The sequence below is a fragment of the Alosa sapidissima genome, chromosome 4 (genome assembly GCF_018492685.1).
Source record: "Alosa sapidissima isolate fAloSap1 chromosome 4, fAloSap1.pri, whole genome shotgun sequence".
In the NCBI taxonomy this organism is placed as follows: domain Eukaryota; kingdom Metazoa; phylum Chordata; class Actinopteri; order Clupeiformes; family Clupeidae; genus Alosa; species Alosa sapidissima.
The window spans coordinates 22,591,122-22,648,237 of NC_055960.1; the positions used below are offsets into that span (position 1 = coordinate 22,591,122).

Consider the following 57,116-nt stretch of genomic DNA (forward strand, 5'->3'; position numbering starts at 1 on the left):
GCCAAGTACCTTGACATGCCATGACTTAGATTAAGTAATGTCTGCCATGCTGGGTCTTATGTAATACGTAGACACTGGATACATGTGTGTGGTGTTTTTTATAGAAAGAAAGAAAGAATGAATGAAAGAAAGAAAGAAGAGCCATTAACTGAATGAAAGAAGAGAATAACTATAAGAATAGAATGCACAGATTCTCCACCACACCACACCGTATTTATTAACTGTAAAACAGACATCACTTTAGGGTTGATATGTTCATAAACTGTACCATGGATTGAAAACTGATTGACAGACAGTTTCATAGTACAGTATAGTAAAGTATACTTTATTTTATATGCAGGCAATGTCTGTGCATTGATTTTGGCCTCCATTTCACCACTTTAGGTAACTTTTCTTTCGCTGTAAATGTAAGAAAAATTATCCGGTGTGACACTGAACCATGTTATGTGTAATGCTGTCAAAAAGAGAATTGGGAGAAAGTGGCATGAAATATATAATGTGAGCTTTGCTTACCCTTGAGTTTCTTGGTAAAATGCTAAATTATGTGCCTTACTCAAAAACCAGAGGAAATTCTTTCATTTTAAATCCCATCCCAAAAACAGAAATAAAGGGCAACAAGACTAAATGAAAATGAATTTTCATAATCAGTGTCAGTGTTGCCAATAATACTTTAACATTTCTGATGGATAATCCCAGATCGATAACATTACATTCAAGAATGAATCAGCACACAGTGAATTAGGACATATTAATATCCCACCATGAAAATTATAACAGGATTATCACAAAGATTGCACTTATTCAGATGAAGGCAGCAACTAAGAACTGTCTCCCCCCTGTGGTGAAAGTGATGTAGGCCACCAGGTGTGAGTAGTACCATTGGCAATAAAAAAAACGCATACTGTCTATTGCAATTAAATTTAATGGTGCATTGTTAATCCAACCCGTCACACCAACAATGTATGAACAACATGTACAGATATGTGCAATGTACCGGTAGTAGCAGTAACAATATAATAGTAGTACGAATAATATAGATATATGCAGTGTACAGAATATATTATGAGAAAAACAGAATAAATATGGATATTCATATGAACCAGGCAGATATGTACATACAGCTATGTGCAGTGTGGTAACAGTACCATTGTAGTGCAGATACAGTAACATTATAAGAGTATTAAGAATAAGTGTATGTGCAGGATGGATAGTATGAAGAGCAATAGAATAAGGCTATGTATAAGTGTAATTACAGTATTTGAACACTATGGGTGGGATACTGTAGTGGGATATAATGCTAGAAGATACGCAATCAAGTCTTATTCTCTCACTTGGGACTTGAATATACTTAACAGGTTTGTGGGACACATAATATTAAATATTATTAAATAACTATTTTAACTTTTGAATCAACATTCATCTGACAGTCTGACTTTTCACACTGTTAGTCTACTCATTATATTACTTTTTCATTAATTAAATTGAGCATTAGTTTTAAGTTACATCCTTTTTAAACAGCCTTCCACATACACAGTGCATTATGAACTTAACTTATCTAACAGGTGTGACAACTCTATCTGTCCTAATAGGCTGCTACACCTTCAAAATAAAGAAAACAATACTTCAGTCCTGACAAGGCAATAGCAATATGCAGACCAATGTAGGCTTATCATCATATTAAGCGGGAAACTAACTTCATGTTGTTGTCACCAACATTAGCGGTGGTCTTCATGACTGATCCCTACATTAATGAATAATGATGCATTCAGGTGGCAGGCAATTACGGCCTCAAGCACAACAGTGGGAGGGAAATTGAGTGGACCATGAGGAAGGTACGGCACCATGACAGGCTCAGTTTCACAATAATGGGGTTCACCACAACACTTTCTGTGGTGATCTTAATCACGTTAAACAGGCGTAGAATAGACACTACCGAAAGTAAACACTTTGTGCTTGGCATATAGAATAATAACATGCCCACGCAATGGCAGGACACTTGCATCTCGTTAAAGAATGACCCCTCATGTCCTGCCGTGCATGCATTATTCATTCACAGAGGGACACAAAACAAAGCAATAGTGGGTATTTTAATGCCAGTAACAGTAGGCCAAATTCTAAGCACAATTTGTTATTATTATTATTATTATTATTATTATTATTATTATTAGGCTGTAAAAAATCATATAGGCACAGGCAACAAGTTTATACTACGGAGCCCCCAAAGGCCCATGGTAATTATTATTTTAGAGGTGGGTATTTATTTTCAGAGCCCCTTTTGAGTTCCCTCGAAAAGCCAAAAGTTAGGCCAGGCTGGTCAAAAGTAGGCTATTGCGAGGGAACACAAAACTATTGTGAGGAAAGCAAAAGTAGGATAGGCCTATTGTGAGGGAACGCAAAAGGGGCTCTGAGAGTAAATTCCATCCCACCTCTAAAAAGATAATTCCCACCATGGTCATTTGGGGGCTCTGTAACAAGCTGAGTTTGCAATAGATTTGGATTTAATAATTATGTTTGGTAGCCTAATGGCAAAGTCAAATTGCTTCAGTAAAGTTTGCATCATAATTAAATATTTTATGATTGTGGGCAAAACATTGGCAATACAGTATGTGTTATGTTTTGTGGTAAATCTTGATGAAATCTCACATCACAGAGGACTACATCAATGCAAAAAACGGGTGGGTCCCATTGACTGTATAATTAGGGTGAGGCCCTTTAAATGCTGTTACCATGCTTTTTGAAATGCATTGTGGGTAATAGGTTCTAGCCAATCGAAACAAGTCAGAATTGAACAGTGGTGGAGGCAAACCACAGTTAGCCTACTATTAAAGTTCGCTTAATTTTATAACTCGAAATAAACATCAGTTGTTTTAATGTCACCGTCGGTTGTACTTAATAAATCAGTCATTTATAGAAGGTAATTAATGCTTAAGTTATCAGGGCTAGGCCTATGTATCAGTTGCTATAGAAACCTACGCAGGTAACTTTTGCGGATAGGAAGTAAACGTTATCGTTCGTTTCAAATGTTCAGCCAGAGACGGTAGATGCTACTTTTCCATAGCAAACTTAGGTTAACGTGAACGTTATCAGGCTGTGAAGTTGCCTAGCAGCTAGCAGTTTGTGCAACATTTCGTAGACTTCGGTTTCAAAAGTTCGGATAGGTTTAGCTTGGCACAGCTTTGCAGGGTCATGTCTTCATTTGAAAGCCTAAACGCGTTACGAGAGCAGAACAAAAACTTACTGAAACGACTGCAAGAACATACAGAAAAACTTAAGAGCCTCTGTCCCCGTAAGACCCCAAACACCACAACGGTTCATGGGACTGATGAAAGGATGCAGCAGCGAAATCCTCCAGCAGAGAAGAACAATGAAGATGTTATCACTGACGTGGTCATTCCAAGTCATCCAGTTCACGCCCGGGTTGCGCTTAGTAAGCTACAGACACAAGAACCATCACCTTCAAGGACATCCATTATAGACTCGGTGTCATCCGGTAACGTTAATTGTCAAGCTGTCTTTAGCTTAATTTTGTAACATGCTGTATAAGTTTGACTTGTTGGACACGATTTATGACATGACGGTTTGTTTTTAGGAGAAGCCTGCAAAACGTCAACTCCTTTCCTAAATGACAGTCAACAACAACAGCCTGACCAAGCGGAGGAAGAGCCGGTGTATTCCAGACTTTTGAGGGACTATGGGAATATTCGTCAGACCGGGTCAAGGGAGAACATAACTCTGAAATCCATCCTTAGGCAGGACAGTTTAAGGGTGAGTGTCTGGATTTAGACCTACTGATGGATATACTGTGATTATGGGAAACTAAGGCTAGGGGGCGCGCGTCTGTAGGCTAACGAACAGAATCGTAGACGAAACAAATGCCGTAAAAAAAATCGTAGACGAAACAAATGCCATAACGTTAAGCGGATGCTTTTGTGCTTTTCCAGACTACACTATGAGATAAAAGAGACTATGGGAAGTGTGTGCAGAATCACTGATGCTTGAGGCTCTGAATGAAGTATTGGTATATTTAGAAAAGATGAATGTGGGGCACCTAAAGAATCTTTTCAGTTTCCACTAGATTGAGTTAGGTAATTTTTGCTGTCCACAAAGGGAAATTTATTTTGCTCAGGTCGGTACTGTACCACACAAATAGTAAAAAGGCTTAGTAAAACTATACACCACAGTACACGTCAGCACCACACTTACAGACAATACTTATTAGTCCAGGCAAAGTAAGGTCTGACCCAAAACTAATTGCAACAGAATTTATTTTCACATTTTAATATTTCAATTGGTGATCTAAACACCATAGTAAAAGTCCATGAAAATCCAGTTGGTGGAAATATGGTAAAATTATGGTTGTCTTTATGCATTATCCATACTGACAAAACTGTAATTAGAATGTAGTAGATTTAGAATAAGCATTCTAAAGAATATCTATATAATATTTGATAATGGTTTTATATCTGAAAATGTTCAGGACCTTTATGAAATAATTGGACCTAATTTTCACATATCCCCTGTACTATGAAAGTTTAGTAAAACTGCCCAAGGTACAGTTTTTGGCCATTGACCTATGCTCAAATAATTCCCATTTTGACAATGTTCCACCACTTGGATTTTCATGGACTTTTGGTATGTGATACGGTAAGGTTTCATGAACTGAATACAACAAAAATCATTTTTGTTGCAATTAGTTTTGGGTTGGGTGATTTTTTATTTTTTTCCCCCTCATAGATTGCATAGACTATGATAAACACCACAACGCAAAGTAGTCGAGTCTGAGGGTGCGCAAGTGTGTCTGCATACACATGAAAATGTGTACGTGTTTGTGTGTGTGTGTGTCTGTCTGTGTGTGTTTGTGAGCATGGGGCTGCACTGTAGCTGGATCTTTAGTTATGTCCCTAAGAGAATTGTCACAGCAGAGGACACAACTTTTTTCTGTGCCCATTTTTCCTGGCTAGTGGGACCTTGACTCTCCGGCCAGATGGCAAAAGCTGGAATGATGGGGGTGGGGCCATTATATGGACCTCCTTGGTTATGGTCCGAAAGTTGCCGTTGTTTTTCTCCAGTGATCTTTCTGGCTTTGTTGACCACCTGAGTCAGCTAAATGAAAGGTTTCCATACTAGGACATAATGACCTGTTGTCCATGGTCAGGGTATGTTTGCTGATGTTGAAATATCAGCCAGCATCAACTAGCATTCATGAAGTGACTTGTGACATGAAAGAAGATTGTAATGCTACACAAACAAACAACAAAGACCTACAAGAACATGGCAAAGTGTGTTGGTATCAGTATGACAAAATCAGGTGGTCCTTCATGTTCACAGAAGCCCTTGAAAATTACAATTGGTCTTAGGCTTTCAGAAAACATACTTGTAACTGACACGGGCTATATACATATTTATTTCACAAGTTGTTATAGGCTTTCTCAGATAGCAATTAACAAACAAGAAACAACAGACCTCAAATAAAAAAAATAATTAAAAAAAAGATATAGTACTAGTAGTATACTAATAGTTTCAGGTCAAATTTCAGAGAACCCTAAAGGTTTCAAGGTTTGACAGGGTCCCTGTGGATCCTTACAATGTCTAATATTTCATTTTTGATATTTAAGGCCGTAAAATGTCTGGATTTATATGAGGGCAGGCATTACATTTGATCTAGCGCAGATTGATTGTTGTTTAGCTTTTACTCAGACCTGCCAACCGGTACTCATTTTGCGCTAGCTGCGCATTTTGATATCGAAAGTATGCTGGTACGCTTGCACAGTTGGGTTGCCGATAAGCTTTGAGCCAGCAAAAAAATTTTTGACCAATTACAGCGCAGGAATCATTTCCCTTCATTTTATCCATCCACAAAAGCAAGGAGGAATGATGGAATGTGTTTCCTAATGCCACAAATCATCACCAGCACTGTTGACCTCTCATTCGCCCTCATCATTCTGCATGTCTAGTTCCTTTAGTGAGGACCGTTCATAAGCTCTTTTGCAAAGGTTGGGACTGATGTGGAGAGATTTAGAATTTAGTTATGGTTATGGTTACGCTTTTGTCCAAAGCGACATACAAATACAAAACAATATAATACTTATATAATACTCAAGCAGTTGACTATATCTATAAGGTTGTATCCCATAACGACCGACATCTATGGAATCCAGTCAAGATTGACCCCAAGACAGTAAATAAGGTCTTGGGCGCCAGCCCACCGGAGCAGGGGCCTACTCGTCCTTTTCTAAGGCTCACACAAGCAGCGTGGTTGCACAAACACCTTGAACATAGCATTCCACAGATGTTGTCTTATAAATCTCCCCTTCACTTTCTGCTTACAGCAGCATCTCCCTCTTTAACATGTTCACAGAGCACACCAAAAGAGTAAATGGTTGAATATAGCCCACACATATATGGTGAACACCTTTAAGGCCAACATTTCTTACTACAATAATAAACAACCATGTCAATTCAATCAATAGCCTAATGAAAAAAAGGGAAAATAGTAATAATAAACAATAATTTTCATTCAATCAATAATATAATGACAATAGCATGGTAAGACTACATTATGAAGAATATCAATAATAAGCAACAATGTCAAATTAATCAACAGCCTAATGAAAATAAAACAATACTATACAAACCATAACACATAAGAAGTGCTTAATGAACTAAGTGCATGTATAAGTATTATACTCTTTTGATCCCATGAGGGAAATTTGGTCTCTGCATTTATCCCAATCCCTGAATTAGTGAAACACACTCAGCACACAGTGTACACACAGTGAGGTGAAGCACACACTAATCCCGGCGCAGTGAGCTGCCTGCAACAACAGCGGCACTCGGGGAGCAGTGAGGGGTTAGGTGCCTTGCTCAAGGGCACTTCAGCCGCTTCTTACTGGTCGGGGTTCGAACCGGCAACCCTCCGGTTACAAGTCCGAAGCGCTAACCAGGCTAACCAGCGCATAAGTAGGCCATGGCTGCCCCCGTGAACAGATATGTCCCCTCTTAAAAGACCTAAAAATATCACAGGAACGGAGAGCACTCATTCCACCAACATGGAACCACTGAGGAAAAAAGTCTTGAATTTGACCTAATTTTTATGACTGGTCGACACAACAGACCCTGTTCAGAAGACCACAGTGGGCGGTTGAGGATGTACGTCTTGATAATTGAATTAAAAAAACAAGGAGCAGATCCAGTCAGTGTCCTAAGCCAAAGTGAGAGATTTCTGGCTACTATAGGGAGCCAATGGAGAGTAACTAGGAGAGGAGTTACATGTCTCCTTTTTGGCTGATTGAAGACCAGGCATGCTGCACCATTCTGAATCAACTGTAACGATCTTACTACACAAGCAGGTAGGCCAGCTAATAGTTAACATTATGTGAGTATTTGCAAGCTAGTTTGGTTGCTTATCAGCTAGCAAAGTAAGTTACGTTGTCCATGTAGACTAAAGCAGCTGGTTAAACCTAACTTTTCATAGTAGCCTATGAAAAACTAGTAGCCTAGTAGTTTATAACATCAACTAAAGCAGCCGTTCTCAAACTTCCTTTATCTGAGGCCCGGTCATGGCAGACTTTAGGGTCATAGGGCCCACCGACACGAACCCAAACCACCACACTCCCCACTCCCCCACCCCAGTCTATGGATGGGGCTAGAAATCTATCTGGGTGCACAAAATTATCATTATGATTATAATTATCACAATTATTATTGTTATGCTATATTGTTACAGTGCATGAACATGTATAAATATGTATATTTAAAATGTATAAATATATATATTTAACACACACACATACAGTATATATATTAAGTGTTAAGATACTGGTCTATTGTTACTGAATTTACTTTCACATAAAAGGTCTTATACAGCTTCTATACAGCTGTGGTCTACCTTCAAACAAGTTTCAGAACTAAAACAGCAATAGCTAAATATAGAAACCCAAGTGTGTGACATTAAAGTGGCATTATGGAGTTACCCCATTTCCAAAATGCAATGCAAAAACACCACCAGCAGCCCAGCCTAAATGAATAAAGAGTAAGACAAAGCAAATAGCCTAGTAGCATAATGAAATACACTACGGATTGAAGCAGTAGGCTGATCTTTGCAACATGTTTTAAATTAATCTGTATGAAGACACATACATTTGCAAAGAGGAGAAACAATGAAATGATGAAACAATGATTAACAATGAAATGTTACATTTAGTTTACATGCAATGAAGGGTTTTGGTCGTTTGTAGCATTATTGCATCCCTTAGTTAGCAGGATGTCCGCGCGGTAGTAAAAAGTAGTAAATTCAACTCTATGATTCCTGCATATACCCTGGTTAGGCCTATAATGCACAATTATTCCCTAGCGATTGAGAGCTCCTGTAACCGCATGTTCATTTCAAAACATTGCACAACATTGAAATGCCACAAAAAGTGATTTTTTGTGAATAGGTCTTAGTGAGTTAGGAGTCCTGTTGACTTCTTCTAAGCTGTCCCAGACTTAGGTGCTACTTTATGTCTAAAATGCTTTGTGAATTACTCTTAATTAAAAAACAATTAGGAGTCCTAAAGTTATGAGTAACACGCCCATTATTTTTAGGAATTTCTCCTAAATTCACCAGTTAGGAGCTACTTTTAGCCTTAAAAAAATCTTTGTTTATCTGTCCACCACATGACTTTACTATTGTTGCATGGCATTGCTTTCAGTACATGTAAAACCAGAGGGAATGTTTTGAGAGGAAATATTTCATACTTGTCCTTCAAATTCTAGTGCTGGTAAACTTTAATGCTAGACTTTATAGCTTTAAATGGACAAGCTCCCCAATACCTAAGTGAGCTTGTACACTTTCACTGCCCTCCCAGAAGGTCCTCAGATAAACTACTGCTCTCGGTACCTCAGAGTCGTCTAAAAAATAAAGGTGACCGTGCTTTTTCAGTAGCTAGGCCCAAGTTGTGGAACAACCTGCCTTTTCACATTAGATCTACACCAACTATTGGTGCTTTTAAAGCCAAGTTAAAAGAACATATGCTATTAATGGCTTTTAAGTGAATTGTGGAATGTAATTATATAGGCTATATATATGTACATATTATTTTAGTTTTATTTTCCTGTTGTCTTTATTCATTTTGTCTTCTATTATCTTTTTTTTTTTGAGCACTTTGGTCAAACAATTGTGCTATATAAATAAACTTGACTATGACTTGACTTTGAGAGTTTTGATCTGTTTCTGATACAAAAAGATGTCAAGGTTTGATTGATTTCTTATGTTGTCTCTGGTCAGATGGTTCCCGAAAATGTATTTGAATGAAGAAAAAAAGAATTTTGATTTCTTTTTTGTAATGGCGTTGTGCCTTGAACATGTACGAACATCCCTGCATAAAGCAGATTTGCTGTTTCTGTTTCTCAACAGAGGGAGGCCGGCCGAGTAACCTTTCAGCCCCTGGGAGAGGACCGGTCACTCACACCCGACAGACATCGAGTGCAGCCATTACTGGGTTATGACTGGATTGCGGGTAGGAAGAATAAGATGTTATACTCTAATAAAGAAAGCAAAAATGGTGTCATACATTCAAGTACTTTTTTTCCCGAGGTATCTTGAGCGGGCTTTTGTGTGAAACCAGTGTTAGCTTCTGTTTCGCCTCGTTTAGCTGAAATGCTCACAGACAAAAACGTCAAAAAAGTGCATCATCATCAGTGCGACTTTATTTTTTTTATGTTTCTCTTCCATTTTCTCTTTCTTCTAGGACTTTTGGATGCTCAGGACAGCTCCCTGACTGAACGATCTGAGCAGTTCTTCAGTGAACTACGCAACTTCCGTCAAGTTAACAAAGACGAGTGTGTCCACAGTCAATCTTCAGGGTCAGGAAGTCCTTTCTTTTGTGTGTGTTAAACAAAGATATTGTCTGCCCTCTGTTCATCTGCATATAGTGCAGTACTGAAAAGTTACTGAACAAAATGAATACGACCTTATTAAATTATATTAATTATGAATTATAAACCTTATTTCATTTTAGTGTTTCTTCATACCACCAGATTAAGAAATGATGAAGACTAATATTTACAGTTGCACATGATTGTTCTGCTTTGTTTTCTTGGATTGGGTGGGAAAATTAATTTTGTTCCCTAAGCTTCTGTTGTAGCAGTTGAAGGAGGTTAAATGTTTGTTAGACTCAAGAGTTCTCTGTATAGTTCTCTTTTTCTTCCGATGTCCACTGCATTTTCCTGATTTCATTTGGTTATCCATAACCAAACAATTTCAATTCTATCATCAATTCAAAGCAGAAGAACTCTCAAACAAAACAAACTTCATTGTGTTAAATGTATTCACTGAAGTGTTGTTCTTATGGCATAAAGGACGTAGATTTCTAGTAGACACCAAAGCTGGCGATTTGTTGCCTTTATTTACTCATATCTTGTAACTGTCATTTCTGTATCTCTTCACAGCCTGTCAAATGCAGAGACTGCAATCTCACCTCTCAAAGTAGATGAAGGCGAACTCCAAAGCAAGGCAGATAGTCATCAGTGTAAGTTGTCTTTGTACGTATGTGTGTACGTGTACGGTTATTTCCGCTACATCAGTTCTCGATACATTTTTAGTGTCTGCAGCTCTTACAGCTCTTATTCATTATGCTGCTTGGTGTGGATGTTGATGTAAACTTAGAGCTTTATAGTCATTGTATATCAGACATGTACTTGGTACTGACTTGAAAATTATTCATATCATTCATGCCATACTCCTTTGGCCAATTTTACTTAGACTCCCTCAAAAAGCCCCAGATGTACACTTGTCAGTTATGTAAATTAAGTAAAACAAATATTGTTTTGAACCTGTCACAACATTTATTTTTCAATTATTTTCTATTAATATTAAAAAAATACCATCCGTTTGTTTCCTCATGGCCCTGTGATGGCATCCATTTATTTATCTATCTAGACTGATTGGTCTTGGTTTGAAACCCAAGGACTCCGTGTTGTTAGCTTGTTGCGTTAGCAGATTAGCTACAGGACAGGAGTGCTCAGGCTTGTGCTTTTCCCCTGCAGGCACCTTCTGCTACCGGATCAACAACCGTCTGTTTGCCACCCCCCTAGATCCTCAGGTTGGCTGTCCGGTGTGCAAGATGCCCAAATCCAACCACCCTCACACTGTATCAGAGCCAGCCTTCATCAGGTAAAGCCTGACCAGGCTCTACGGTCTTCTACAGGGACTCTCAGTGTAACATGTGATTTAGTTATTTCAGGGCCTCTGTTTCTGATACAGAGTCCATAACCTTATTAGTGTGCTTGTTCTATGTGGTGGACCTGTTAATTAAAATATACTAAGAGACAAATTAAGTCTCATGTTTTGGTTGGTTTGTTATATATATATATATATATATATATATATATATATATATTATTGGTTAGTTGCATTAAATGAGAGTTGGGAACAGGCTGTACTTCCAAACAGATGCTCAGAAAAAAAACCCCAAATAGATCAGAAATATAAGAGACTCAGTAAAGCCTGATGTATCATGGACATATAAAGACAGTATTATTTGTCATTATGGATGGTTATGTGTATGACATCCTCTATTATCCTCTTCTTAGGGTCAGCATTCCTCGCTCCACCCTGTTGCCCGCTTACCGCTACAAAGCCCACAGGCGCTGTAGCTTTGATCCGTCAGACAGCCTGGGCCTGCCATCTGTAAGTCACAGGCTTGCCTGTTCAGCTGTGTATATTTTTTAAGGTTCTCCAGAGAGCAATTAGCAAGTGCAGAGAACACATGTGGAGAGTCTTACTGTGATGTTGGCTTGGCAACCACATAACCTGTTCCGTGTGTTCTGATTGGATGACCATGGAAATTTGCCTGCTGATGATTACCGATGAAGTAGCGAAAAACAGAGGACCAATGTCAATAGGAATGTACCCAACAACACCCAGAAACATTACGCAGCAACATTGCTCAAAAAGTTACCTTATGTATCATCAGTTTTGGTGTAATAGATGTCTGGGATTAAACATAGCCAGTGATAACTGACACTGACAGGGTGAAATATAGCATCACAGCAGTCAGACAGATGTTATATGGTCTTAGCCTGCCTCACTCAAAAAGGCGGGGAAATTCACACTGGCTCAATGTGTTGCCTGCAAACATAGCAAGAGCTGATTAGTTCTGAAAGTGTGTCGGTTGGGCTAGCTGATTGTTTGCTGGAATGAATGAGTAAAAAAAGTCTTTGGATGTGGCATACTTCTAAGAAATGAAACTGCCTTTAGACAAATGGACACTGATCATATGCTACTGAGACCTTGAATTTCCCCTGGGGATCAATAAAGTATCTATCTATCTAGAATGCATTATTGTTTGTTTAGAAAAGCTCCCTCCCTGTAACATTTCTCTGCAACTTGGTATTTCTAGGAGTAAGTGGCCAGATAAGATATATTTAGACAAATTTCTGTGAAAGGTAAGTGTGAGATGGTGCCGTCACCTCCAGTAAAAACTGCACTCTTACTAATGTAGTTGCCTCATTTCCTTTCCTGAGGATGAATGCATACTGAACTTCACCAATGTGCTAGCTGTTTACCTCACAGTTAAGGTTCCATGGAAATATTTGTTTGGTTAGAGCAAATGTTTGCTTTTCAGATAACGGCACATCAACATTCATCAGTATGCCATGGTGTGTGTTAACGGGATAAAGGCGTTCAGCTGTCCTTGAATTATGACCAACTTTCCTCCCCTTATCCCACAACATTAGCTGGCTGTACTTTGGAAAATTGATTAGTTAACCAGAACATACAGCGGGGAAAACTTAACACGTTTTCAGTAAGTATACTTCCAATGAGGCATGGAATTTTCACCAGACATTAGTATTAACTCAGATAATCCACCCATATAAAAAATCCAAACATTAAAGTCCATAAGTAGAGTTATGTGTAATAAAGCGGAATGACACAGGAAAAAAGTATTGAACACACCTACTGAAATGTCTTAAATACTTTGCGGAAAAGCCTTTATTTGTAATGACAGCTTCAAGGCATTCCTGTATGGCGAAACTAATCCGTCACAGTATTCAGGTGTGATTTTGGCCCATTCTTTTAAACAGATAGTCTTTTAATATTGAAGATTCCAGGTGTTGTTCCCAGATTATGAAACACGGATGTGCAAATGTGTTTTGCACCAACTGCGCTGCAACGATTGGAGCAAAAGTGTCGAGTGCATGACTCTTGAAAGTTGTGACTCTCAGGATAGGATTTGTGTACCTGTAACAAGGATTTGTGAACCCGTAACCCCTATTTTGTGTTAACAAGATATAAAAAAAAATATGTACAACTTCAACTTTACTGTTACACATTTATGACTTTAATGTGCGCATGCAAAATCTGCAATTAAATGTGCTCGCCACTTTTGCACCAAATATACCTTCATAAACCAAGAGCAACCTAGCGGCAAGTGCAACGCTTACCGTGTACAATGTGATAGCCTCTTCAGGCAGTGCAGTATGGTATAGGCAGGTATTGTTCCAGAGTATGGGGGCAGTAGCAGCAAAAGCACAGTATCTACTGTACATTTATATTTGGTTTTGGGAACAGTCAGCAGAAATAGATCAGAAGATCTAAGATTTCTTACAGGAGAGTATTTATGTAATAGGTCAGAGAGATAGCTGGGGGCTTTGCCATTCAAGCATTTGAAGGTTGTTAGCAACATTTTAAAGTGATGAGCAGGAAGCCAGTGAAGGGAAGCTAAGATGGGAGAGATGCGTTCTCTCTTACGAATACCAGTTAAGAGGCAAGCTGCTGCATTTTGAACCAGTTGCAAGCTGGAAAGTGAGGCCTGGAGACCAACATATAAGGAGTTACAGTAGTCCAGTCTGGTTGTTATGAAGGCATGGATTACTTTTTCAAAGTCCACAAAGGTCAGGAAAGGCTTGATTTTTAGATACGTTTCTTAACTGGAAGAAACTAGCTTTGACTGCGGACTTGACCTGTTTGTCAAATGTAAGATCTCCGTCCATGATCACACCAAGGCTCTTTATAGAGGGCTTTATATAGGGCCTCAGGGAGTCCATACCCTGGGTGTAATTTCCACTGGGTCCTAATAAGAGGAGTTCAGTTTTGTTGTTATTAAAATTCAAAATATAAATGATCTTATCCACTCTAAGGCAGTACCTTTAATACCAACACACTGCTCAAGGCGAGAGAGAAGGATTGTATGATTAACTGTGTCAAAGGCCGCTGTGAGGTCTAGCAGGATAAGTATAACAGCATCACCAGCATCAGTAGCTAATAAAATGTCATTGCACATTCTTAGAAGTGCAGTTGCTGTGAAGGGGTTTAAAACCGGAACACTTGTGCAGAGATGCCTTGCGTGCCTAAAAAGGATTGCACCTGTGCAAGCACAACTTTCTCCAAGACTTTGGAAAGGGATGGGAGTTTGGAAATGGGTCTAAAGTTAGAGACGACTGTAGTGTCTAGATTCAACTTTCTAATCAGAGGCTGTACTGTAGCATGCTCATATGGTTGGTACAACACCTGCCATAAGGCTGCTATTAATGATATTTAAGATATAAGGTCCAGTAGTATCCTAGTATCAAAAATGTCTTAAAAAAAACTTGGGAGGGACAAAATCCCTGGATTTGGATAGGTGGGAAACTTCATTCGACTAATTGTATCTTTTAGGAGAGTGAGAGAGACTGCTTCAAAATTACTGAAGGTAGCTGGGCAGATGATAGTCATAGGAGGGGGCTGAGATAGAAGCTCTAATAGTGGTAATCTTGTCAACAAAGAAATGTAAGAATTTCTCAAAAGTATCAAGGCCTCTAGACTGAATAGAGAATAGAGTTAATAGTGCTGAAGAGCACATGTGGATTGTTGCAGTTTTATCAACTATATCAGAAAAATATTTAGTTTTTTCTTGTTTTACACATATAAGAAGGAAGCTGACCAAAAATAGTCTTGTGCACATATGAGAATGGGACTTTTGTGTCCAATGTCCATTGTCCATGTTAAACATTCAGCCTCTAAAAACAACTCATGAAAGACTCTCCTATTTCTTTTCTCAAAATCTCTCTTCGTGTGTGTGTGTGTGTGTGTGTGTGTGTGTGTGTGTGTGTGTGTTTGTTTGTGCTTTCACAGCATTGTCTGTCAGGATGGTCGAATGCACCACCCAGCACAATCCCACATATGAGCAGCCTGGATCTGCGCAGCTCAATGGCTTCTGCAGCAGACTCCTCAGCAAATGCAGATGCTTTGTTGGTGAGATGTCATTTCCTATTGTCCCAAATTACACAGTACAGCAAACGCATCTTTCTTGTAAACGAAGGTTTCAAATTTTTCAATTTTTTACTAAATTCCAAAGAGGATTTAAACATTCTTAGACATTTCCTGACCGTCAAATACAAGATATATGACCACACAGACACACACACACACACACACACACACACACACACACACACACAATGTACAGGTACAGGTACATGTAGGTAAAAACTAGTGCTGTCAAACGATTACAATTTTTAATCGCGAATAATCGCTGAATTCCTATAATTAATCACGATTAATCACATATTTTATCATATGGTTCAAATTCTATTATTTTGCATTTCTGAACTTTCCAAGAGTCCATATTAACAATAAAGCAATTATTGTGTATCTTGATTGGGATTTCAAAATTTGAAAGCAAAGCAAGTTACTTTATTAACTGAACTTTAAGACGTAGGTCTATTTGATTATTTCAAATCAAATTTCAAAAGATGTGCAGCAGAACTGAGGCAACACAATATATTCTTCAGAAATCTAGCTGATATAAACTGAAATAAATGCTACAGAAGTGCGTGCACAAAATGTAGGCCTACACACATTACAAAGGGCATAACAAACAGAAAATATTATATTCATACTATATTAATTATCTTTGAGTTCAGTTGAAAATAAGGACGTTTTCAACATGAGTGCATTGCCATTTTACAGGCCTACTGTCTATGGTGCACTGTCACTTGCCACACACATCAGCGCCAAAGTTTTTAACACGCAAACACTGGATGAACAATGGATTTTATGGAGCAGCGTCAACCAAATACTGAATCGTGATTTACACGGCGGCAAAGTGCGATTCTGGTGTGCGGAGTTGTATTGAAAAGAATGAAATCTAATGTAAATGAATGTCGAAAGCAGAGTGCATCGCAAATAGTAGCAGCCGAAGAGGAATGTTGATAACAGAACAAGTGACGGTGAAAGAATCTTTGGCGGCACACATTTAATGCGTCAGCCTAGGCTACTACTCGGCCGGCTCGTAAGCCCAAACAAGTGTGTGCAGCATGCCTTTAAGTAGCCTACTAACGGCGCATCATCATAAAGATACATTTAATCTGCATCACGCCCCATTTTAGAAGAAAACAAGTTAACAATAAATATATTATTGATTCCAATGGGAAAGACGGCTAGTAATCACACGTTGACGTTACATCTATTTTTTAATTTACAGGACATTCAAACATTTTACTAACACGGCAGTTATGAAGAATTATGTTTATGTAACTACTCATGTCGAAACTATGTACATTACCAACCTAATTCGTTTGCAATACCTCATGTTGAGAACAAATTTAGCATGTACACTTACCATAATATCCCATGCAAAACGGTTAGCTTGCTAGCTAGCTAACTGTGGAACTTCAGTATAACATAGCCAATTATCTCACCTAGTTGTAGGAAATAGGCTACGTTCATATTACAAGTAATAGAATGAATGTGTGACTTATGTTTAGTTGATGTTATGACATGTAAAGTTAAGCTTGCTGAACATAGTTATAGTCAGCCACGGGCAGTTTGACTGTGCCTATCAATACATTTGTGACACTCCTGACACTCCTCCTAAACTAGAAAGAGCAAACCATAGGAACATGGTCACATTAATCCCATAAACACACAGATAACTCTTACACCAACCTTATTTTGTGCCTTTTATTCACGTTTGTTTCAAGATTTAGTAAGTATAAGCCCTTTTCGCTCCCCACTTCGATGCAGCATAGGTTTCCATTATATCAGTCATCTTTTCCCTAAAAGGGGGCAGCACTAACCTGACCCTTCTGCAACCGATTTTATGGTACAGCCAATCAGGACGCAGGGCGGGAGTTTCATAGATGTGACATAGCGTAGAAGCGACTGTGAGACTGTTATCAGCGCCACGGGTTGGCTTCGATGTGAGTGGTTGAAGTAGCACGTCAATAGATGACGGACAAGTGGCTTATTCAATCATATGGAAGCATTTTTTGATTAGGCCCAGCCTTCTGAAGCAACACTTCAATGGATCGGTTCCAGATGGATGAGTGGAGCTAGGCGGAGCGAAATTCATCTGGCTAGGGTCAGGTTAGGGCAGCACAGCACATACAACGTTCCATTCTATTCGTCAGTGCGTATTGTTTAGTTTGCGGTCTAGCTAAATCCAGTGTGGTGTTGTAGTTGTTCTAACCAGAGCCCGTTTACGGAGAGCCGGATCACTCCCTATTAACTCCATTGTACCTGCAATCTGTTGCAGTTCCGCTAGGGGCGATCACGAATAAGTGCAAAAACAATGGGGGTCTATGAAGCTAGACGGCTAAATTTGTCTCTTTCACCTGGTTGTCGTTGATAAATTGAATATTTGATTGTGGTTTCTGCAAGCTCGATATGGATTATAGGTCAAAAGTTGAATGAACGAGTAGTCACGTCCTTTCGATTTCTTACAGGTTAGGTCGTTGTTGCCCACAACACACTAGCTTTCTGCTAATGAATGACGTCATTGACACATTTGAAAGGCTTTTTAGAACAAATAAGTGACTCAAAAAATATAATACTCAGCGGTTTGTATTTTCTCTGCCCCCTCTTTCGACTGCAACATTCGAATTTCTGGGGAAAAAATTATATCCCGAGAAAAGTGGATTTGAGGGGTACAGCTCCATTGGCCTCCATTCATTCTGCACTTATTCGTGAGCGCCCTCATGTGGAACCAGAAAAGGAACTGCAACCAGTTTAGAAACCGGAAGTTTCCCGAGAGTGGCGGTTCTCCCCTTATTAGACATTCTCTGTTCTAACTTTACTAGTTGTTGCCAAGGGGGCAGGCGAATTCCCGGAAGTAGAAGAATCGACGTAGGCTGGAGGGACCACCTCTCTGCTAACTCCCATAGAAGCCCATTCATTCTAGGATTTTTTTGAAATACCATAACTTCACATAACATATATCCTGTGCTGATATTGTAGCTTCTGTGTAATCTACATAAACACTACAAAGGCAAAACAGTCTCCACTACCTCGTCCGTAACGTTGGTTACCTGTAAGAAGAATGGTTAGCTTGTTCGGTTGGAGGGAAGCTAGCTTTGACGTAATCTCTCTTTCGCGCCGTAGGGAGATAACCGTATTGTTTGTATAAGAAGCTCAGTCCACCTTACTGTCTATGACGGTAACTCAAACCTAGCACACACGACCGTATGTTAAGGTAAAGCATTACACAGAGGCAACCTAATAATAATAAAAAAAGTAAACTTAATTTTAAAAAAAACGGCACTAATCATTTCAGAGGTTTTCGATGGATTGACCGTAGGTCGGAAAAGTGGAAAGAAGATTAGCTTCAAGGCTATAACTTTTTTGTTTTGTTTTAGCATGACTGTTTTTGAAGATGATCATGTGTGGTAGCTTCAACATTAACACGACTTGGTGAGGATGATATTAATAATAATACATAAATAAATGTTTAACTTTGATGACTTTGAAGGCAAAGGAAGTGTGAGAAGAATTTCTGTGTATCTATCATTTGAGTTACAAGATTCAGTTTGATGGCTAATGTCACGAAGTTAAGTGTGAGTCTGCGCAGTACTGGGGGGACCAACTGAAAAATCGTTATATTTGACTCAGTGCCCTCCCATTGAAAACGACGGAGTCTGTTCGTCCATTTCTTTTACTGTCTATGGTTGTTGCAACAGCATGTGAAAAAACTCCAAAGTTTGTTTAACCAAAAAGAACGTTAATCTCGCGTTAAAAACAATTGACGCCGTTAAAATATTCTTACGTTAACGCCGTTAATAACGCGTTTAACTGACAGCACTAGTAAAAACCCTCAACACATAAGTCCCATTATTTTTTTAATTGTTGTTGTTATTGTATGAGAACAGTTAATTCCATAGAAGATACAGATCTGTGTTGTTAGATACTGACCCCATCAGCGCAGCCATCAACAGTGCTGCTAACCATACTCTTCTGTCTGTCTGCTGATGAGACGTGTTTGTGACCTCTTCTGGTGCCACTCTGCTATTTGGACCAGCTGTCGGGAGCTGTTTGGATTGACCGGGGGTGGGGGGAGTAATGGAGTGGCCTAATGGAGTTTTTCATGACTCAAATGTACTCAAATGTACTGAAGTGCATTCAGACATGCTGGGAGGTCATCTGAGATCATTAATGTAATTGTTGACAATTCCAAGGACCTGTCTTGCAAAGATGGAGCTGTTTGATCAAGTGAGTTAGAACAAAATAACAAGCTTTTAGCACAAAAGTCAAACAAAAGGCTCTAGACCCTCAAAAAACTATTCTAGTGCGCTCCATTCTAAAATCTTTGGTCTAGAGGCACTGGTAAGCAATACCTCAAAAAGATTAGGTATTTTTGCTGGGTTGGAAGTAGAGCTGGGCGATAATTCGATCTCGATACGGGATCGCAATAAAATTTTGATCGATTTCGATAATATGCTTGGGACATATTATTCAATATCACATGAAAAAGTAAGCGCAACAACAGTATCAGAGTCTGCCGGCTGCCGTATGTCGGTAGGACACGCCCACTTCCCAGCGAGCAGCGTGGCTACAGTTGCAACCAGAAGGAGACTGAGAGAGAGGGAAAGAAGTTGGAAGCAGGAGAAAAAATGAATGAAACTGAAGTCGAAGCGGGGAGAGAAAAGGGCTTATACTTACTAAATCTTTGAACAAACGTGAATAAAAGGCACAAAACAAGGTTGGTGTGAGAGTCATCTGTGTGTTCATGGGATTAAGGTGACCATTGCATTCCTATTTTTTGCTATTTCCAGTTTACTAACAGGAGTGTCACGAATGAGTAGTCACAGTCAAGCTGCCCGTGGCTGATTGTACAACTAAGTTCTGCAAGCTTAACTTTATGTCATAACGTCAACTAAACATTTGTCACACCTTAATTCTATCACTTGAAATATGAACGTATTTCCTACAACTAGGTGAGATAATTGGCTATGTTATACTGAAGTTCCACAGTTAGGTAGCTAGCAAACTAACCGTTTTACATTGGATATTATGGTAAGTGTTAGCTACGGGCTAAATTTGTCCTCAACATTGGGGTATTGGAAACGAATTAGGTTGGTAATGTACATAGGTTCAACATGAGTCAGTTACATATTTCTTCATAACCGTTGTGTTAATAAAAGGATTGAATGTCCTGTGAACGTTTGTTTTGACTCTGAAGAAGACGCATGGCCGTTGAAACGTTAGTCAGTTTGCACGAATAAAAATCGTGAAACGTATCGTCACCTGATCATATTATAAACTGGATTTGTCAGCATGTAAGCCTATCTATCTAAATAATAAACTAGAAAATTACTAGTGCATGAAAATGCAAAGCATATGATGTAAAATATACAGTGTTAAAACAGATAATGTAGAGATAGTTACAGTACAATGGTTTTGACATGGTTCCAATGATAAATAAAACTGTTTCTATGAGAGTTGCTAGGGTAATCATGTTGGTTGCTATGGAAACTGACATCGATGCTTTATTTCAATGGTTGCTATGTTGGTTGCTAGGTAGGGGGCATAGTTGATGATAACTGACAGTTGGAATGGCTGAACAGTTAGGGTACCTTCAGACTTAGCATCTTTTTCTGACAAAAGAAGTTATGCAGACCGCTTTTTCAGTTTGAAAAAAAAAATCGAACAGCGTTCTTGTTCCAAAAAGCAGCCGGAAGCATTTTTTAGGATAGGCAATGTGACTAAAGTTATGTGTGGATACAAAATATCGCGGTAGAAAAAATTGGGGTTGGCTATTGCTTTTGGTATGTTATGGTAAAGTTGTGGGATCAGATTCCAAAAATAATTCAGTGGAAATGCATGGATTCCAGTTTCTTCCAGTAGCAGCAACTGGAATCCATGCATTTCCACTGAATTATTTTTGGAATCTGATCCCTTATCATAGCTGTTCATTCTTACTCGTTGCTCGACTTATCGTGACTAAATTCAAGATGGCTGCAAACGCTAAACTTCGTGAAGATACTGTCTGTATAAATCGTCTTGTAAGTAAACTACCAGTGCTTTTTCAAAGTTCTCAATGTCTCGTTTTAAATGTCAGGGCCCTCGGAAGTCTACCAATGAAGTGTGGAGATACATTGAGCCTCGTAAATGGGTGTAAAACAGTGATTTATTTGCATGGCTAGCCCGATGCCGAAGCACCACTATTGAAAAAGATGTTGGTAGCATCGGCTAACTAGCGCCAGATTTTGGAGTGCAGGGGACAAGCCGAGATGGGCTATGAGACATACGTTCACACTCGGTATCATGTTTTGATACACTTTAGGTCAATATCACACCGGAATTCTCCTTTAAATTGTTTAATATTGAATTATTGTAGTGAGGATATTTATTTTGGAACAGTTGATGACAACTGACAATTTGGAATGGCTGAACAGTTAAATAGGTGGATAGTTTAAATTTAAATTTGAATTATTGTAGTGAAGACTTTTATTTTGAACAAGTTGTGGGCAGAGGAAACAGTTGAACAGTATCTGTAGTCTGATGAGAGCCAGATTGTATGCTTAAAGCCTGAGACAAGTTGATTTTAGTGTAATGGATGTTGATAGACAGAAAGTTGAATGGATGTTGATAGGCAGATTGTTTAATGCATGTTGATAGATAGTTTAATGGGTGGATGAATGAATGGTTTGAAGAAGATGGATGGATAGAAAGTTGTAATGTGCCTTATATCCTTGTAGAATGGTGAGCTAGAGAGAGTTGGTCTAGTTGAGCAGAAAGCAGTTGATACAGGTGCAACAGTTAAATAGTTGGATAGTTTAAATAGTTCAATTATTTAATAGTAAATTATTGTAGTGAGGACTTTTATTTTGAAACAGTTGTTGATAGACAGAAAGTTTAATGGATGTTTATAGGCAAATTGTTTATTAGATGTTTATAGATATAGAAGGATGGATGAGTGAATGGTTTGAAGAAGATGGATGGAGAGTAGGATGGAATGCGCCTTAAAGAAAAACTATTTGATAATGTATGCTATCCATGGACTACAATTGATGAAGCTTTATAAGGAATGGAGCCGTGAGATCGACCAGCTATTAAGGAAAGGCACTGTAGCAAGTGTTAGCTACGGGCTAAATTTGTCCTCAACATTGGGGTATTGGAAACAAATTAGGTTGGTAATGTACATAGGTTCGACATGAGTCAGTTACATATACATATTTCTTCATAACCGTTGTGTTAGTAAAAGGATTGAATGTCCTGTGAACGTTTGTTTTGACTCTGAAGAAGACGCATGGCCGTCGAAACGTTAGTCAGTTTGCACGAATAAAAATCACTTTAAGCTTTGAGTGCTCCGGTCCTGCTCCTTGACTCTTGTTAGACCTTGGATCTCCCTTTTTGACTCCTGCGTCCTGTTCCGTGAGCACCAACCAAGCTGAAGCGCAAGTGACCCCCTTCAACTAAGAGTACGACTCAAGCTGGCACGACACCACACACACAGCCAAGGAAGACCACTACGTTGGCCATTAGCATAACTAGCGGGAGTGGCTCTGTTAAACAACAATCCATCCAGTCATGCTTTGCAGCCATTGCCCCGTGTGAAAAACAATCAAAGCGGAGCAAAAATATAACGAGCGCTATTACTTATTGCATCGCTAAAGATATGATGCCCCTGAGCACAGTGGAAAAAGATGGCTTCAGGAAACTGATCAAAGTGTTAGACCCCAGGTACGAGCTCCCTGGTAGAAAATACTTTTCTGAGATGGTGCTGCCACAGCTTTATGATTAATGCCGTCGTAAGCTGGAAATTCATCTGAAGGATGTAAAATACTTTGCCACTACCACCGATCAATGTTCACTAGTGTACAAGATGTAGAATAACTGTGACTGGTTTATGTTTACATATTGTGCAATTTTGGCTCAGATTTCATTCTACTTATAAAACATTTCTAGAGATCTACCTTAATCTTTCAGGTAGTATTTGTGCCAGGGTCATGTTTTTTAAGTTGATTAAATAAGTTGTTTACAAAATCAAAAAAAAAATATATATAGTTAAAGTGACCAGTCACTTACTAGTTTGCACTTGTTTGAAAGCATATAAAGCTCTGTATGAGCGAAAGAGCACTGCTCTGAATTTTCTTTTGCCAGTTGTGGGCCCTGCGGCTCTCTTGACCATACAATGTGGGAGTGTACAATGTGAATCCTTTGTCTGCATGAAGACCTTAACAAAAACATTTTGTGCTCATTATTGGAAACTTTAAAACGTCATTATAAAGTTTCAGTGAATCTCATTTCTTCAAGCTTCAGGATTTCCCTCACACTGGCAGCATCTGCAAAAACTACATATCGTGATAAGAATCATGATCGATCAATATGGAAAAACATATTGTGATAAAAAAAATTCCATATCGTGCAGCCCTAGTTGGAAGGCAAATTTATAGCCACGGTCATTAACGCCGGTCATTATCGGGAAAATAAGTCCCGACAGGGCAAACCGGACACCGACACATGCACAGCTTCGCCCTGAAGGGACTTATTATCCCACTTATTACAAGGCTCTTCATAATGCTGCAGAATGCTCCATTCACTTGAATGGGCCTTCCCAACGTTCGGTGGTCTGCTATTTCTCGATAACAGACCGTTGCTAAGTGTAACAAACCACTGTCAAGGAAAATGGGTTTTGTGCTTCTAATTCACGTCTTTCATATCACTACACAAGGACTGGAACTTTATTCAAAAGTGAAAGCAGACGGTTGATCAGCTGTGTTCTAAAGAATGTTTAATTCAAGTTCAGTGTGTGTTGTTGCTAACTATTTGTTTCTCAGCAGAAGCCACGATAAAACTGTAACAAATAGGCTATAGGATATTGCCTAGGCTATGTAGGCTAAAGAGTCATATCGTGGGGAGTTTGTTGTGTCTTTTTGGCAAGTAGCCCTGTAATAAGCAGGATAATGTATAGAACGCCGGTCATTATCGGGAAATAGGTCCCTTCAGGGTGGAACAAGACCCCTCCACTGCGCGTCGGGGTCCAGTTCGCCCTGTCGCTGCGCGTTGGGGTCCGGTTCGCCCTGTCGGGACCTATTTCCCGATAATGACCGGCGTTCTATACATTATCCCATAATTATTATCCAGCTTCTTGCCAACACAAGAAAAAGAAACTTCACATTATATGTCTCTTTACATTTGTTTGATGAAGTTCCATTGCAAGAAGTGACCGGACTACTTGCGGAGTGATATGAAAGACATAAATCAGTAACACAAAACCCGTTGTCACTGACAGCGGTCATAATATATGTTTTCAGTGGTAATTACATGAATATGATTAACCGGTAGAACATTGGGAAATCCCATTCAAGTCAATGGAGTATTCTACTAGCATTGTGAAGAGCCGGATAATAAACATTAGGATGTATGTGCTCTTAGTAGGTTCAAAGCCATGACGGTCCTTGGCAACAATATCCTGTATTCTGTATCAGGTCATAATGAAGTTATATAACATTCATAATGTGTGGGGTGGTGATGGCGTAGTGATAAAGGAGCTTGGGCAGCATGCAGTATCCAGAGAAATTATGAGTTCAGTGCTCGCCTGCTACCATTGTGCCTTGAGAGACATAACCCCGAGTTGACCTGGGGAGAGTGGCCTTTGTAATAATTGACATATGTACTAAGTCGCTTTGGATAACGGCGTAAACTGCATGAATAATTAAGTATAGGTTTTAACTTTGGTAATCTATTGGTAGGAGAGCACCACTTCTAATTTCCCAGCCCTCAAGTGAGCGATGTGTCCTATCAAATGGGCCGCTAAGAAAGTGAGGCTTTTGTCTTGGGATTTTGTCTTTTATTTGTCTTCGGATTTAGAAGGATTTTAGTGTGGGTGAACCCAGACGTAGATGTTGGCACATTAGAATTTGCTCTGCTGATTTAGGCTATAAATCAAACCAGCAAAAGAAACAGCCAAAAATGACTCAGTTTTACCTCTACCAGTTTCTATCAAAAGGGCATATTGTCATCATGGGATGGGCCACCTTTCTAAATGCCCTGCTCTACCCTTTATTTTTTTTGATTTTTTTTTTAAACTGACACGTTCATACATGAATCTAAAGATTTTTTTCCTCTGAAAGGTTGGTCATGTGCTTAGTATTGTTTTGATTTGCAACCTGTCTTTGTACTTGTGACATTTTCAAGAGGGCTCTGCAATGGGAAGATGGAGCGGAGCGTAGGAGTGCAGTAGAAGAAAAAAAATATGTATACATATGAAGAGTTTTGTTCCAAAACGCTATATCCACTATTTGAATGAATTTTCATAAATATATTTTTTTACATTTTATTTTCCAAGTAATCTTAGTAGAACTGTAATTGGGTATTGTTATTTGATTTATTTTTACTCAATCAAAACAAGACAGTTGCAATTTGATTGATATTACCTGAAATACACAATTAAATAGCCTGACCTTTTAATGTTTTTAATGTTTTAAAAACGGAGATATAGTGTTTTGGAACCAAACTTTTCATTTATATGAGTGGTGTTTTAAATATTTGTATTATGTCACTGACTGGGTTGTGGCTGACTTGAATGACTTGATGTCTTTCAGGATGAATCTGTTTTAAAAGGCCGGAGTTCTGATGACCTACTCGACATGTCTCGTCTGGCCCGCTATCGCTTTCAACACTTGCCCCAGAGCCGTTGCAAACTACGCACATCTTGCTACCCTGTGTATTAATCGTCCACGTTTGAAGATCCAGACACCCAAACACCTAAGCCAATGGTGACCCTAGCCCACAAACCGAAGATGTTCAGACTCCTGAATTGTCAGGATCTCTACATTTCACCCCAAGAAATGTTTGGGGGTGATTCCTACCTATTTCAACCAACAGGATATAATGGTCTTAACTTATAATCATATTCAAATACAATCATGGTTAGGCCTAAACTTTTCTGTCACACACCAGTGTGATGTCAATTAGAGTAAACTAGAATGTGTTTGTTTAAATGTGTTTTTTCGTTGACTCTATCACCCTCTCAGATAGCCACATGGGCCACTTGTGACACCAGGGCTATTGAATTAAATGTGTTATTATGAATCCATTGGCCTATGCTATGAAACGTATTGTCACCTGATCATTTTATAAACTGGATTTGTCAGCATTTGTGTAACCCTATCTATGTTTAATGAAGTTAAAAATTAAATAATAAACTAGAAAATGGAATTCCGAGGAATTACTAGTGCATGAAAATGCAAAGCATATGATGTAAAATATAGTGTTAAAACAGATAATGTAGAGATGGTAACAATGGTTTTGCTTAGGTAGACATGGTTAAATAAAACTGTTTCTATGACAGTTGCTAGGGTAATCATGTTGGTTGCTATGGAAACCGACATAGATGCTTTATTTCAATGGTTGCTATGTTGGTTGCTAGTTAGGGGGCATAGTTGATGATAACTGACAGTTGGAATGGCTGAACAGTTAGGGTACCTTCAGACTTAGCAGCTTTTTCTGACAAAAGAAGTTATGCAGACCGCTTTTTCAGTTAAAAAAAATCTAACAGCCTGAGACAAGTTGATTTTAGTGTAATGGATGTTGATAGACATAAAGTTGAATGGATGTTGATAGGCAGATTGTTTAATGCATGTTGATCGATAGTTTAATGGGTGGATGAATGAATGGTTTGAAGAAGATGGATGGATAGAAAGTTGTAATGTGCCTTATATCCTTGTAGAATGGTGAGCTAGAGAGAGTTGGTCTAGTTGAGCAGAAAGCAGCAGGGCGGGCGAGAGAGTCTTCATTCGCTCTGTAATGAGTCATTTAACCATATACCGACTTACGAAGATGAGTAATTAACACGAAAACGTTGCCTGGTGTCCCTTTAAATAGTTCAATTATTTAATATTAAATTATTGTAGTGAGGACTTTTATTTTGAAACAGTTGTTGATAGACAGAAAGTTTAATGGCTGTTGATAGGCAAATTGTTTATTAGATGTTGATAGATAGTTTGATGGCTGGATGAGTGAATGGTTTGAAGAAGATGGATGGAGAGTTGGATGGAATGCGCTTAAAGAAAAACAATTTGATAATGTATGGACTACAATTTATGAAGCTAGAGTGGAGCCGTGAGATCGACCAGCTATTAAGGAAAGGCACTGTAGCATATGTGATGACCAATGAATGTGGTGTGTGTATGGGTGGGGGGTGGTGTGAAAGTGTGTGCGAAAGTATGTATGAAGAACGATTGGAAGGTGTGTCTGAGAACAGCAGAAGTATGAATGAAGGGGGGGGGGGGGAATGTACAAATGATTTGATGTAAAGCCATGATCTGGTCATATGCTTTGTGAGTTTGTGTTGTAAAGATACTAATAAAAAAAGGAATGCTCCTTATATCCTTGTAGAATAGAGATTGCAGTTAATACAGGTGCAATATGTTTATTGGCTCTTTGAGGGGGGCCTAGTTGAGCAGCTGGCAGTTGATACAGGTGCAAATCAGTTTAATTAGCCCTGCATGATGTCATAGTGCCAATGCAAAGTCTATGGGTAAAAATAAGCTTGTTTGTTGTTAATATCTCAAAGTATAAGTTAGTTACACAAACGAAAAATATATTGCTTAAGTGTCCTTTTCAAGAAGTTTCTACGTTCTACGATTGAAGCTGAATTATACGCAGAAATTTGGTGGGAAGAATAATAGCCTAATAATAGTAGGCTAATAAGAAGACTTCGGATAACAGAACAGTGCATTTTCATGCACTGTAATAAAAATAAGAAGAAGATGAAGAAGAAGAAGACTAAGGATAACAGAACAGTGCATTTTCATGCACTGTAATGAATTACTTTCATGTAAACTTCATCGTCATAACGTGACGGTGCAACCCATCCGCGCGGCGCCAAACTTAAACCCCCGCTTGTTTAAATGCCGGTATCAGCCCGAGATGTTTCATTCTGATACGACTCAGACCAGGCAGACAGTAGCAGCTTTCGTGTTAGCACCACATTTTTCGCTGGTTATTTGCATATCGTCGGAATGGAATGGATGTATTCAACAAACGTCTTAATTATCATCTTTCTTTGTAAACTGGTAAGGGAATGTATAGCCTAACTAGTGGAATATCCTAGTAGAAATTGTTCAACAACCTTTAAGCATAATCTCCGTCCAAGTAGGCTAAAATAATCTGTACTGAATGTTAAACTTCCTTGACCTATAATTGTGTTAACTTTTGTGTGTTCGCTTAGAATTCTGACCTTTTTCTTTTCTTTTTTTTGAATTTTATTCTTGCTGCCTTCTCCGCTGAGAGCTAAAAACCAGGTTCCCTAGAATGACACGTGGCTATATTCAGCATCATTTTCATTGTATACCAATAGCCTAAACAGTGGAAATAGTTTTCTGTTCTGCCGCGAGTTTAGCCTACTTTTTCAGTGAACAGAGATGTGGCCTAATGTAAACGTAGGCTACACACTAGTCTAGTGGAATATAATTTAAAAGTAGATTTAGACCTATAGTTTACATGAGCACAGTTATTAACGAAAACAATCGCTGCAAGGTTATTTAACGAAAGCTACTCATTAAGGGTTGTTTGAGGTTGGCTTTGTTGGTTTTTCTTTTTTTTCTTTTTTTTGAAGGGGGGAGTCAAATAGGCTACTACAATAAAATTGCCACAATTACCTTTTTTACATGTCATTCAAAGAAGCATTTCACTCATAGCCGACGTTGCAACACACAAGGGACTGTTTTAGGCAAGAAGTTAAACCGCAGAAGTAGTCTGACATAGCCTACTGTTTTCAGTCTCGATATCATTCAGAAGAAACGTCTTCCAAACAACTGCGAATAGCGTTCCAGGATATGTTGCGCAAACTCAATTTGTGATTCAGGTTGGCGCTCTTAAAGCAGTTGTAGTTATTTTAGCCTACTAAGTGATGATGACATCAATGTAAAATCCCAACGGTTAGAGTGTGTGTGTGTGTTGGACCAACGTCATGCCATAGACTAGACTGCTTCCCAGAATTGGCCAGTGGACAATGATCTGGTGAACTGCCGACGTTTTGCTCATCGATTTATCTCACGGTCCACTGAGTTTGATAAACGGTTTCAAAAACGATTCTTTATTAATTTATAATTCAGTTAATTGTGTATAATTAATGTCATATTGTTAAAATGTTATACTAAGTTAAACCGAAGATGATGGTAGCCTATGTGAGTGGACCGACCTACCTCAATTTTCTATAGTGATGCGTTGTTAAAATAAGTGATCAATGTGCGCGAGTTTGAGTGAGAGCAAGTCTAAAGGTTACTTTGTGCCAATGTCAAATGAGTCGTGGGTTTATACAGCGTTTATGACTCGTGGGTTTATACAGCATTTGGTCATTTTGTCCATTTCATGTAGCCTAGTTTGGCCATCTTTGCGCATAATCACAAATCACCTAGTTGTATTCATTTCGCTCAACCTTGATGTCACAAAAGTCTGTAAAAATCCCCGGGGTGTAGCCTATAGTTTATATTCTAGCAGAGTGGCCTAGAGCTAGGCCTACCAACTAAACAGCCAACACTGAATGTCTGTTTTTTTTTGCATGCAGCGTGGTTATTAACCCTGGGGCTCCTGGTGGTAATTTATTCCCACAATTCCGATTTACTGATCTACTAATCCACACCGTGATTCACTTTCTCTTGTCTTTAACAGCTCTCAGTGTCAGGCCACTGCCCATGTGAGCCAGGTAAGGTGGTAATGCTATTGCTGAAACTTTCAAGTAACAGGAACAGAAAAGACACCTATTTGCAAAGATGATACACAAGTTTAAGCATACTTAGTGATTTAGTAGGGCTTGGTTAGTGTGATTAAATCAAAATATGATGGCTCTGTGTAACTTAGCAATTCAGCAGTGCTCTAGTTTAGTCAGGGTTTCCCCTGTGTACCTCATTGATATGAACTGCTTCTAAGACATAAATGTTCATTTCATGGTTTAACATTTAACACTTCTCACATGGTGGTACATACACACTCCTCACATCCCCCAGTTATGTCCAAAATTTGTGTTTGCTCTTTGTCATATTCAAATATGTCCAGATGGAAATGCTGGATGCATATTTTTCTACTGATTAATGGGTGATGTTGTTTAAGACATGCAAAATCATAGGTTTTATTTACCAGGAAGTTTTGCTGGGGCAGACTAACCCATCATCTAGCCTACATGTTTGTCAGTTGACTTCCAGAGAAATATTAACGATTAACATAGGGTGAACATGTTTAAGACAGCCACGCTTTTTTCCCCCCACAGCATGCATGATTAGATTCACTGACAGGTCATTCACAGGAAGAGCTATGTGTGGGCTGTGATGGGTAGATTTTGTGATTTGTCCATCTGAGGTCAATGAGGTTCCATTTGATCTACTTCCTGAGCAACTTAACTTACTCTACAGTCATCCCCTTAGACAGAGCTGTCACGCACACTGTTTCATCTCAAAGTAATTTGTAAATTTGTTAACAGATGACTAGACAGCTCTGTCCAGTGTACACACACGTATACTGAATTGGACTCTGTCTTTGTTAAAGAAACAAACAGACATTGTGAGTCAAGAAGGGAGCGTAGGTTTTGTTTCTTTTAGTCGTCCACTCTCAGTATGTCTGCTCCTCTTGATGACTTTGTGCATGTTTTTTTCCCCCTCCCCTTTACCATCACTGTCTTTGAACACACACTGTACCAGGGGTAAATTCCAAGCACTCATAAGTAACACTAAGTTGGTTAGGAGTCCTTACGGGCAGAAAGACTTGGTCTCCCACAGGCCCTCACCCTGTCCTCATCCTCTGTGGGTTGGATGGGATTTTTTGTCAAATAGAAAGTTTGTGAGTGTGTGTGCTCAGCTGTGCCCAGTGGCTGTGTTTAGAGTATGATGCATACAAATCGTATTTGCTGAAGTTAATTTGTTTTCTCATCTTCAGGGCAGGAGCACTGTAAGTGTCTCCAGTGCAAAAAGGATTACTACAGGCGTCAAAGACATAGTCGATATTCTTGTGATGCCTGCACACAACCCTGTTCCGGTAAGCTGCCTGTTGAAGGTGACAGTAAAGCCACAGTTTTACACTGATTGTCTCCCTTTGTTAACCTGTAAGGAGCTTCCGTCCTCAACACATTGCACAGCACTTTTTTGGTTTCTATAGACTGCAGCATCTGCACATTCACTACTGAAATGATAATCCTTTTCCTTTGTGTAAAAGGGGACAGGGCCATATGTCTCCCTGCACAAATTTGCATAGTCTACACTCTGGGCCTTTTTGCGTGGGAGATGTCATTTACCTAAGCAGCATGTGAAATACCAACATACAGTATGTTCTATATGTTGTCTCAAATGTGTCTCATTTGTTATGTCTCTCTCTCTCTCTGTATGTGTGTCTGTGCGTGTGCGCGCATGCACCTATGCACCTGTTTCTGGCCATTGTAGCAAAACACCTTGTTGAGATAAAAGCCTGCAGTATCAACACCAACCGTGTGTGTCACTGTGCCAAAGGCTATTACTGCCCTGAACCTCAAAACTTCAGCTGTGTTTTCGACTGCAAGCCTTGTCCTCCTGGAACATTCTCCAATAAAACATCCTTGGACCCATCCTGTCATCCTCACACAGAGTAAGTATCGTTGTATTCTAGACATGATAGGAGACAGCTGTAGGCAGGGTTCCCACGGGTCATGGAATTTCTGGAATGTCATAAAAACCTCGGAAAGTCTATTCCAGACATGGAATGTCAGGGAATTTTAGCAGTTTAAAATTCACTTGCCAGAATACCAATAGCATATATTTCCACACAGGATTAGTGTAGTTGTGGTTAGCCCAACTTTGTTTATTCAATGCCTATTTATTCATCTCCTGTTGTAAAAAAGTAAAAGATTCTTCAACACTACATAGCTTCTCTCAAATCTTTGGTCGATGTATTGTACCATTCATTATATACAGTAGTAGGTCATGGAAATTCATTTTTTGTCAGGGGAAAGTCATGGAATTTTACATTTGAATTAGAGTGGGAACCCTGTGTAGGGATGTTTTGCAACATTATTTACATGAAGTTTATCCCATGGCACGTTTAGCTTGTCTTAACGGGGGAATTTCTTTGGATTGAAGTTGTCTAGTACCCACCATTATCGTCATCACATCATCCTCCCATTGACTTGCACTGTATTCGATACAGTACTGAAAGTGTACAAAATGGCATTGAGAGTAATGGTATTGGTTAGTGGTAATGGTATTGAGAGACGGTCTGGCTGGTTGCTAGCTAGTGCTGGCTGGGTGGCATGTTATCTGTTGTGGATATCTGGGCAATACTCTATGTGTTTTTACCATAACATGTTACATTATTAGTAGGTCATTTTAAATGGTATAAACAAAAACATGCACATAAGCTCTTTAATTGAAGAGTTTGAGAGCGATATCCCCTCAATGGATTTGGTAGAGCATGCACAGTATCTCACAAGAGGACTGCCGTGATCAAAGACAATAAGTGGGTTGAGCCAGGTTGAATTTAATTTATGAAAGGTTTGGTTAAAGCCAACCAGTAGAATTACTTCACAATCCCTTTAAATTGAGTCCATCGCCTGACCTATGACAACTGTCATGATGTCATCGCAGGATCTGGATTGTTTGCAGGTTTATCAGAAGAATGTCACACTTCCGCCCTTAATTGAATGATCAGCTTTCAGACTGTTGTCAATTCAGATTTCCTTTGCCAGAGGTCTTGCCCAACAGTGTACCCACCTTGACATAACTGTTCCCGTATCGCTAGAGAAATGTAATACGCCTTGGCGGGAGGAGAGCACACTTGAGTACCAGGCTTCATATCTCTTTTGTGTTATATAGATTGCCATGCAATTTTATCTGCCATTGAGATGTTTGGAAGACTGAGATAAGAAATAATTGAAACATTATAAGTTTTAGTGCTGTGCATGCATCATTTCATCTGACTTTAGCTCCCTCTATTGGCTAGCAATATAACTCTGTTACATTATTTCAAGTTTTAACTCAGTCATTGTGTTTGTCTTTCTTTTTATCCACCCATCCATCCATTGATAGTTGTAAAGGTCGAGGAGTGATCACGGAGGGGACAGCTACACAGGACCGGGTCTGTGTTGATGCTACCACCCCACTTTCCAGCACTACCTCAAGGAGCACATCTGGAGGTGATGCTACTACCACCAGACTTACCAGCACACATGGCAGGCCTACTACCTCAAAGAGCACATCTGGAGGTGATGCTACCACCACCAAACTTATCAGTACATATGATAGTCTTACTACCTCAAAGAGCGCATCTGGAGGTGACTCTACCACCAACAGACAGGTTCTTACTGGCCCAACGAACTCTTCTGTTGCCTCTGATACTTTGAAGACAGGCAGGACCCATGGCCTGATCAAAACAGACTCAATGACGGGTAATGAAGGTTTGTTTTTTTGATAACTCAGATATGTGCCTCATGAGAAGGACGGGAGACTTTCAGCCAGAGTGCTGAAGCTGTAGATAGTAGGATTGTGCATCACTGAATTTTGTGCAAACCATAAGAAGTTATAATTTAACAGATTGAGGTATGTTACATTTATTTCCACTGGGTGTCACTGGTAGGCAGTTCTGGTTATGAAGTTTAAGGTTTAATAAAACCAAACCCAAGAGTGTATCCCCATGCCATTTAAACTATAAATATACACATGTGCACACACACACACACACACACAGTGAAGTTAAACCTTGTGATGTGATAAGTAATCACACACACACTCTTACACTCACACGATGAAGTTAAACCTCTGGTGATAAGTAAATTTTGTTCGCAACACTTTCTTTCTCAGGTTTTTCCGACACCTTGACAGACTCACCTAGTCAGTGGCTAGTTGTGCTGATGATACTCCTGGTTGTCTCTGTTCTGGTGGGCTGCTTCCTGTGGCTCAAGGGCAAGGCTCTGAAGAAGCAGCTTAAGTGGACCAAGGGTAAGTTGGACATCCTGTTGGCCTCCTGGCCTGCAGCCTAATAACAACAATAGTAATTCCCTTTGTTGTGTAGCCAATGACTTTAACTCTTTCTCTAACATCTTCATCATGCTCCTTCTTGTAAACTGCTGCCAATCAAAGTGACATTGTAAAGGTTTCACATGACATCAATATTCTTTAACCTGAAAGTGTCTATGTACATAAATGGATATCCGGTGATCTTAACTGCACACTATACACAACACACTATATGTGTTTTGCATGTCAACCACAGAACTAAACCAGAAGAGTTACTGGTCCTGAATCAGTTATCTTACCAATGCCTTCTATGACTTTAAGAGACTTTCATATCTCCAAGCCAAACAGACACTGTGCATTTGTTTCAGTTGTGTACAACATGGTATCTTACACTACAAGTGCGGTCACTTTTGACTCAACCCGATCGGCCTGGAGCTGGAGCGTTGATTGTTACCTTCTAACCCATCTTCCAACCGGCCGCTGTGAGCCTGCCCTAACTGCATGCAAATCGGATGGGAATTAGGCCCTGTTCGGGTCCAACCAGATTGTTGCTAAAATTGCCAAAATCGCAAATCGTTTCTGCATGGCTTTATAGGATATAGGTTCCGAGGCTGTAATTGTAAGGTGTTAAAGCATCATCTTAATCTGTGACCCATCTTCAATAGTGTTGTAGTGTAGTATCTCAAATTATCATCTAAGTGTGTTCAGTTTCAATTGAACTCAAAATACCGTTATAATTTCTGCATTTGCTTCACGGCAAGTCACTTTCCAAGAAAATCATATGTAACCTCAATCACAAGTAGCCTATTCCTGAACGATTCATTCTAAAAGCTATTATGCTTTCAAGTCAAAGGAAGTTGCCAGAATGTAACACTTAGCTCACAAGTGTGCGTCATTTCTGGTGAGGGTTTTTTTAAATGTCAGGATGCAGTACCATAGCAGTTGCTGAATGCATTGTCATCTTGACCTGACTGACAAATCTGTTGCACTTTTATACTAGTGCTCTTCCAGCAAACAAAGCAAATAGAAGATAGGGTGTTCATTAGACTGTGACACTGTGAGAATGCTGTGAAAATGTCTTGTTGCACTACATGACAGTGGTTTTGTTATTTAAAGTAGATGTAGTAGTGTGGTAAAATTGCCCTTTTTCATCCGGTATTTGACAGCCTGGTGCACGTTTTAGGGTAACACAGGCAATCTTTTCATTTTTACACACTGAGCGTCAGACAGATATTAACTATAGGCCTTAGACATGTCAACATTAATCAAAAGTCAGGACATATATTCAAAAACTATTAAATTGTTGGTTAGGCTATGCCATGTGCTCCTTTACTATGAAATGTAACTTGAACATCATGCGCTGTAAGGTGTCACACATTTCACTTTGTGGCTGGAACAGTGTGTAAACCAAAGAGCACTTCCTGCCAAAGTTATTTAATCTGATGTCGTCACTCTGGTGTTTACAGAATTCTCTGAGTCTGAATATCTCATCTTCAAGGCAGAAAAATAATTCCTCATAAGTTCATGAAAAATGTAAAAAGTCAATGTTGTTTAATTGGCCAACACAATGGTATTTACACAATGTTATAATACCTGAAACATGCAAACAGACTGTATTCACTGAGTAGTGGTGTTGATTTTACAGAGAATTTAGGTTCATACATACTATAGTGTATTTTGTGGATGTTTTCTTAACATTAACTTTGAAACCAAGAGAAGGAGAAAGAGAGTTTTACATCCTCTGACTAAACCGCCAGACAGTGACAGTTTATTATCTTTGTATTATCAGTCTCCTGTGATAACAAACCATACTTTTACATTCTTCCCTGTTAGGTCTGCCATTTGGAAAATATGTGAGTACTCTTTTCATCTACATACACATATATTTTGAAGGTTATCAGAGACAGTCATACTAAAAATGTTCTTGGAATATAGAAAGGGGTTCTAAATGTAGTGGTGATTATTTGTGTTTTAATTCTTATTCTAAAGCTCATTCTGTCTTCATTTCACTACAGCCAGTGACAAAGAAGGTGGGTTACAACGTCTGTGCACCCTCCCTCCAGCAGGAGCAGCAGCAGCAGCTTGGGCCAGACATGGAAAGTGACCCGTGTGTGGAGCGGCTGATTCCCCTGAGCAGGGGGAGCGGGGGCCCACCGAAGCAGACGGGGTCAGCGGCCCAGCCTCACCCAGGCAGCACGCAGCACGTCACCATGAACAATAGTGGAAGGGGAGAGAGCATCAGCAACACTGTGGGTGAGTACTGTCAGAGGCCCAAAGAGTGTTTCACCAGCATTTCATCCCTGGAAATTACCGCAGTAATGTGTCCGTAACATTGTTTTGTCTACTATAAATGGCTCTGACTGCTTGCCAGTATGTCACTGTGGGTAAAGCTTGTGCGGAATAAGCATATGTTAGGTTGTCTTGCTATTTGGTAACATCTGTTGAGTTAAGAAACATGAATATGGAATGTTTGTACAGTAGTCTATAATGTACCCGTTATCGGTAAAGCACCCATCCTGTTTCTCCACTGAATCTGCAGCATTCCAGTTAAAGGGACACCAGGCAAGCCTGCTGCTTTTTCTCTACGAAGCTCCCCCTAGCGCCTGTACGTGTTGATAACGCGTGCGAGCCCTCGCTCTGTCTGAAGCTCTTTTCCTTTTCTTTGCATTTTCCGTCAAGAGTTTTCGCTGCTTCTTCGCCGGCTCTGCCATTATACACACGTTTGCAACAATCGCTAGCATTTCGTTAGCCTGCCTCTGTGCTGGGTATGCATGATGTAAACTGATCCTGCTTCTTGCGATGTCTGAGACTTTGTGAGACTGAAGGTCGGCGGGTCGGATACACCGAACTTGCAAGCGGGATATTCTTCCTACAGGCAGTAGGGGCGAGCGAGCGAGAGAGCCTTTATTCGCCCTGTAATGAGTCATTTAACCATATACCGACTTACGAAGATGATTAATTAACCCGAAAACGTTGCCTGGTGTCCCTTTAAGGGCTTTGTGTGTGTGTGTGTGTGTGTGTCTTCGTTCCTATTGTTTACTCCTCCAGCTAAATGGAAAGTCCTTTAAGGCACATGGGGACTTTTCTATCTGGACCAACATGTGTTCAGCTATTAAGTAATACAATATGCATTTGAAATGCCTGATTGAGGTTAAGTCAACCAGAACATTGCATAGTAGCCTCTGTTTATTTGAGAGATTGCATAGTAGAGTTTATTTGAGAGATTGCACAAATTATTCTCCTCCTCCTTTGTGTTAACCTCCCAAGCAAACAGCCAACGCCTGACACTAAGTCTGATGCAGATAGTGAAGACATGCAATTGTCAGATTGACTTCCTCTGATATGCACTGACAGAGGAAGTTCCTCAATTTCACAAGTATTTGTCTCATCAGTGATTCAGTATCCCGTTCATCTTGGTCAGTGAACTGGAAGCCACACTCTTGTAAAGGTCAGAGGTTCTTAGACACGGTTGGTCATTTGATGACTGAGGGAATGCATCTCACCTCAATCATTTTCAGGGACAATATACAGGGCAGGAAAGCCATTGTTGTTCTTATTGTTATTGTATCTTGTTACCTGTTTTCTGCTGATGGACTTGTTTGATGATTTAAGCCCTTCAGCAAAGATTTGCCAAATGAAACCAAATCCAGGATTTGGTTTCATTTAGCAAATCTTTTGGCAGGCCTTTAGCCTTACTATCTGGGAAACCCACTTGTATCCTGTATAATGCTCCTTTCCTCTTGTAATCAGTAGGGAGCGGTTTACCATAGTTTCTCAAAATGTTTTTGTTAGAGTTACTCCAGAAACAGCTATTTCCTCTTGACTTTGACCACACATAAGGAGTTACAGGAGTTGTGCAAAACTTGGACAGGAAACGTGAAGAGGACATAACAGAGAATGGAGAACTTTCCATATAAACATATGTGTGCATGTGACTAGCAAAGTCACTGGCCCCTTGCTTTTTGACTCAGGTAGTCTCGTGTGCCATTTGTAGAAACTAAGATGCAACTTGTTAGAGCTTGTGGATTTTCCCTGTGTCGCAGTCCACAGTTTGTGAAATTACGGCTTGCCTTTTCTCACGAGAACAAGCCAGTCGCAGATCATTTACAGGGGATGCACACTTTGGTATTGTGAAATGACTCATTGTATCATCCTTAAAGGTGTGATATGATATTTACACCTTTATATTCCTCTGCACTTAAGGACTGTTTAGAATCAAGTACGATAACAAAGTATTGATCTAGCTAATGTGAACGACAATGTCCACACAAACTATAATTGTAACGAAATGAAGAATGTTATCGTTGAGGATCACTTTCAGAGCGATTTTGAGAACGATAAAAAGCTGACAGCCAATCAGAATCCAATCAAATTTTAGACATCACATTCAATAAAACAGAAGGAGAGACTTTCCTTATCGTTGGTCAGTGTGGACACTCATGTTATTATAGTTATAGTTATCTTTATAATAATCTTTCCTGGTGTGAATGGGCCTTTAGGATTGCACTGCTCTACACTCAAACATCATTCCAAGATGTTTTTTTTACTTGCTAGGACAACAGTGGCATGAAAAGGAGACAATTGAGGTGCATGTAGTGTGCAGGAATATTGTGCCGACTGTCTTCACACCTTCAACATTATATCACTGTTTTCAGTAAAGTTCTTTTATCCATATAGTCTTGTAAATCTATTATTACCATACATTTCATCGGCATTTTTGCTGATGGGGTATCAATACCTTGACCCTGATGTCATTTGCTCTTTGCTCTCTGTTACAGTATTGTGAGACCAAAAAGTTGATCAATGACCTTAACCTATGCTTTCTATGTCTGTCTTCCCCTCAGGGTCTATATTTATCTACTCTCCCGGAATGGTGGTCCTGGGCACCAATGCTTCGGACCGGCGAGAGGAGGAGCAGCAGGCCTCTGTACCGCAGCAGGAGTCTCGCAGTGCCTCCTCCAGCGGCTCCTCCAACGGCTTCTCCAGATCCTACCCAGACTCAGTGGGGTTCAGCACCCAGGAGGAGGACGACAACAAAGAGCTCAGCTACCCAATCCCAGCCAGCGGCAAATGAACTCTGAGGTTCCCTGGCACTGGTGGTTGGCAGGAGTGGCAGAGGATGCCCTGAACAGGCTGTGGAAGATCATTTGAGTATGACAGAGCGGGGTCATCTGGGTTGCATGCGAGTTTGAAGACAAGTTAGGTGATCAGGACCTGGACATTTGGGCTGGATGACAAGCATTTAATGGAACATGTGCTCAGGAGTCTGTTTTTATTGTAGGAGAGTCACTGTTGGAGCTATTGACATTTTAAGGGCAAGTTCCTGCTGTTCCATGCTTGCTCTGCACGGTTGAAAGAACGCATTAAGAAACAGACGCCCTCACATATTCCGGTCAGAGTCTCACTTCCTCCTTGACAAGCCCAGAGCCATTCTTGATGAAAATAACTGCTTGCATGCAAATGGCGTGCAGATCTGTTACGAAATGACATACCTCTATATGAGTGGACAAGACACTGACTGCTTGTTTACTGTAAGGTAGAGTAGGTGTGTGGACAAGAAGTGCCTTGCATTTTGCCTGTTAGCTGGCTCATTTCTGAACTGCCGCAACGCTGGAGAACAGAGTAATTTACATACTGTGGGCAGTTTTTTGCACGAGACCCATACTGTATATAGTGAACTCACAGATTGTGTGTGTCTAGATAAGCCTTCGGACCATGTTCAAGTGTATAGTTTTGGTGTAAACATGAAGATGCAAAAGGAAGTTTATTTAGATAATGCTACTGCAGGGCATTTTGCTCCAACAGACTTTAATGGTGTGTCATTAAGGATTTTCTCTCTTCCTCTCTCTCTCTATCTATCTATCTACCTTGGCATGCCATGTGTTTTCAGTGGAAGTTGATTCAGACTGAAACCATGAATCATTTTTTAAAAACATTTTGTCTTGTCATTATATCTTATTGTTTTCTTCAGTATGTTAACACACCATATGAGAAATGCCTCATTAAAAAGTACTGAAGAAAGAAATACTGTAGGCTGAGTGGGCTTGTCCCGATAACTAGGCTGAAAATGGACTGCCAGCACTGCTTTGTAGGCATGTGGATTTTGTCTTACACCCCCACCCCCACCCCCGTAAATAATAATACATTTACAGTTTACAACGTTTTGTTAATATTTTTAATTAGGTCAAATAAACTATAGGAGTGTTTATGTGATTTTTTTTTTTTATTATTGAATTCTTTTATTCTAATAAAACAGTGATACTAGCATCTAGAACTTTATTTTACTTTAGTTTTATGAACATAATAGAACTAGTTTATAGAACCTGAGCATTAACCCCAAAGACATTAAACCCGTGCTAGAGTTCAATTTCCTGGTGGGGCTAGATTCAGTTGGCTGGAGACGAGGAAATGTTAGCTTCCGTATGCTTGACAGAATGACTTGCCGCTGGCAGGACCAAGTGGTCTATCGTTTGTGGTCGCGACAGTATCATGTCTTTCCAAATCCCTTGCCTGCTGTTTCTTGTGGTTTTATTCTTTGTCAAGACGGAGGTAGGTGGACGCTAGCTATCTGATATTTGCCTACGGAGTTTTGCATTCTCTTTGCATTTTGCGTGTAGCTCTGTAACGCTCCATCTGTCAGTCACTGACATCGCAATTTACCTTTGTGTATAAAGCTTACATAGTCCATAAATAGCCTACATAGTGTAACATTTTCTACTCTTGGTGGTCTATGAAACATTATAAGTCGGCCACCCCATCTTTTGCTGTGGTAATGTTCATGTTGCGGTAATAGTTTCACTTTCTTTATTTTAAGAACGGAAAGTTTACACAAGTCCAAAACTACCATGTTTTGGGGCTACACTAGCAGCGTTGCTCAGACTTTTGAGGTAACGTTACTATTGTAAAAAAACATAGTGTAAATCGATTTGGTTTTGTTGTGTGACTATGTTCAGTATTGTCTCCTTGTTTTATTTAATGGGGTTCTTGTGAGCGGTATGCGCATGCTATAGACCCTTTCAAGAGAGTTCCATTATCAGCATCATAGTTGGCCCCACAAGACTTCCTTTTTAACATTCCATACATATCTGAAGTTGGGGGGGGGGGGGGGGGGTGTAGCAGTACAACTGTTTTTTTATCAAGTTTAGTTTGTATTTGACACACAGTTTAAACAATTCCTGGTTAAGCAAGCAGGACAGGTAGGGTAGGCTACTACACCTTTTCTCATAAGTTGTCAGGAGGGCCATCCTAACATACTTCTCCTTATAGCTTAGAGTTATGACATGGTCACGGAAGACCTACATGTGATGGCATGGGGGATAGGGGTGAGGCTTTTATGTGGTTCTGATCTTGATGTTGGTTCACTGATAACAGTGTGACGCCTTTGGCTTGGTTTGATTGGATCAGAAAGTCTGCACTTTTTCTCAACCAGAAGAAGAAAAATGGCTTGAATTATTCTGGCTATAGCCAACTGATTTTATCGTGTGTGTGATGTGTAGCCTGTGTGTGTAATTTGATAAGTTGTTATTTATGTCAATATAAATGATGTCAATAATTTTCCTTTTTTTCATTTCTTGATATCATGTAGTTTTCAGCCTAGTCTATGTAGAGTGCTGCATCTTTTCTCCCATCACCCCTCTAGTCTCTTTCCCTGCTGAAGTGCTTTCAGAAATTCTTGTGAAGTCATGTGTAGTCTCTGACTATTCGTGTAAAAGTGAAAGGAAGCCTATGTGGGTTAGACGAGGTGAGACTGGGCGCCGGTGCTCGCTCGCTTGCTCGCTCTCTCGCCAGGAAATGTGCGAGTTCTTGGAAACAAGCTTATCACGCCACGTACGGGGCCACTTACCAGTAACCACACCCAGAGGACTTCTGCTCAGCACCTTTCACACATGGCCTACATGCTGCTCACACTGAGGTCAGGTACATTGGAAAGTCATATCAGGATAGAGGAGGGTTTACAATGCAGGTGTTTATCTTTTCTTTTCTTTTTTAGCACTGCACAAGTGTACATTGTACAGTTTTCAGTGTACATGCCTGTACTGTGAAGTGTGACTGAAGCAGAAAGATCATCTCATAGTGACTATCCAAGGGGTTTTGTAACTGCTTTATGGTCAAGTAAATATAGACAGGGGAAAAAACGGCAGTGTCGTTTTTGGTTATATTACTGCATGTGGGTGAAACCAACCCACCCATTATTTTTTATTTTCTTTTGGTCATAAAAAAGAGGTTAACTGAAGGGTTTCTTGTGTTGCTTTGTGTTTTGCAGGGATCTAAAGGATCATGCAATAATACCACACATATTTTTAATAAAGAGCTGAATATCTGCTGCAAGAAGTGTGAACCTGGTAGGTCACCGTAAACCTATACCAGTGATGACCAATTGTGCTAAATAACATCGTTGTAACATTGCAACAATTAAAATCCTCACACTTTTAACACTTTGTTCAATATATATTATTTACAGTATGTATACAGGTTTCTTAGAATTGACATTTTGGGTTTGTAAATGATCAGAGCCTGTAGCAGTTTACTTAATATTATCTTTAGTTATGATAACAGTCTACACTTAATGAAAGAGTAAAATAGTGGAAGTGATATTATACTTTGGCTTTTTATTAGCCTACAGAACATATTTATTACTTTCTACCAACTCTTTCTGTGTGTCATGCATATGTGTGTGTAGCAGATGCTTAGCTGTGACTCATTTGCTGTGGTTGCAGGGTTTCATAAAAAATCTGAATGCTCCCCGGGGAATGATACGGTCTGTGAGCCTTGTCCCAATGGAAAATGGTCAGGGTACAACTACCACAATAACTGCTTCAGATGCACAGCGTGTGAAAGTAGGTCCTCCCATTCATGATGAAGGCACTGAGGTTTTGTTATATGCTGTCTGTTTGGCAGCTTGGCAGTTGGCCATTAAAATGCATCGATATATCTTTCTGTCTCTCTCTCTCTCCCTCCTTGTGTGTGTGCGTGTGTGTGTGTGTGTGCGTGCACATGCAATTCTTGATCTCTCCTTTTGACAGAAAAAGGCTTGAAATATGCTCAGAAATGCTCAGCAACCAGGGATGCAAAGTGTACTTGTCCGCCTGAATGGTACTGCTCCATGGGATACGAAGAGCCGTATTGCTCAGGACAGTGCAGATCATATACACTCTGCTCACCAGGTCATGGCGTTGTCAAAGCAGGTAGGGCACCAACAGAAAGGTTTACTTGTCATCCAATGGCTGTTTTCATTTCTGTTCATGCTATTGCTCACTATTACTTTTCATTCATTTCAGGAACGGCCCGTTCAAATGTGAAGTGTGGTCCCTGTCCACCTGGAACTTTCTCTGATCAAATGTCCGCCACCCAGAAGTGCCAAGCCAACTCAACGTGAGAGATGCAGCCCACCCTCAGCACAACAGACCACAATGTACACACATACGCACACACACACACACACACACACACACACACACATACACAGACAGACACATGCATGTACACACACACCACCTTCTCCTTTTCCTCTTGTGTCTCTGCCTAGAGCAGCAGTTATGAGCAGTTAAGGATATATTTTTGGGCTTTTTTATGCCTTTAATGCGACAGGATAGTGGAGAGTGACAGGAAGTGAGTGGGAAAGAGAGTCGGGGTGGGATCCGGAAAGGACCACAGGGCGGGAATCAAACCCGGGTCGCCGGCGTACAGTGCAGGTGCCGCAGCCAGTTGCGCCACGGCTGGGGCCGACCTCACACACTTTTGTTCATTTTCTCTACTCACTCCCTCAGTTGGTTTTCTCCTCTTGGCCTCTTTTTTAAATATATTTTTTCATACAAACTTTTCTCAGATGCTTTCTGCTAACTGATCAAATGCTCTTTCTGTTAATCAGTGTGTTATGGTTATGGGATTTGGCAGACAAGAATTACTGCCAAAACATGTGAGTTACATGAAAGGGAATGCAGGTTGTGTGCCGATAGATAATCAAATGTGGACAGAGGTTTTGTCACAGTAATATAACCTGTTAAGAAACTGTCTGATGGCCAAGGATTTTTTCCTGACAAAGCATAAGGTTAAGTTGTTGGCTTTGTTCTAGTAATTTGTTTTGCACTCTGTCTTTTAACTGTTCTATTTTATTTACTTTACTTTTCAAACATTTTTAAACTACTGCCCTTTTTATGCTTTTATGTATGCTTTGCTTTTGTTTATGTAAAGCATATTGAATTACCCCTGTGTATGAAATGTGCTATATAAAAACCCTTGCCTTGCCAGTGTGCGTCCTGTCCCTACTGACCGGGTGGATCCTAGCTCATCAACCATACAAAAGCCCACCACACAAGGCACAACCCTGAGCCCTCCAATGAACATGCGAGCCAGCGACATCACACCCTCTGCTTTGTGCGTGTCCTCTTCCACGCCGACAGGACCACAAAGTGTAATCTCAGTGCCCTCTAATGGTGCCTCACACCCCTCTGATCTGACAGGTAAGTGCATGAATATAGCCTAGGCTACTCTATTTGATTCATTTGCTATGTTATGTCATAAGCACTATGTGTGTAGCTTATGAGCTAACCAGCAAACAAATAGGTGCATATACTTGCATGAAATGCAGTGTTGCCATCCTGCACAAGTAGGCATACTTGCTTCAGGCAACTCATGTTAATAATATTTGATGCTAAATTTGGGTGATAATTATTGTCACTGATGAACTGTCAATATTTGTCCTTCCTAAAAGAGTGGAAGCTGTCACTGCTGCAAAGACAGAACCAACTCTATATTAATACCTATGGATTTAGAATGGGATTTCATTGAAGTTCCTGTGGGTGTAATAGCAGGCGTCCCAACATTTTTGTCTATATACTGTTTCTCTCTGTGCTTTCCATCCTTATGTTCATATTCCTTAACTCATTAAGTTGTTTTTCGCTCACGCGTCTCCTCCACACCCTCCACGCTCCTTCACATGTTTACACTTGGTCAATGACACCTCATCCATTAGGCCTCTTGTTCTTGTTTTTCTCTTTCAGTTCTAGCTCCTTTGGTGTGTTTTGGAGCTTTTGTGATCGCTGCTGCCGGCCTGCTTTGCTTTTTCTATCTCAGAAAGAGAAATGGTGAGTCCAACATATCACACCTATATCATCAGCTGAATCATCCTTGAAGTAGAGTGTTGCTGTGAGATCAGTAAAGAGTATGACAGCTGCTCAAGGCTTATCTTCCATTTCATCTTATCTGCAAACCTTGCAGACATAGTTGGACAGTTTTGGCAGGTGTTGTGATATGACTAAATGCCCACATTTAAATGCCATCAGCTTTAACAATTCATGTTTTGCCACTTACCTGCCCTATCTCACACACTGCCCTTTCATGGTTCTAAAACCTCTGATTTTATCACTTGAATCTTTTTTACATTTAAAGTTATCAGGCTTATTTTTGAGAGTTTTTGGTATACTGTATGTCACAATCTTGGTGAATCCCCGTGTGTAAATACCCCATGCACTCCATCCGCAAATCTGTTTTCTCACCTGTAAAGCATCCTTCCCATGCTTACCATGACAACTTCAAAGACTCAAAGTGCGTTCTCACGGTTTATTTCTGTCCCACAGGTTCACCTGAAAAGGAAACTAAAGTAAGTTTTGACTGAATCTCAGTTTTCACTGTTAAACATCTGGAACCATTATTTACTTGCTGAAGTCATGTGTTACTATGTTTGTAACTCTCTCTCTCTCTCTCTCTCTCTCTCTTTCTCTCACACACACTCTATGTCTCCCCTATATTCTTGTCTCTATATTTGTTGCCTTTTCTTTCTCTTTTCTCACTCTCTCTTGATCTTGGCTTCATCCTTTACCCCCTCATCTCTGCCCTCCCCACCACACACACACATCATTCTCAGGTTGAAAATGGCTATCTGAAAGTTGGCCTCACTTCTTCGCCCAGCCATCCAGAGTGCCAGCTCCTCCTGAACCGCAGTGGCCCAGCTGGCCCCTGTGTCTCCTCGTCAGAAAAACAAACCAGGTCCGGGCCCTCAACCGGGCCCAATCCCAGCCCTGCTGGTGCTTCCAGCTGCTATGTAAACCAGGACGACATCCGCGTGGAGCTTCCCCAGTCTCCCACCGTTCACCAGGTCGTCAATCTCAACCTCAGCATCGTGGCTTCAGCCTCTGCAGCTCCTCTCGTCCCCTCTGGCTCCAGCACACCCCGGCCCAACGGGCGGCCTCCCGAGATGGACACTGAGCTGCCCTTGTCCCAGGAGGAAGTGGACGTCTCCTCTTGCCAAACTGAGCAAGGCAAGGAGGCTCACACCGCGGTCCCGGAGACTGGGGAGTTTGTGTGCTAATGAGACTGGAGGGAGGTTGAGGCCTGTACTTGGACATGGTGCTCAGTGCCCCAAAGACTCAAGAGTGAGGGAGGAAAGTGCGTCTCCCCGTGAGGGAATCTGAGGGAGGCGCAGTGAGATGGTGCTCTAACACACATTCCTCTGATAGGACCTTACTCTGACACAGGTCTGGCCCAGGGCTACGCCTAGTCAGGGCCAGACACGTTCCATAGTATGCACATCTGAGAGTTAAGGCCATTATTGTAATGTACATTTTAGATTTGATGTTTTGTCATATCTGTCAAATTAATGTTGCCATCAGTGATGGCTACTCATCAAATATCTGTTGTACATTTGGAAAACTACATTATGGTTACCTTAACTTAACTGGTTGTCTTTTAACCAATACAGACATTTTGAACAGGACTGTGGTGCCACCTAGTGGTCAAACTATGCTACTACTATATAATGCAATAAATGAGGAGTTGGGTTCCAAAACGCTATATCTCCATTTTTAAAAACATTAAAAAGTCATGTTATTTAATTGTTTATATTAGGTAATATCAATTACATTGCAGTTGTGTTGTTTTGATTGAGTAAAGATAAATCAAATAGCAATACCCAATTACGGTTCATCTGAAATTACTTGGAAAACCAAACTCTTCACTCTTTTGGAACCAAACTCTTCAAATATAGAATACAAATAATAAATTCCTCTATTACCAGCCACCACACACTTTCATTTCTGAATGTAGATGTAATGTTTTAACCATGCACTGACAAAAGCTTTCCTTGCCACGGCTATGTAAAGTCGTTTCTCAGTATTCCAGGCAGATGAGCACATTAGCTTGGAATTCCATTTTGTATAGGCATCACCAGTGATCAAAAATGATGTGCTTGCTTTGCATTAAAAGCCTTTTTAAATAGGTGTAAATGAGCATGGATGGGTTATGCGGTTCTCATCAATTAAGCTGGACCTCTAGTATGAATGGATTCACAGCTGTTTCACAGAAATAACTGAACTTTTGATGCTGAAGACTTTTTGATATTGTGTCATTTTTTATGAATTTGTTCTATTTTGCACTTTAGTTATGATGACAATGACAATGTTTGAATGTTTGTACTGACCAATATTATATGTCATCTTTGTCCATATTTGTTATATTTTTGTACAAGTAAATATAAACGATGTATTAAGTTTGATCTGGCAGTGTCTTGGCTACTGGAATATAAAGCAATGTATTCAGCAAACAATAGCATCTTCAGGAATGGGCTACTCTCAATCTCTCACAATGTCCATTTTATACTGAATTGGTGGGCAGATTATAGCTCCTTGTAGCCTGACGAGCCAGACCCACATTAAAATGTAGGGTCTGGGCACTCACCGTTCGCAGCGCTCAGTCCGAGGGGCGGGATAATCGGTTGTCTTTCAAATTCCCTCTGCACGCAATAGGACAGCGCTGAGTTCCATGCGTTTTCCCACCAGCGGAGCTACAGTAGTTGGCTAGTTCAAACTTTTGCCAACTTAATAAAAGCTTAACTCGTGTCACACTGTTGGCCAACAGCAACATCCATCTTCTTTGTTTTCAAGTAGCAGGGAATTCAAGCCAAACCGTTGCAACTCTGCCATCAATCATTATGTTAAGCCCGCCTAACGACTCTATACACGATTTGATTGGCCTGATAGAAGTTTAATTTTTCAAGCTCACAAGCCAACGGAGAGTTGCTAGACTAGCCCTGGAAGCAAATGTAATTTGCTGCCACTAGGGTGCGTCTAGATTTCTAGGCTAAGCTCCTTGTATTGTGTTAGGAAATCTGTCTTCCTTTACTGAAATACTTAACTTCATTGCTATATCTAAAGCTGAGTTCCAATCCCCTGCATTTATTTAGAGATGTGATGTCAATTTGGCATGTTACTTTTAGGATACAGAAAAGATACAGAGCCAAAACGATTAAAGATAGACACCAACCGAAGATCAAGCAATTCAAATATTAGAAGACTTCAAGTGCCTCTTTAAAAATAGATTCATGGACTTGCCATGAATGGAAAAAAAATTCAGGACTTGCCATGAATGAAAAACTGAATGAAAACATGCAATCAGTTATGGTTCAATATAAGTGTGTAGGGCTTTATGGAGATTCCAAACAGCTTTCATTAGTTTTGATCATTTTATCATCCAATTTAATTTGCTCGTGCCATGTCAGGATGAACATTCTGACTTCATATAACTGTATTACTGTATAGCTACACACAGCACATGAGCATTTCTACGAACAGGAGTGGTTTGTTTTCAGGAATCTGTCTAGATTACTGCTACTGACTTGCTTTACAAGAAACCAACATTACCTTTCAAGAAAACTGACTGATGTCAACCACAACCCACTAACCTCTGTGCTCCTCGTGCACGTGTATCGGCTGAATTGGTCTTCCTGCTATGAATGACTGAGATTTTTGGTCTCGTTTTTATTGTTCTTCATTACTCCACTCGGGTGTAATGAGAAGTGATGCATTGTGCTGTGTCTTATTGCACTATTTCATTGAGTGTCATGTTTCATTTTGGCTGAGAGCAGAAGCATTGGGGAGATGAAATGGGACAAGTTCAGGCTTGTTAATTATTTTTGAAACTCACATGGCATTCAGCATAAGAACATTAATAAGAAATGAAGATGCTTGGAGTTGTCCTTGGATGAGGGTACCCATTGAGAATTTCATGAAGAAGCCCTTTAGAATAGACTGCATATGTTAATCATATCACCCATTAACACCCATCCCTGTCTGTCAATTTCATGAAGAAGAGCCCTTTAAAATAGACTACATATGTTTATCGTACCACCCATAGACACCCATCCCTGTCTGGGAGAAAAGAAAACCTGAGAGCTTGGGTGCCACAAAGGACACGCACCCCCCAGCAGGAATTTTGGCGCCTTCCCCATTAATTAATGTAATAAAGTTCAATATATGTTACAGTAGTTCACAGTCCAAGAATAACAACTCATATTAGGCCTAACTGTTATTGTGTAGCCAAATCAGAATTTAACATTGTAATTTTTACATAGGTTTTAGCGACGGCTTGTTTGTGTTGAGATCAAACTCAGAGAGTGATAAGAGGGAACAAATCATTTGAAGTTACAAAGCACAGGGCCACTTGTAGCCTAGTCTACGCTTGATATAGGCCTACTACACGTTTGGTATGTGTCAACAAATATCAAGTGGCGTGTAGCCGTAGTTTTTACAGGCAACGCACTTTACACCTAGAAATGCTTAGGTTAGATTTATGAATAAACGCATGGATTGTGGATTGTGCCTGGATTGGAAATGAGGAAATTTGCGCGCTTCCATATTTTTCGTAGGGGGAGCACTTTCATCTTACTGATTTGCGGACAAGGCAGCTTATTTTATAAATGCAATATTTTCACCTAAAAAAATAAAACCAAACATTAATTTTGACACATATGTAAATGTCTGGTCACAATTGCCTTGCATTGTGATGTACTACAAAATGTGTAACGGCTCGTCCAACCTATTTTATGAGTACACTGAAAATGGTTTATCCCATTGCTGTGTTTCATTCCTTCCTGGATTGACTTGGGCATTGGACAGAGTTGGTGCAGGTTGTAGAAGCGCAAAGAGGAGGAGGCGCAGAAGTTGTCCGAAATGGTCAATCTGGCAAGGCTCGTCAAGAATTGAAAACGGTAGGGACATTACTCATGACACATTTCTTTTTCATCCATGCATGACAGACACGGAGTGTGTGTTTCATCTATGCAGAACAGAATGACTGTTTACATAGTAAGCTAGCCAGTCAGTCTGCTAGCTAATTAGTTAGCGAGATGTAATATGGGCAGCTAACGATAGCTTGCTAACTGAGTGATGCCAAAGCGAATTTATGAGTGTTTAAAGTTGAGCACTGCGACGTGTGAAACGGTGTTGAAAAGCGTTATAGTGTCTCGCGCAAGCAACCCATTTGAACACATGGACACACATGGAATTCAAACCTGGAGTTTACATTCAAGTGATTTTGTCATCTAGGCAAGGGTTCCCATAAAAGCTCCGCATTCCTTATCCTGAGCGACAGTGTCAGGCTAACGTTAATCATTTGCAAAGAAGCCATCTGGCAACCGAGTTAGCGATCGGCAGCTTTAACGTCACAGCACACTATATCATATATTGCTTTGATATCCATTTAACGTTCTTTAAATGCTGGTTATAACGTTGTTTACTACTTAGCCCATTTCACTGCTTTGCAACCCTTTGTTTACAGACACAATGCTGATGCATGGATACATGCGGTCTTGTTTTCCTGTTGAATAGCATCAGCACATCAATGCAACTAACTGACGTGTCTGTCATTGTGTTTCACAGAGACTAGAAGAAGGGTGAACCGAAAGAAGACACCTCGCAGCCGTGAAATTGTCAAATTGACATAATATACCAATCTAATCATAAGCAAATGCCCCTACCTATACTAGCGAAAGTGAATAGAATTTGTCAAACACTTCTACTCCAACTGAGCCCCAAACCCTTGTTGGTCAGGCTTACTTAAATGCTGCTTCCCCTACACACTTGCAAATGGCTTGCTGTCTGAAAGACGAGCTCCTGTGTTCAATCTGCCTGAGTATCTACCAAGACCCTGTCAGTTTCGGCTGCGAGCACTACTTCTGTCGGAAGTGCATCACGGAGCACTGGAGCAGACAGGAGCATCACGGTGCCAGAGATTGCCCAGAGTGCCGGAGGACCTTCGCTGACCCCCTGCTCTCCCCGAGCCTCAAGCTCTCCAACATCGTGGAGAGATACTCTGCCTTCCCGCTGGATGCCATCCTCAATGCACAGAGGAGCACCTACCCCTGCAAGGACCACGAGAAGGTCAAGCTCTTCTGCCTCACTGATAAGAGTCTTGTGTGCTTCTTCTGTGATGAGCCTGCCTTACATGAACAGCACCAGGTGACCACCATTGACGAGGCCTTTGAGGAGCTACAGGTAAGCCTTTCAGTGGGGTGTATTACGAATCTCGATTAGTGGGTTAGCGAGGTATGTTGCGCTCAAAGCCAGGCTATGCTGTGACACGAAAGTGGATCTGTTTTAGTGTCGCTATATCACCATGGTATCTCATGCTGTCAACCAAACCTGGTCGAGAGGAGGTTATGTGCTAAGTTCTAGCTCAAATCGTGTAATCTACCGCACACTGACCAATCAATTGTCTTAAAAACGAAGTTATCTCACGTGTAGAATTCTGTCATATATCTTACAGGTGGAGCTCCGCTTCTACAGTACTAACATTTTGGATCTCGAATGCGCTTTAATAGTGCTGTGCGTGCAAATATCCCACTATGGACTTGCATACCATACAACAACTGATGACAATTGATTTATTTGATGTTATAGGTTAGACACAAAAAATGACCGCAGTGTAGATTAAGCTATCGCTCATGAATGCGGAAGTAATTGTTTTTAAATAGAGGCGGTCTTGTGCGTCTCCACGTTACACGATTGGCCAAAGTCATCCCAACACCGAGAACACGCACAGATCTGAGCTGAAAGCCTAGTTTGACAAATATATCACATAACTGCAATCGTAGTATCACTTAACGTATACCCCTGAGTCAAGGCTTTGTCAAGCCTCGATATGTCTACATAGCCTAGATGTGTTCCCCATGATGTCTAACGTGCTTCGTAGTATAACTGATGATGTCTAACTGTTTGTTATGGAAGCATTCAGGGAATGCTCACAAGAACTGAGAAACTCTCAAACACACAAGGTGTGTGTGTGTGTGTGTGTGTGTGTGTTGGTGCTGAACATAAAATATCTATGTGTGTGTGTGAAACAAATGATCTGTCAGATAATCTGGCAGTGGTGTAATATGGAGACACAGCAGTCTTGGCGACCTCTGCAAATTCCACTCTGATTGCTTAGTGAAATATGTGGAAATCTGCTGGTGCCATGATGTATTTTGAAACCGAAACCTTTCTCTTCATAGACTTTGAACCAGCCATTTATTGGAAATGAGACTTGGGAATGAAATTAAACTTGGGAATGAATCTCTGCAATATGTTATTAGATTTTCCTTCCTTATTTAATCAGCCTTTAATGCAGATCAAGATACTGTGCTATTACAGATATGTATTTGGTCGTTTGAACAGCAGAATGGACCTTCTGTGATCCTGTGACCCAAAAAAGCAAGTGTCAATCAGTCATGTGTCCCACTTTATTCCTGCCTTGTGTATATTTTGGAGATTAGCAGGGTATGGTTCTCTTTTTGGATCTAACATTTGCAGTTGTGTTTTGAGGGTCAACTAATGAGAAGGCTATCAGTTTTAACACACACACACACACACACACACACCATGAACCTCAGTACAGCAGTGGAACTCCCCCTGCAGCTCGTTCCCCCCTAGCGTTCTAGAATCTGTGCTACACCATCTGCGTTTCTTGGGTAATCTAAGTAGGCCTAGGCTATGCTATAAAGGTCATTACATCCAGTCTGCATAAACATAGGCCTATGGCAATAACATTATCAATGCATTTTATCTCTAACCTATAGGTATTTTCTTTATAGAATACTTTATAAGGTCTGCTAAGAGTAGAGTACATAATACTGGCCTCTATAGCCTATTGTTTAGGCGATACATAAATTTAATTGGGTGTGATCGCGGCACAAAAATCATATAACTCTCAATCAGAAGTGTCCGCGCGATAAAATCAGTTCATTTTGCCATAGAGACGGGTGTTACAACTGTTATTTGCATCATGTTAACTTGAAACAGAGGGACTGAAGATATGAATGACATGTGATTGAAGTCCACACTCAAATTTCACGAAGCAAACTTTTGCGGTTTAAAAAATAAATAAAAAATTGCGATGCTTGAATTTTGCACCTTTTTCTTAATATCTCTGGTCGTATTTAAGTAGACCATTCATATTTGGATGGCTGTAAGATTCTACATAATTACATGATATGTGTCTATATACGTTTCTGTAGCTACACCATATTAAGAAAAAAACACTGTTACGTTTGTACCACTGTTACAATTGTACCTCTCCCCTACGTATTATAGGCTACTCTACCCAGTACTGTTAGCCTAACAGCGAGAGTCTAACCTCTGTGTTTTGAGTCGAGGAAATGATTTTATAGATTTAAGCATTCTTCCTAGAGATTATGTTGAGAAATATAACTTGGACAGTAGGAAACGAGGTAGGCCCTACGGACATGGTCAGCGTGAGAAGATGTGCTGAAGGTGGGCTGAGCTCAACGTTGCGCTCCGCCCCACATTGAGCCCAGCCCTGATCTGCAAGCTGCAGCCAAGGGCTTCTCTGTGCTGGAGCAGGGCTCTCCACTCCTTCCAGTATCTTAACCATGGCACTTGTTCCACACCGTGATTGCTCTCAGCACATGCATGTGAGGCCTGATAAGACTCCATTGGCAGCTAATGGAGAGCAGTCGTGTTTGTGTATTGGGTGTTTATCTGCTGCATTTACAAACGCTTTACAAAGGGGGCCTGCTTGGACTACCTGAGGTTTCGAATGCTTCTTCATCACAGTTTGGCCTAGGCGTTGTGGATAAGGAAATGGTTGTTTTCTCGCTTTTGGTAGTTTATGGCAAGCTGCTGCAACATCGACAAACCCAGTTATCTCTGTCTTGACAGGTAGCTATAGCAACAGAGCAAAGAGCAGGGATTTTCACAGTGTGTCTCTGTGTTGAAATGTTTACTCTACGGGCAAGTCCGGTTGCCTATGATGGCTCTTAAGATGTGTTATGTAAATTAAACCCCCATTTCACCCTGTTGATGCAAAGCAGCGGTTTCCTTTGCTTTGTCATCAGTCCTTTAGCAGTCACATAATTTGGTATACAGGTACAGGCATGTGCTTAAACTCACAAGCACGCACACAGTTCAAAAAGCTTTTTTGATCTTGCTTACAAAGTGTGTGTGTGTGTGTGTGTGTGTGTGTGTGTGTGTGTGTGTGTGTGTGTGTGTGTGTGTGTGTGATCCCGATGGAGAATTAATTAGTGCAACACGCTGCAGTAGTCAGGCGATTTGTGTCGCTCTCTTTTCCAGAGGCACCCAAGGGAGAGATTTATGAAGCCCCCCCTGTTTCCGCACCTCCGCTTTTTGTGTGTATCGCACGGACTGCTTGGACAAGTCCACTGGCCAGCGGGCCGGCTGACTGGACTCGAATCGCCTCGGCACTGTCTCTGTAAGACCTTCAAGGAAAGGCTCTCCAGGCTGTCTCTCTCTTCCCCCAGAAACAAGCATTACCAAGGAGATAGGCACACTCCAGTGCCAAGGTCCTTTGTCGCACACAAGGAGCGGTTTCCCAGGAAATTCCTCAATCGTTCTCCACAGCTAATTAAATGATTTAGCCAAAGCAAAGTGCCTTTTGGCCTGCGGGGAAGCCTGGGGGAAATGGGCATCTATTTTGGTTGCTGAGAGCAAAATGTAAATAAACTTCCAATCTGGATATCCGAGACCTTTTCTTTTCTTGTTGTTGAAGTCCACGTGGATTTTGAAGTTCTGTGGAGGAACGAACGCTCTACATTTCTTGTGGGTTTTTAATTTGTTGCGAGCCTGTAAGACGATGATTAGTACACTCAATTAATCCGCCGCTGAGAAATGCCAGCGTAACAGAAATAGCCTAATTAGGTCTGCATTTCCCCCTGCTTTCTCTGAACACTTCAGAAACTTTCTGGTTAAATAATTTAACATTATTTCTATCTTTGCTCGGTTGTCTCTCTTTTCTTAAAGCGACATGCTTATCCTTTGATTCACTTGAGCAGACTTCAGTTTTGGCACTTTGAAGAAATGAAGGAACTAAGAAAACAGGTAAATTGGGTTCTATTTCAAGCATATTCTTTCCCGAGTTAATGATCATGCCAGATTCCCTCCGCCTCTTCGCTTCGGCACATAATGTTCTACATCCTGTCAGTCTTCCTGTTGCCTGCAAATACCCAAGGTCTGATGCAATGGCGTGGACCAATCCCATCTCATTTGTGGTCAGGATGCAGCCAGGTTGGCAGCGAACCTGTCTCAGGAGGAACTTTCTACACTTTCAGTGTGCGACTGGGCATGGGCTCATGAGTGATACTCATGTAAAACGACTTAACGTCACACAGGCCCACTTGTCATTAGTTCTGCACAGCCTGGTTCAGCTGAATAAGCCTGGAAGGGGGCCTATGTGTTTAAAGGCGCTTACAAGTGGGCAATAAAGGCCTGCGAATGGAATGCAATCAGGCTTGGCAAACTTTCAGTGCTCAAAGGAATCTATGTTCTAGCTTCCTCTGCGTGAGCGTTATTAAGCCACTTGTTTCCATATCGCAGATTAATTCCACAATCATACAAGTCGTGACTATTCCGGAGAACAGATGGGGTGGGAGTTCGGTTATGTTCTTCTGGTGAGTGTGTGTGTGTGTGTGTTTCTGCCCTTTTAACGCTCCTATGTTGTTTGATAGGATAATTATGTGGAATGGCTTTGCCTTGGTGCCAAGCAGTTCTATCGGGATCCGATAAATCTGGATGTGCTGGAATCTGGACATTGTAAGTACGGCCTGTTCTGTGGCAGTAGTTCTGCCCTTGTGAAACTTGTCCTCGCCGGGTTCTCCAAGGCAGTGCGAGCTCACCAGGGAACCAGAATAGATCTCCCCACCAGGGAGCTGTCAGACCACAGGGGGTTCTCAATCATCATGTAGATATCTGTGTAAGTCCTTCTGCTACTGATCTACCATTATTTCTTTCATGCTTAATCTCATTGTTTAACAATATATGCAAGTGCCTAAACTATATTTTATTGGTAAAGTGATTTTAAGGCATGACTCACTCTCACTCTCTCACTCACTCACTCACACACTCTCCCTCACACTCTCAATCTCTCTCCTGCTCATCGTTCATCGTCCTCCTTCCTTGTTTCCTTGCTCTCCCTATCTGCCATACCCTTCAGTCTTCCCCTTCCAGCCCTGCACCTCTCCTTTGCAATCTATTCCATGCTTCTGCAGCCCCCTCCCTCCCTCCATCTATCCCTCCCTCCCTCTTTCCTCCATCCCTCTCGGTCTGTGTGTCTGTCAGTAATGACACCTTCAGAGACCCTGCGCCTTGTCTCCCCACAGCCCAGCGTGCTCCAACACAGGCAGCTGTCAGGCGAGGAGAAGGAAAAACAGTCACTGCAGAGCTCAGTCATCGCCTTGTGGCCTGTAAAACAGCATCTTTGGGAAAACATCAATTATTAAGCACTTTGATGCCTAATTAATGTCTAATTCAGGTCATTTCATTTTGGCTCGTTTTATTAATCCACGAGGCTGTTAATGTCACTCACAGTGTATCTACCCCTGCTCCACACACACACACACACACATACACACACACATATGCACACACCCACAGCCAGGGCAAAGGAATTGTCAATAAAATCACTCCGATAGAAAAGAAGGGGGTGAATTTGGGACCCAGTATTGGAGTTAAAAGCTGCATTAAGCCCCTCATCATGCCAGGCATCCCAGCCAGCATGCTCCCTGGTGCCCGGTAAACAGTGAGCATTGGCGGGCAGAAGGGGCAGGATTTTGCCTGTTGCTGGTACTGCCTTTGCTACCATGGGGCTGGTAGATCTGCTTGTGTAATCTGCTTAACTTTGCATGTCACCCCTGTAACCTCCGCTCCAGGATCTTGGCATTAATGGGAGAGGCT

At 40.5% G+C, this 57,116-nt stretch overlaps 3 protein-coding genes across 6 annotated transcripts in view; all 3 read left to right on the forward strand.

Moving 5' to 3' along the window:
* Positions 1 to 2,754: 2,754 nt before the first annotated feature.
* On the forward strand, positions 2,755 to 26,404 carry LOC121707617 (migration and invasion inhibitory protein). 2 transcript variants are annotated; one of them, XR_006031354.1, is made up of 9 exons: positions 2,755 to 3,490; positions 3,590 to 3,765; positions 9,398 to 9,500; positions 9,732 to 9,846; positions 10,432 to 10,511; positions 11,029 to 11,155; positions 11,575 to 11,671; positions 12,609 to 12,788; positions 15,098 to 15,217. XR_006031354.1 is itself a non-coding variant. In XM_042090310.1 (9 exons), the coding sequence occupies exons 1-9, from the start codon at positions 3,187 to 3,189 to the stop codon at positions 25,915 to 25,917; spliced, it is 1,251 nt and encodes a 416-aa protein (XP_041946244.1). In that variant the 5' UTR covers positions 2,755 to 3,186; the 3' UTR covers positions 25,918 to 26,404. The 2 variants fall into 2 exon arrangements, 1 of the variants encoding a protein (XP_041946244.1); XM_042090310.1 differs by lacking the exon at positions 12,609 to 12,788 and adding an exon at positions 25,789 to 26,404.
* Positions 26,405 to 40,434: 14,030 nt separating this feature from the next.
* On the forward strand, positions 40,435 to 47,650 carry tnfrsf1b (tumor necrosis factor receptor superfamily, member 1B). Of its 3 annotated transcripts, none has more exons than XM_042090664.1 (9): positions 40,435 to 40,710; positions 42,425 to 42,503; positions 42,879 to 42,998; positions 43,185 to 43,346; positions 43,440 to 43,533; positions 44,410 to 44,621; positions 45,162 to 45,245; positions 45,738 to 45,760; positions 46,025 to 47,650. In XM_042090664.1, the coding sequence occupies exons 1-9, from the start codon at positions 40,651 to 40,653 to the stop codon at positions 46,466 to 46,468; spliced, it is 1,278 nt and encodes a 425-aa protein (XP_041946598.1). In that variant the 5' UTR covers positions 40,435 to 40,650; the 3' UTR covers positions 46,469 to 47,650. The 3 variants fall into 3 exon arrangements, with proteins under 3 accessions (XP_041946598.1, XP_041946599.1, XP_041946600.1); XM_042090665.1 differs by having other exon boundaries at positions 40,454 to 40,710; positions 45,168 to 45,245; XM_042090666.1 differs by lacking the exon at positions 40,435 to 40,710 and adding an exon at positions 41,262 to 42,124.
* A 2,358-nt stretch (positions 47,651 to 50,008) lies between these two features.
* Positions 50,009 to 57,116, forward strand: part of trim62.1 (tripartite motif containing 62, tandem duplicate 1) — a 57,983-nt gene continuing 50,875 nt past the window's right edge. Inside the window, exons 1-2 of the mRNA XM_042090656.1 lie at positions 50,009 to 50,140; positions 50,811 to 51,425. Of these exons, the coding sequence (XP_041946590.1) occupies positions 51,018 to 51,425 (408 nt within the window). The 5' untranslated portion in view covers positions 50,009 to 50,140; positions 50,811 to 51,017. The remainder of the gene's footprint in view (positions 50,141 to 50,810; positions 51,426 to 57,116) is intronic.

Coding starts and splice junctions, on each gene's coding strand:
- LOC121707617 (XM_042090310.1), top strand. CDS start 3,187: ATGTCTTCATTTGAAAGCCTAAACGCGTTACGAGAGCAGAACAAAAAC. Junction 3,766..9,397: donor TTAGGCAGGACAGTTTAAGG/GTGAGTGTCTGG, acceptor GTTTCTCAACAG/AGGGAGGCCGGCCGAGTAAC. Junction 9,847..10,431: donor GTCCACAGTCAATCTTCAGG/GTCAGGAAGTCC, acceptor ATCTCTTCACAG/CCTGTCAAATGCAGAGACTG.
- tnfrsf1b (XM_042090664.1), top strand. CDS start 40,651: ATGTCTTTCCAAATCCCTTGCCTGCTGTTTCTTGTGGTTTTATTCTTT. Junction 40,711..42,424: donor TATTCTTTGTCAAGACGGAG/GTAGGTGGACGC, acceptor TGTGTTTTGCAG/GGATCTAAAGGATCATGCAA. Junction 42,504..42,878: donor CTGCAAGAAGTGTGAACCTG/GTAGGTCACCGT, acceptor CTGTGGTTGCAG/GGTTTCATAAAAAATCTGAA.